Genomic DNA, 72089 nt, shown 5'->3' on the forward strand with positions numbered 1-72089 from the left:
CTTACAGCTATGGGGTCAGCTCATGGTGACCACATTCCCTTCTAAATCTCTTGCAGACAGCAGCAGGAGGTGTGAGGCAAGGAACTGAAGGACGAAGAAGAGTAAAAACTTAACTAGGCCTCAGATGGACAGCATGACTTCAATATGGCATTCTAAAAAACTTTATATTTCCTGCTCCAGTCATCCCCAAGGAATGTAATTTTTCTTTTTTTTTCCTTAGTGATCTTGGCCTTTTGCAAACAAGAAGCATTTCGGAGAGAAAGCTCTTATTTTCTTCTTTAACCTTTTAATCATTTTAGGTGCAAGCAAGTATGTATCAGCATCAAGCATCCATACCCTATTTTGAAGCATCTCAGGCCAAACTCAAATCAAAAATAATCCATGCTGCCCACATATTTTATTTCAGTAAAAACTGGTTTCACCACAGACTAATATAACATGGGCATACTAAACTAATGGATGCTGAATGAAGGTTAAAATGTGCTTGACTAAGAAGGTTATGTTGATTTCATCTAGACATAATTGAAATAAAATGTTTAAGTATACTAGTCTACATTATATATATATGTTTCTGTATGGGATTTTATAATAGGAAACTTTTAAGTTTGATGTAATGATTTATTAATGTATACCTCAAAATACATCTGTGCTTTGCATTTTGGGAAGCAAAACAGACACACAGAAAGATACTATATTTCTTGGAAGCACATTTACTAGTAACTGGATATGCTTTGAGTTGGCTCTTATATTTCATTAACAGAATGAAATGCCATTTATAGTAGTGATGTATGATAAATAATGCTGAAATCATGTCACATTTTAATCATTTTAATGTAATTACTTCATCCACATCAATTTATACTTGATTAGAGAATGCACTTTATTTTTTCTTTTTATTATTTTTTTTCCAGTGAAGGAGAGGAACAAGAGAAACAGACCACTACTAAATATAAGGTTTTGAACTCTTAATATTTTAACCAACTTTCCACCCCCACATAGTTTAAGAACAGATTAACAATAAAAGAAATATCTGTAGCCAGTTAATTTGCAAAGATAAAAACACTACTTCCTTTTACATATGTTCAATCTTGCTTGCTTTGGACATCTGGAAATGTTGTGTGAAGTGGTGTTGTAGGTCTTTTCTGATAGAAGAGATTTTTTGGCATCTCATTTTATTACATTGATTAGCATGTTTAGGTGGTCATCTGTAAAATTAAACATTTCTACAACAGCTGAAGAAGAAAATGTTTGCCTATATTCTAATCACTAATAGATTGTAACTAGTTACCTCTGATCCAGATAGATTATTTCTACCCAGATGGTTTCAATTTTTTAAGGGGAAAAAAAAAAAAAAAAAAAAAAAAAAAAGGAGAGGGAAGCAGCTACTATACTTGGCCAGGGAGAATTTGTAATTTTTGGGTCTTCTTCAGGAATCTTGATTTTTATTTTATTTTATTTTATTTTTTTCCTCAATAACTGCCAACCTGTGTTTGTAAGCTAGCTTCTGGGCACTTCAGAGCAGCATTTAGCATTGTAAACACCAAGCATTGAAACGTCTTACAAAAATCATTGATCTATGTGTATACGTACAGATACATATATCCAGTAAATGAGAATGCATTTTGTATTTTCATGTGGTGCTGCAGAATTAAAAGGTATTAAATTTCTATACTAGGTTATAAGCAGAATACGCATCACCTTACGCCAACATTTAGACACCACTGAATTTAAGGCATTTTAACAAGAAGAGAGTAGTGTTTTAATAGAACTATATTTAGACCATTAAGATCAAACAGATTTTTTCCCCATACTTTTTACAATTTGGAATGCTGTTAATAGGCAATCAGGATAGATTTTAAACAAAACACAAAATCAACATTAAAAGTCCCCTGGACAGTAAAAGAAAAGCACAGAAAAGGACAGAAAAGCATAAACTATCAGTACAATGTACAAACATTGTACATTGTATTATGTAGCATAAACTATCAGTACAATGTACAAAAATGTACAAAAGTACATTTTATTCACCATGATCTTCATTATTGTCAGGATTTTAAAAAAATATATTGTATTTTATGAGAAGTTGTAGTACTGTCAGTTTGTGCCAGGGTCTACACAAGTACATATCTGTAATTATTTGAATAATTACCAAAACACTTGCATAAAAAGAAAACTAAAAAGCTATTTTCCATCTTTATTTAACTCTATTAATTCCAAACAAATTGCACTGGAGATAACTTTAATCTTACATTCAAGTTTGTTCATTATAAAGCAGGATGATACAGGATTAACCTTTATGCACAATCTACTAATATCACATCAGAGCTTTTTGTAACAGCCAAGTTAGAAGAACTCCCATGAGTCCAGTTTCAACAGATAACGTATACTTTCATTTCAATACATGGCAATTAGTGAGAAGAATTGACTATGCATTGAAATAAGAATGCACCTTGGGAAATAGTGTAAAATCGTAAACATAGTTAATGTCAGGCCTGAAATTAATAATTTAGACCATTTTTCAATAAAGCATTTGTGATTTGAAAACTAATTTTCTTCCTTCTTTCCTTCCTTCTTCCCTCCCTCCCTTGCCATGCTTTGTAAAGCCCTCTACTATGCATTTAATACACTGCTGTTCAAAGAAACCATTTCCCCACACAGTGGATAGATAGCAGAATTACCTTTCATATAAAGGAAAAAGTAAAATTATAAAACTATTAAAAAGTATAGAATCTGTTTTGATATATTCCTCTCAATTTTTTATAAAGAAAGTAATTTTCAATTATTAATATTTCTTTCCCTAAATTTAAATCTAGACTGAACTTTGAATTATACCTTTTCAGTTTCTCTAATTGTGAGTTTTGAATGCTAGTCTCTTTTGCATTATTATACAGGCTTACTTTCAACCTTTAAATTCAATTTCTATCATTAAAAAATATCAAGGTAATAGATGGTATTTTGTATCCAGTCCACAAACATGGTGACTCGAGTATACACTCCTGGTCGTTCGGGAAGTGCACACTTATAGCCAAATGATGTTACACCTACCAAAACCCACTTGTTACCATCTTCAAACATCAGAGGGCCTCCTGAATCTCCCTGCAATATGCAATTCAAAAGTTAAACGTGAACAGTGTCAGCTGTTAACCAGAGGCTGTTGGTTATAATGTGTTTTTTTTGTTTTTTTTTTTCTTGATGATCTTTAATCATGAACACTGTATCTTTTTATGCCTTGGACACCAGAAATTAGAGTAATGTGGATTCTTCCATACAGAAAACACAGAAATAATCTATTTTAAAAAGTTTATATGTAATCTCTCTATATTTATAATCTATAAATAATCTATGATTTTTTTTTTTTAATAATAAAAAAGGATGTGATTTTAAACTCTCATCAGTCTTTTAGTAGAGGACTGAGTTTCAAAAGATTATTATACATTTATATGTATATATACATTTGTTGGTGGTAAATACCTTCATTTTTCACAAAGCTTGGGTAAATGTGTAGAATTATTTTCCAGATGAGTCTATTTAGCTAAAATACAGTTCTATTTTCTGTCCCCCGACCTTTGGCAATTTCAAATTTAGAGAAAATGATGGCAAGATTGCCAGAAGAGGAGATGTACTTTTCTGCCACCTCTTTCTCAATGGGTTAGCAGATGCAAGAGAGTGCGGGAGATAAATTTAATTCATCCCACAGCCTGAGTGACCTTTCATGTCTTGTTTTGATGAAAAAGAAAACAATGATTATTTTTTGTTGTCTATTCTGGAGCTAGTTAGTTCAACCAGTATTACTGTTGTCTTCTTTCGGTTCTTTGAAGGGAGCTTTAGGGAAGAGTTCTGTGGGGACTCAGCTATTAAAATACTTCTGCCCATAAATCTAGAGCATCCACAAAAGTTCAAAGGCTGTGACAGCAGCCTAAAGGCTGAAGCAGTATCAGGAATCACTTGTTCCTCTTTGCTCATGGTTGAATGGCCATAGATGGCAATGCTGGTCACTTGTACTCTTTATCAACCTACGGCGCTACACTTTTTTTTTTTTACTTTTTTTTTTTTTCAGTTAGAAGGGCAGGAAACAAAAAGGAAAGCTACAGAGGCTGAAGGAAAGGAAAATGAAAGTAAGCTTGCATACACTCGTCTTTGACTAAAGTAGCCAAAGTCACTGCACCTGATGAAGGCTCAGGGCAGGGCACTAAGGCAACATCAGTTATGTGAGTGTTCCTTATTGAGGAGAGCCAGGCAATCTCCATGCTGTAGATTCCACGTTGCTGGAAGAAAAATGTGTTGGCCTACACTGACTATGCCCTCAAGGATATGCAGTGCATTAAAAGCAGAGCGGGAATGGACAGAACTGAAAGCCCCAGTAAACAGCCTCTCCAAAATACTGTGATGTTCACTCATAAAACATCTCCAGAGCCTACATATTCTGGGGAAAAGCATCATTGCTCTCTCCCTTTCCTTGGGTGAGGTATTTCTGAGATTTTGCTTTATTGGTATTTATTTCTCTGTACCCTGCTTTTTCCTAAATGTGTTCCTTTTTCCTCCATGGAATTACTCAGAACTAATTATTCAAAGTTTTGTGCAGAAAATTTCCAGTCCTCATATTTATCTCTCTATAAGGTTGTTTATGTCAAGATGATACAAAACAGATTTTTATTATAACATGTATCCCAATAAAGTACTAAATAGGCAAAATATTGTGAGTAGAAATTATATTCACAGTGATTCACAGTCCAGGTTTTAATGACTGGAGGATCACTTTTTCCCATAATTAAATGTACCGTGTGCTTGCAGTGAAAATGAGTCACTTATCCTTACCTGACAGGAATCTATTCCTCCTGTGTCATAGCCTGCACAGATCATATTTTCAGTAATACTATATTCTGGCATCCATTGCTGGCATTTGTCATTTAAAATGAGAGGGACCTCTGCTTCTTGCAATATATTTGAAGAGGAACCTGATGAACATACAGACTATGTTTCAATAAATATGTACAACATGCTCAGAATACCAATAATTTTGTTCTTGATCCAACATGTTGGGCATGTTTCCAAACAGTAGGAAGCCCTGCTGCACTGCTGTATTATTCAGGTTTATGCCCCTGAAACACAATCACTGATTAAATGGTGCTCATTAACTGAATCCTGTCTTTCATTTGTGCAACAGGACTGAATTTGGTTATAATTGAATTAAGGTTATTAAAATCAATGACTATGAACTTACTGTGGATAGGTCTGAGAGCTAATTGAAGGCTTAGAAGCTTAGATTGCCCAATGTTTCCACTCTATTCATTGTATAACTTTGACCGGGTATTTCTAGTTTTTATAAAAATTTCTGTTACTTGTTTCCAACTGAAACTTTAATTGCAATTTTACTCTGAAAATTGAGGTGCAAATATTTATAAGCAACCATGGAAGTGAAATGGCATGTTCATTACTTTACAGAGATTCCAAATCTTGAGAAGGGGATTTACAAATAGAATATACATTTCACGCTACAGTCAGTATACTTGACTTCTGAAGAAAATCATTTGCACATTTTCAGAAACACTGGGCTTTTTTCCCTTCCCCTTCCTTCACCCTCCCCAAATATCTTGAAGTAAGATGTTCGTATTTCATATTGAGAAAATAGTAGTTGTAACTCCTAAGTGGGATGCAGTAAGCTTTTTCATAATTTAATGGTTGTAGATATGGTTTTTTTTGTTTGTTTGTTTTGTTTTGTTTTGTTTTTTCCTAATAAACATGTTCTACTTTGCTTTGGGGAAGAAAGAGTGGGTGAGTGGGATAGCTCCAAAAATTCTGTATGGAGTACATCTCTAATCTGTTTTGCTCCTGTGGAATCAGGAGCAGACTTTCCCTCATGGCTTCATGCCTGTTATAATTTTCCCACAGATGACTCACCTCCGCTTGTAGTATCACCCCAGCCAGCAATGAAGCAGCTAGTTCCTGGCAAAAACTGTTGATTTTTTTCTGGTAAGCAGACAGGTTGTATGTAGTCTGTGAATGTGAAATAAACAATCAATTTCAACCTCTTTCCTGTATTCTGTTTTTTATGGAGTCACAAAAGAAAATGTTCATTAACTCAAATTCACTTTGGGGAGCAAAATAACCAGGAAGTACTGGATTGATTTATTAGGTTGTAAAAAATGTACAGCCATTCCATCACCCTCAAATGCTTAGCATATTTAAGAGCTCAGCATAATAGAATAAATATATTTTATGATAAAATACCAACTCACTTATTTACCTGTATATTGCACTTTGTACTGAAGATGCATCAGAGCAATATCACTGTCTTTTGTAAGCTTATTGTAATGAGGATTTATAATTATTTGATTGATGTATCGAACTACTGTTGAGGGGTGTGTCATATTCAATTGGTCATGCAAGCCAAGAACTGCCTTCCATTTAGATGGTTGTAAATGTCTCCTAGAAGTTGCAAGGAATATTCACAATTTTGAATGATTAATGAAAATTCTGAAAAATACGTTAGATAAAATGCTAATCTTTAACCTCCAAGCAATTCATAACATGTTCACATTTTCTCAAAATAAATATGAATATGTAGTGGCTGTGCTTACAATTTTGTGATAGTAATACCATTTTAAACATCCATATAGTAGAAATACATGGTTGATTCTTGATGTTAAGCTTATAATGTATTATTTATAAGAATTAATCAGATAGCAATGCAGTGGAGGAAAATACATTAACTAAATTGCTATGGCTTTTTAAACATTGGGAAGAATACTGCTGACTGCCCATAATGCAATTAATATTGGTCCCAGTTAGAAAATTATTTTGGAGTTATCTAAAGAATAATAGATTTACAATGTTGTAGAAAATGCTTCAGCTCACTGACTCAGAAAACTGGTCTCTTAATTTTTTTATCTAAAATGAAAACAATATGTTTAGACAAACTATGGCATAATCTTTTTTATTTATTTATTCATTATTTTTTTTTCCCTGGGTTACATAGTTGAGACTGTATCTAAGTTAGAGAACTTATATATTTGTTTTTGTTTTTTTTTTTAAATCAACCAGTTAGTATTTTCAAAAATATATTTTCAGCCATATTGCATGAAATTGGTTTCTGCTTATCTTTTAGTCTGACATCAAGAGGTTATCTTCTTCCAAATGTAAGCATTTAAGTTAAATATTCAGAATTAAGGGATGCAACTGGAAGCTTGCACTTAAGGAAAACTACAGCAAAGTCAAGGTGATAAAATGAGATTTAAGTGAAAAGAGAAAGGTGATATAAGTGAAAAGGAAGCACCAAAATAGATGTGGACTTATTGTGTGCAAACTAAGAGGGCTTGATCCTCCTAATTTCAATGGCTTTGTGACAGGAATATGGCTCTTGTCATACAATGAGGAGGCACTCATATATTGGCATAGTCTGTACTGCATTATTGTTAATCTATTTATAATTAAAACTCTACTGTAACTTTGAACAGAAATGTTTCTTTTTTGCCATTCCAGTTTCTGGGTGTCTTCTACATAACGTGTTTCTATGATAGACGTTATGGAGGCAAACCTTAGAAACTATTTTAATATGTATCACTTCTTTGAATGGTACAAATAACACCAGCTAGAGAGCATCCAGTATTGTCTAATCAATGCACATAAATCAAGATTCATTCCAATTACACACAGCTGATCTTGATCAATCAATAGCCGTATACAAGAGGGACAGGCAACACTGAATATACCTTTCTGAAACACCTCGTCCTTTAGAGCATTGACAGAGACTGAAGTAAGTAATGGGGGCCCAAATTGCTCATGGTTTAAGTGCAAATGCTTGGTATTAATACCATATGTTCAAAATGTAATTCTTCATTGTTCAGAAAATGCTTCTTAGTTTCCTTGATTCTCTGCTTTAGAGTACAGATTGAGGATTTCCCAGTAGGCAAAAGAGCCTTTAGCTTGAAGCTCCATGAGCTTCAAAACACAGTAATTAAAGAGTGAGCAAGATTTTAATTTTTTGTATCTGTATCACAAGTTATTCATTATCTGATGCCCCCTTAGTGAACCTGCACATAAAAAAAAAGTGTTTTACCATCGTTCTTAAAATCAAAAAGAAAAGGCATGGCATGGATGTTATATGACAATCTCAGCTAGTTGGCATGATGCCCCGTAGTCAGTGGAGACGAAGATACACTTGTGAATTTATATTAATTTACTTCAAAACATCTAATAAGCCTCAAAAAAGTGTCATTCCTGAGTGTTTTCAGTACAATCCTTTGAAAGTATGCTTTTCTCTGTATAGGACTGACTGATGGCTCAGGACTACACTTCAACCCAGCTTTACTGACAGCCACTTGCCATTAGGATACTTGCATGTTGGGGGAGTAATAGCATGTGCTAATTTATGAGTGCATTGAACATTACCCATATACACAGTGTGCTGCTGTCACCAGCCATTCCTCGCTGACAAGGGAGGCTCCACAAAGATGCATGGAATTAAAATGAAGTGAGACTACCCAAGGCCAAGCTTCTCTTCTGGCATCACTTCCACCTACAATCCTTGTTCTATTGTTCTGAGTTACCAAGCGTTGTCCACAAGCTAAAATAACAACAACAACAACAACAAATAGTGGTTTAAATATGTTTGTAGGGTAATATGGTACATTTTATTAGAATAGTTAATATTCTTGGAAAAATAGACTTTGTACTACCTGACCTGCTATTCAAAAATGCTATTATCGTGGAGGAAGTCATTTTATAGCTGAAATCAAAATGAAACTTTGTAACTTGGATTTAGATTTATATCTTCTGAGACCTTGACATTTTTATATATATGTGTATATACGATTTCTGTATAGACCCAAATGCAGTGTATACTTAACTCTGAAAACAAGTGAAGATTATAAATTTTTCTGTTTATATAATTACAAGTACAGCTTTTATAGTCCATTCCCTAACCTTTCAATTCAAACTATAAACATCATGCTTATGGACTGAACAATCTGATTTCTGTGTTAAACATTCCCAAGGTGTTTGTACTTACGTTTAATGTTACATTGCAGATGAATCACCTGGTTGTTCAAACAGTGTTCTCTAGAATAAAAGTACAATTAAATCACAAGTATCTGCACACCAGGTAACACTCTCTCTCTAATATATATAAGCACTTTAGTTTGATTAGTTTATCAAACTGTTAAACATAGTATTTTGGATACAGTCCTCCATGTTTTAATTTTTTAACTATAAATACAAAATATTTTTTATATATAATATTACATGTATATGTTCTTCTTTAATGGACACTTAATTGATGCATGTTTTGGAAATAAAAGTAGATTTCCCTTGTGATTTAAGTGAACAAGTCATCTGCTTATGACAGATTCTCAACAACATTGTAACAGGATATGGCAATTTTTTCTGCCTTTTGAGAAGTTTTCAAAAACTAACCACTAGAGATCAGTGTAACCAAAGAATTTTTAAAAGGGGTTAGTTTGGTATTAATGTATCTTCTTTACTAAGATTACAGTGCACTATAAAGTATATAGCTGCGTATAGAGGGTTAGGAATTATTTAGCAGAGATAAAGCCAGAGCCTGAACAGCATGAGACCACAGATCAAAACAACTTGAGCATTTCTGATACCCAGAGGTTTTAAGATTATCTTCATAGCTTGTAATGAATCTGAACACTTGGGACAGTATGTGTGCCAGCAATTTAAATCTGATGCACACAGAAATATATCAGAGAAAAATAAAAAAGACTGCCAAAGGCTAGTTCACAGTATCTCTTTTTAAAAGAGAAAAAGGGAAGGATTCTTTAAACATGATGTGGTATTATGCATCCCTCACTATGTTTACACTAAAATTTGAAATCTGTTGTGAGGGGGGTGACATGACCCAGCATTTTCACAATGGCATAGTAATGCAAGAAGGGCAAGTGAGAAGAAGTAACCCTCCGCTCCACTACCCAATTAAATCTGCACCATGGTGAAGGTGAGTGAGTGAGATATGCCTCTAGCCTTGTATTGTATCATATAAACTATCCAACATGTTAGATTTGTTTTTTGTTTTTTTGTTTTTTTTTTTTTACATTGAAGAAGGGATTTGCATATAATCGAGTCACATGTATCTCCCACCATCACTGCTTACTGATTGCTTTCATATAAGGTATTTATGGGCTTCTGCTTTTTCATCTTTTTGGAGTAAGCTCACAGTATAAAAAACACTTCTTTGCCTGCACTTCAGTTTACTAGTCTTCGGCTACCTCTCGGTAAACTCGGGAGACTCCAAAAGGCAACAGAGGCATTCCATGGGCACTGCATACCCATCTTATGTGACCCTCTGAGTGCAATCTAAGGTGCATGCAAAGCAGGAATCTAAAATACATGGGATATCTGTGATTATAGTCTTCACTTAGGAATGGCAAAAGCAATTATGCCTGTGGCGTCTGCTCATGTACCTTCAAGTAATGATTTTGACCTGTACAAAGCTATTTTTTGTACAAGAAATACATTACCTAAAGGCATCAGAGAACAGTTATACTGTCTGCACCACAGCTGAGGATCTGTGCTCTCCTTTACTTTTATGGTAGTTATGCTTGAATATTACCAAAGGCAATGTGAGCAACACCTTTTATAATCTGATTACGAGCATTTGATTTTTTAATTATCAAAACTATGTGACCTTTCTGTCATTCATTGTATATACCACAAAAGCATGGGAAACTATAATGGTGTCACCCTGTAAAACTGATTTCTATCGGCTTTCCAGGTGAAAAATGATGGAAGACATATCTATTTCAGCAACAGAAATACAAATAAGATGAACAAATTTATTTCATTTCCTCCTGCATTAATCACTTTTTAGTGCTTAGCAGATATTACTAGAAGGTATCTTTAAATCACTGCCACTATTTAAGATGTCTGTTGGCTATCCTTATTTAGACATGTAGTCAAGAAAAAAATGAAAAATAGGTTGTAATGATATCCAATTAGTTAAAGATACTTTTACTACCAATGGGAATGATAAATGTTTAGGATTAACAGAGTGCAACTAGAAGATACAATGCTTGCTTTTTTGTTTGTTTGTTTGTTTGTTTTAAATTTAGATAAAATACAGCATATTGAATTGAGAATTCCCTCATGCTTTGTTACTATGTGGTATGTTCATAAAGGAAACTTGAAAGAATATGGACTCTTTCCATCCTCAACATCATTTCAGCAATTTAGCAATTATACAGTAATTTTCTGCATCAGTATTTTTGGTAGGATTCCAGGAAAATGTGTGCCCTCATAAGCAGAAACACAGTAACTGAAGTCATTGTATGTTTTATTTGATGATAGTAAGCCCTTCTCCTTTTGGAGGTGTCCTGTAAATCCCATAATTTCCTGAGAATATAATCTTGTGCAAATGTTACCATTTCATTTAATCTACAAGAAATACTACCTGTTTGTAGGACCCTTCAGAATCACTTCAAGTGAACTGAAGTTCATTTGGAATGAGAAAGGTTAAGGGTATAATCAAATGCATCTCACCTAATTATTCAGTTCTAAATGTTGAGACAAACCCAGAAGTCATTTTTGGGTGAGATTAATTTGTCTAAACATCTGTCTGTAGCTCTAAATTTATATCAGTAAAGTCAATGGATTACAGATGTGATTCATTTTATTCCAGCAAAGATAGCTTGATGAATCACAATTTGGAAGTGCGTATTTTTGCTACTGATTTTGGAGAGAACCTAGTGTGTTATCTCTTATATAACAATGTGGGAATACCACTCCATTTTAATCCTTCCATAGGTGCTCAAAGTAATGTAGTATATATTCATAGTTTAGAGAGTCCATGTAAAAAGAAATGTAAAAATAATGGTATTTATCATTTCCACGTTTCCACATTTCAATGTTTAAAGACTTCACATAAAACTGTACTGAATGCTGGCTAAAAATGCAGCAAGCATCTCTTTCCTTTGAAATTCAATAACAGACAGGAATGGAAGGGGGGAAAGTGAGTTGCCCAGTGTTATATAAAATTCATCAGCAGATAGAGAATAAAACCTAGCTATTTTGATACTACCTTGTACAGAACCATGTTACCCCTCAGAAAAACTTGAGGTAGAAATTACTGTATTAGTGGCAGTCACCATACTTACAATTATCCTTTGTATGAGGAAGAAACCTCACTCTACGCACCTTTTTGTAAATATGAGGCTTTGGTTAGCTGTTTTGGTGATGGCAGCAAATGGGCCATCTCCAGTGAATAATACAGTTGATGACATATTTGCATCCCTAGAAAAAAAAAAAAAGACACACTTGAGTGTTTTTAGATATTTAACCTCTTCCACCGGTGGAGGACTGTTTGGGAAATTATTATGGTGGTAGAATAAACTTCAGCATTTATTTTTTAATTTTTATTTTTATTTTTTAATGAAATAATGACTGTCTGGATATTTGTGAGATTTTGAAACTTACATGCATTAAATTGCTTCTTGCCTACTTTCATTCTCACACCTTCTTGTAAGATCTCTAATGCTACAATTATATTGAAATAGATAGAAATAATTATTTTAATGAAAGTAAATAATCAATTTGTGCTTTTTGGTGCCACACTGAATGGTTTACAATACTGATTCTAAAATATATGGAACTAAAATTTAGTATGCAAAATTGATGAGGAACAAGATGAACCTTGGAATATCACAGTTTTGCAGTTTTGCAGGATGTAATTTCATTGCTATTTTACCTTTGTGCCTAGAGAAGAAATGAAAATTAGATTCTTTCATGAAGAATCTAATGCTACCTTAGAAGTTAAGTTTCACCCCACAGACATGTTGAAATAAAAATAACAGAATAACCTCTTCTCAAGGAGAGGTTTAGATTGGGTATTAGAAGGAATTTCTTCACAGAGAGGCTGGTCAGGCATTGGAATGGGTTGCCCAGGGAAGCGGCGGAGTCCCTATCTTAAATACCCAGAGGTATTTAAGAAACATGTGGACATGACACTAAGGGGCATGATGGGACTTGGTAGGTCAGGTTGATTGTTTTATGTGGTGATCTTGAATGTCTTTTCCAACCTAAACGATTCTAAGATTTGTGGAATAAATCAAGGGTATTGTGTCTTCCACTGAACAGGTTAGTCCATTTGAATTAAGCTGTACTCCTAGATGCCCTTTTCTACAACAACAGCATTTTGAACACCAAAGATTCTGTGAACTATTGGTGAGATGAAGTGTTTTGATGTTTACAACCCATATCTAGATTTCTTTCATAGCTTATTCTGCCCCATATACTTTGTGATACTGCATATGGCCGGCTTGGAACATATACTCCCTGGCTCTTGAGGAAACCTGGGTAAAAAAAGACAGCTGAGGTCAAACTACATAATTGTTTTGGGGGTGACAGCGTACTTCCATCTGATCTTTTAGCCATAGATATTTCAGGAGTGAAAAGACAGACATTTGTGCAGGTTTAATACACAGGGATCACCTATCAAGGCAGTATGACTTCAAGTGCACTCACTCTCCTGGGAAGTATGCAGTCTACTATTTGCCTGCAAATCTGTTGTGTGAAGAGTAAGATTAGGCATAGGAAAAAGGAGGTTTTCAATAGCCCTGATGTGCCACTAGGAAAGCTGTATGACATGCTCTATGGAAAAAGTCACTATGAGAAAACCTTTGATAATTACATTTGATTCATTTGTTTTCTTACTTTGACTTCCTGAAGTGCACACAGCTGGAGATTTCTAAATCTTATGTGACTGCAAAACCAAGCTGCTACTCTTTTAATTAAGTTATTGGTAAAATGAGTCTTAAGCATTTCTGTAAGTATAAAAAATCATAGAAATCATCCGCTTTTCCTGGAGTTTCTCAGATTAATAAGAAAATGATAGTTTAGCAGGTCCAGAAACTCTGGACAACTCTAGACAGACATAGTGCCACAGCTCTTTAATTTTCATTGATTCATGGCATCGTTCAACACATAGATTAGGTGTACCCAAGATAAAGTATTCTGAAAAGATTACTTTTCCTAGAACTGATTAATATTCAAAATAGAACTAGTTTTCAAATGAAGGGAATGATAGTAGCATATTATGATAGCTTTTATCTCTAATCATCCAGACTCTTATAATTTCAAAAGGAAAAAGGATTAACATCATAGGCCAGATTCTAAAAGTAAGATATATCTTGGCTTTTCACTGTGGGTCTTCTGTTATTGAAAATGATCTGTTAGAAATTTTGAAGGCTGTGACAGAAATGGCCTTTAAGAAGCTAATACAGGTGTTAAGTTCCTCATTCCATTCAACATGTTCACTAGCCAAAAGTCACAAAAGAATATTGGATAAATTTCTTACGCGCAGATCTACAGCGTTATGTAAGGTTTCAGTTTCTAATTCTGTCTCAGATGTGTTCAGTAACAATAAGCACTATATTGACTGTTAGGAAAGATTCAGATAAAATGGTATATTTCAGAAAAACTATTCAGAATAAGGATAAGAGTGCCATTTGTCCAATAAATACAATTCCTTTTACTACCTAAAAAAAATCCACATAAATTAAAAAAAAAATAAATATACCGATACATATATATTCACACATTTGTGATTCACATTTTGTAATTCATTGCTTAGTTTTCAGGCTGCAAGTATGTTTGCAGTTTGTTTAATTTGTGTTTAAGCTACACGGCAGTGTTTTTGCTTTGTCCACTAATTTTATGACAAACAGGAGAACAACAAACACTAAAGAACAGTAGCAAATTACAAACAATGAACACATTCTTTGGCATAAAAATAAAATAAAAATAATGTAACATCATCATCAGATACACATGAAGTGTAGGCTGAGCAAAAGATTCTTATTCTGGTTTCTCAGTTCCACCAATTAGTGCATCTTGCACTCTGGACTCATTCTGAATATAGGTTAGGCAAATAATTCGCAAACATTTTGTAGATGAACACACAGGCATCATTCCACATTTGCTTATTTGGCACATATCACAAACATGACAGTCACATACTTGAAAAATAAAAATAAAAAATAAAAGTAAAAGGATTCTGCTGTGTGATTTATCAGAATCTGTGTGGAACACTGCATCTTCTAGCTCAGCTACATAAATAGTCAGGATATGCTGCAGGACTCTCATTGTTTCCTTTTCATGAATTAAACAAGAAACGACACTAGAAAATGTATAACCAATTAACAGCAAAAGTAATTCATCCCAGATGAACTTTAGTCTCTTTCTCTGATAATGCATTATTCTAGGTAGTTATTTCAGTATAGCAGCATGAGCTATAGCCTATCCAAGACCTGTTATTACAACCATCCATTTACTAACAAATACAGTGCCAGTTATATACAAATATGCTGCTACAGGGAGACTCAAAGGCAGAAATACATTGATGCTTAAGGGATTTCTATATACATATGATAATTTTATCCTATTCTGCAGGATTTGTAACAGAAAAAGTACCCAAGATACCAGAACGTGATACAATTTCAGATTAAAAATACTATATATTTTTTAAACAATGGGTATAAACTAAACAATGGAATTAAAAAGAACTAATTAGGAAACTTAATAGGATTATTTATATATATATATATTTTTAACAAGTGTGTTTGACTCTATTATACAGACAAGCTCTGAAATATATTGCCATAGAATAGTATGGAGACAAAAGAATTAGTAATTTTAAAAAGCTAATAGAAAATACCATGGAAGACAAAGTTCACTAAAGCCTATCAAACATTAAAATGTAAACTAAACCATTACACCAGAAAATGACCAGTGTCCAGAAGTTACGGAGGAAAAGGAGGCAGGAGAAAGCAGGGAGAGAGGAAGAAGGCTACTGGCCATCGTAACGGACAAGGTTATTTGCCTGGAAGAACATTTACTCACACTCTGTATGTCCTTATATGCATGCATAAATTAGATAATTATATAGATAAATTATATAATCATGTAAATAATTAGATAATTAGGTATATTTGATAATACATATTATAATCAGGATTTGTGCATGGAGGTATTTGATATGTATATAAATGCAGTACCTACCCAAAAGAAATAAAAATAAAACAACACACATTCTCTTATCAGGTGATTAAAAATACTTTCAAACAACATTTAGTCATTTTTCTACATCTTCCTAACTGTGTGGTTTCTAAAACTGATTTATGAAAAACTGCATTTGCAGGTTTCCTACTTTGGTTAGAGACCATGATATACGGCAAGATAGAATTTCATTTGGTAATTATTTGAGTGAGTGACATTCCTAAAAACCTCAGCACTTTAGGAAAGACATATATTATTCAATGGATGGCAATGAAGTTTCATATAGTGTAAGTGAGGTCAGAATTCAGGCCATAAATTTTACCATAGTTGCAAAAATACAACACTTCTGCACTCGACCCTCCTCATCTCTTTCCTAGAAATTCAGCTGATCAGTAGTAATTGAAGCCAAATCAATTTTTTAAATCATATGCTTCCATTCTCCCTCCATCCTCTACCACACCTGAAGAGAAATATAGTTTCCTAACTGAACAGCTAAGGTCTGATGATAAGTATGAAATGTACTGGGAACCTAATTGCAGGATACCCAAGTGGTTATCTTGAATTTACTTGAGGTGAACATCAATATGATAGTGGAGCAGCCAAGGCTGCTGTTTTCTCCAGATTTAATCTGGAGCAATCCTCATAAAAAGTGAAGACATAAGTGATGACATAAAATGATAAAAGACTAACACTTCCACATCAGTCTCACAGTGTTCTCCAACATATGCTCATATGCTCTCCATATGCTCATGCCTAAGCTAACGTATTCAAAATTTGCAACACTGTGATGAATGCCATCAAAACAGGCACTGTGACACTTATAAATTTGTTGGTTGACCTCACAAGTCATTTACCACAGAAAAGTAGACTTGTTTTTTTGTTTTGTCTTTTTTTTTTTTTTTAATGGTATAGACACCAGTAAAATGATGAGGGAAACACAAATACACAGACTCAGAAAAGCTTCAAACAAGGAACAAAGAAACTGAATATTTTCACTCACCCTAATCCCAGCTGCTGGCAAACACTGTCTGAAATCTGCTCATTCCAATCATCTGCACATGCCAGGTGCCATGTCTTCCCAATCCTGACTTGTACCAGCCCTTTCGTGCTTAAAGAACCATTAAGCAATCTCACTGTAGACCAAAATGAATAGAAGCATTTTAGGCAGGTGGTAAAAAACAAACAAACAAACAAACAAAAACAAAACACCATGAAACACAAACAATCCCCCCTCCACACAATGCAGTATTATTATTGCCAGCAAAAAAAAAAAAAGTAGTTAAGGTATATTACAGCAGTAATAAACTCAGTATGTAGAAGATGTATTCCCACAGGAAGTAAATGCTTTTTCCTTCTATATTTCTGTGACACGATGTTTTCATAGCTTGTGTTTTGCAAGTCTTATTAACAGACAGCAAATAGTACATTTTCCATCTACTCTAACAACTATTTCTTCTTAGCCAGTACTATGCAATTTTGAAATACTGTGGTGAAGCTTTAGCTACATGATACTCAGTAACACTGACTAGAAGTAAGGTTAAAACCCAAGCTGACAGAAAAATTGGATTTTCCAGTTATAATCACTTTGAGAACTTTCAGTGTTTGCTTTCATTGCAGTTTAAGTTAAAATAATAACTATAATAATAATAAAACTCTCTGAAAACCAGTAGTTCTATCAAAGGTTTAAAAAAAATCAGAAAAAAAAATTGGAAACTTTAAGTATGTGGTAAAAAAATCTTATGCTACTGTCATGGTGACTAAGGAAGTTGTAGCAGAAGGTCAACAGAATTCTGTCTATAACTCATAGGCTACAGCTGAACTTGAGACAGATAGCAGTTATTGCCAGCATGAAGCAGGGAAAGCAATATAATTCATTTGCAATTTACTGGTTGCTGAAATATAGTTTTCAGGAAAATACTAGTTCTGTAGAAAACCTTTCTGCAAAAAGTATTTCCATAAAAATTAACATTTATCCACTTTATTAAAAATAAATAAATAAAAATTCCTCTTTGACATGCAGAGCACATGAATGAAATAAGTGACAAACAGTGGTTAAATTAATAGTAAACATCACTCATACAAAATTTTGGAGCAGTCTTTAAAATCTCAGAATTGCTTGCACTGTGAGATTTCTCCAAATCACTTTTGACACCTTTCCTGTCTTCTACTTTAACTATAATTCCTTTTCCTTTCTCCTCATCAGATCTACATTAATCTCCAAATACACTGCTGGTAAGCAGTAAGAGACTTACTGAGCACTCAAAAAGTGGTTAAGTGTAATGTCATATACTTTAGAATTTTTAAAGAAAGAGATAACCAATGTTTTTTCTTTGGAGTCCCTGGGAAGTTTAATGAGTTGGAGTATTTGAAAATAGTAGCTTGTCTAGTCTAAAATGGTACATATGATAAGAAATTGAAATTGGTTTCAGGAAAATGAGCAAGTATTTTGGACACTGAAAAGACTCAATATGAGGGTGTCTAATTGAATTTGCATTTTATTTTAAAGGTTAGACTGATTCATCCAACTTTTGGATTAAATGGGTTTTTGGAAGCAATTCTCCCTATCCCTTAATGTGAGGTAATTGGTTATGAAGAAATAGACAATCTATGGCAAAATAAATCTTTGGGAAAACGTACATGTTAATTTAGGTGATGGTTACCTTGTTCAGATCTTTAGCAATGGCAAAGAAGAAGCTGAAATGAATTTTAATTTTGTGCATTTTTAAAGGCAGAATATGGTTGCAAAAACAGTTAATTGCATTAATGTGGACACTGACACTGCTTTTTCAGACATTATATACATATACATCCATATAAAAGATGTTGAAATCAATGAGAACTGTCAGCCAGATATATCCAATGATATATCTGAACCCTATAAGTCTTTCTTAAAACAAAGGAAGATGATGATATATTGAGCTTAGAAGTGTGCTTTTAACTTTCCCATTAATGTTTCATAATACATTGTCAGAACAGCACTTTTTCAGAAACAGCAATGTGATTCCTGTGCTAGGCCCAATGTGGTTTTAACAACAGTTTTACACTGAAGTTGTTGCTTAGGGAACATTTTTTCCATGTTACGCAAAATGAAACCATACGTTGTACACCTAAATTTTCAAAGAACCATTTTATGAGATGATTAAGCAGTTGCAGCTATCAATTTTCTTGTAGGAACCTGCACATCCACTGGGAGCAATAGATACTGCTTTTTCATTTGTGCCACACCTTCATCCTATGGCAATGCCAGCCATGAGGTGGAGTGCAGGCAGGCTGGGGGGTGCTCTGTGCCACAGTTTGGCTTCCCACTATTTGACAGTTTCTCTCAGGAAGACTTCTTAAACTCTGTCACACACTGCAGCATTTATACTGCTGTGAAACTGAAAGTAATAACAGGAAAAAATACAAAATTTTGGCAATATGAAATGGATACAGAATGAGAACATGTAATGAATTTTCATTTCATTTTGAGGTCACTGTAAATAGTCATATCTTTAAGTACAAAGTAACTTCTTACCTTTCCTAGAGACTACACAAGATTACATGCATTGTCTCAGAAATGTGACTTTGCTTTTCTGTCCCTGACAAAGTCAGGTACTGCTGTGTAAATCTGCATGGCTTGCATACAGATGCCACAGTTTACACTAGCTAGGGTTCTGTGTCTGTTTGCCTGTGAAATTCCTATCAAATACTCATGCATTCCTTCTCTACGTTTGAAATAAAACTTACTGCACTTTGCTTCATCAGAGCCATCTTCACACTGAGGTAGGTTATCACAAAGGTTATGCAATGGTATACACTCTCCATTACGACACTGATATTCCTCGAGTGTACACGCTCCTGAAGGAAAACACGAAATGAAAATGAAACCACAATTACTGGAATGGTAAAACTGTAAACATCAGTTTGGTGATCATCCAGTTTACCTAAAAATAAAATTGTGTAGATAGTATACAGGATTTTTTTCCTAATGCCTTCCTCTTATGATTTCCCTTTACTTCCCCTTTTCTTTCCTTTTTTTTTTTTTTTTTTTTTTCCAAAATAATGATGATTTTCAGATAAATAAAAGCTAATTAAGTATAAAATGTGGTATTACACCTTACAGTTTCTGCTAAAGTTAGCATTGCTCAGCTACTAGTGTTCTTCTGCTACACAAATGAATCTTTGGGGTGGATGAGAAAAATCAAATCCTGATTAAATCCTGTTGAAAGTGACTAATAGTCACTTTGGATGTTTAACACTTTCACAGAAGTTTAGTGGCTTTAAAGTGTGTCAAGTCAAATATGCAAGTAAAGAGGCATTGACAGACAAGAGTTTCCTTTCAAAACCTAGCTGGGAGGAAAGGGGAGACAAAAGTAATAGAAATGAATGAGGAAAACATTCACAAAAATAGCATTAATCCACTTCAGTATCAGCTGCGTAAAAAATGGAGATCCCATATAGAGTAAATATAAAGCTGTAATCCTTGCTGTGTGGGGACCAGTGTATTTAATGGCACCATTTGTTATATCTAAAATCTTATTTAAGGCAAGACAGTTGCTCTCTTCCTAAATTTTGACTATCCATATAAAAAGATTAACTTATCAGCCAATATGACCTGTTATCTAACATGGATGTAAAAGAGTATGATTTCTGTAATTCCTGTATCAGATTTTCACACATTCACTGGCCACAACTGATGCCAGATTTTCCACAGAACTTAGTTCCTACTTCTACAGCTAGATGAAAATAAGATTTTCAAATATGTTTTTCTTATTATAATGCATACCATCAAAAAGTTTTTATTGTAAAATTATTTTTCCTTATGAAAATCTTAGTATCTCATGGAAAAATAAAATGTGAAGAAAAATCTTCTTTACTTACAAAATTTGCTTATTTACTTACAATATGATATTAGTCTGTGTTCTTCGGCTGCAAAGATCGTGATAAGCTTAACTCTTCTGCAATTGCCAACCTTTTAACATATTTAATGAGACCTGGCAATGGCCACTTTGAGAACTCTGCCTTTATAAGCACAATAATTTATTTTACAACAAAACACGGGCAAAACTTAATCTTTACTGAACCAGTTAAAAAATAGTCATAGTGTTGTTGAGCTGAACAAATGTGATAGATAAGGAAGAAAAAGAAGTGGTAAAATGGTCATGTGCCCATATAAACCTGCCTGTCAGTCTTGCACAAGGTGAGTTAATTACCAACAGTAAATCAATGGTTATGATTTATCAGAGATAAATATATATATATATACATATATCACTATTACTATATTATTATATCATGTTAATCTATAAAAAAGCTGACCTTATGATATTAAAAGAAAGCAAAAGAGTGTAGATTCTTGTTGACTTGTTGAGTTTGTATAAATAATACTTCATATTTGCCCTTTTAGGATTTAGATGGTTCACTAGTCAAAATACTGGGTCACTTTTTCCCATACTATTGAACAGAGTTGCAGATGGTACCAACATCAGCCAACTGGATACTTTATAAAGTAACAAAATGTCACATTTCCTGCTAGAAAACAAAGTCATAAAGTGCAAATGAGTAACTGTTAATCTTTTTAAATTTTTGATATTTCTATTGATTAAGGACAGAGAGTCACCTCCTACTCTCCACTTTTTCTCAAATGTATTTGACCTTTGGTATAACCTCTTAAAGACATGAGATTGTACACTGACCTAGATGATAACCAGTAGTGAAGTTTGCAAGAAATCCTTGCTTCGTTACAATCTTGTCCGTAAAAAGGATTACCGTCATCTGGTTTGTTGTAGAGAAGACATCTGGCAATGGGCCTTGTCCTGTATAGACAGCTACTCTCCAGGAGAACACGAATATAGGTTATTTTGATCTTATTTATTTCAAAATGTTTTAGAACTCAGTGCAAATATTGCTACCACATGAATACAGTTATTTCTTGAAGACACTGCTATCAGATTGTGATGCCCAAAGCTCAACCCCAAATTTGATATGTCGGTATAGAAAATAAAGTTTGATCAACACACGAATATTATTCTGTTTCTGCGCATACATGAGCAGTCTTATTTATTGAGAAGTTAATTTCTATTGGATTGTATGGAAAGCCGAGTGTGTGCAAACTTTTGGGAAACATGATGTCACATACTGTATGCTTTCTTGAGTTTTCCTGCTTATTTATAAGATGTATAAATCTGAAGAAATGTAAAAGAAAGAGAGAATTGATTTCCTTTACATCAGATCAATCAGTTTGCTCCAGTGGCCTAATTGCATTCATTTTACCCAGCAGTTTTACTTGCCCAGAAGTGAAGAATTTGGTCCTCTGCCATCTCTGACTTCAACTATATCATAAATATATTCCACATCAAAAACCTGAAAATGAAGTTGAATGTTCTTCCCTATTTCGGCATTTAAGTACCATACACCTAGAAAACAATAACACACAAACACAAAAACCGACTTAATGGTTGTCACATTTTCTGAATCATTTTCACATTGAAGGAAAAAGAAATAATCTCTGTTAAAATATTCAGAATTATCCACGAGACTCAGAAGTCTACATTTCAACTTTAGAAGTGACGTAAGCTGTCCAGATCTAAAATCCCATTTACTCTGATTTTCTAAGATGCTTTTGAAAATTATATTTATTTTTCTAAGACATAGACAATTGTGTTTATTACCATTCATGGCGCCTGCTTGTTTCCCTGCAATAAGAAAGGTAATTGTTTTGTAACTGTGAAAACATGACAGCCTTGTCACTTAAGCCTTATGCTATTGGATAGTAAAATAATTTCTATAAGCATTCACAGAAACCTGCCTTTCAAATTATATCTCTTTTTACAGAAGAAACATTTGCCTCTGTTTAAACCACCTTTATTATATTTTTTCTAAGTGACTGTGGGTAGTATGGAAATCTTGCAAAGAAAGTTAAAAGTAACAAACAACACAAAACACTTTTTCTCTCGTCATAGAATGAAAAGTATTTTCCTACTAGTAACAATCATGTCTGGTAACCTGTGAAATTAATACGTGGAAATAAGAGCCATATCTCAAGTGGGACAGAAACACAAAATAAGTTTTGCTATTAACGTCCCAGCACAATTCTCCTGTTAAAGGTAAAGTAATAAATAATTGAAATTTAATTAAGAAGCAACAGCAAAATTCTCTTCCTTGCTTAATCCATCAACAGCACACAGCATATACCACCTTGAAACATCATAAATCTCATTTTCTATTCACCTTTGCAAGCTGTAGCTTGATCCAAATCAAGTAACACTAGTAGATTAATGCTGTCTTTTCACTGGTACGTTAAGAAATATTCAATAAAGATAATCCCTTGCAAAATACATGCATATATAATTTCAACTTTAAAAGGTGAACTATTTAACAAAAAGCTGATGACCAAGCCACTAACCCAACAAATATGTTGAGGTGAAATGCTAAAAGTGGACTTTCAACATCTTCTCATGTGCATTGATATGAAAATATCTGACATAAAAGGCATAATGTATCTTCTGGCCTGACTGAAACCACTTCAAGGGATTGTGCTTATCAACATCATTTTTTAATCAACTGGCATAAGAACCCCTAGCTTCTGCTAAGCATCATATAGATAGACTTCAATTAAAAGAGCCCAAAGTATTTAGCTTGGATCTTTTTTTTTTTTTTTTTTTTTCCTTGACAACATTTGAAAGCACATTTAAAACCTTTATCCATCTAAACTTTTCATGAAGACTTAGAAAAGAATGACTTACATGATGCTTGATTAGGATAATAGTTTGGAAAGTTTTCAGAGCTGAACGTACTGTTTGGCTCCCAGAGTTCAACTGGTCCTCCACAGTCACCTGAAAAAGAAAACATTTCAAAACATAATTCATCTATTACTTTATTTCTACAATCATCTGTCTACAAAGACAATATAGAAAAAGTAATTTTATGAAGAAGATATTCACTCTAACTGTAAGGGGCCAGCTATAGTCCTATTGTTATAAAGCTTGAACAATGAACTGTGATAAGCCACCACTCCACTTCCTTTGGGGAAGGAAGGTGTGGAAGAGCTTTACTGTCCTTATCAGCTGCAGTGGCAGACTTGTAATTCATGCCATCGGTCAGCTGTAGGTCAGACAATGCTGATTATGAAGTGCTAGTGCCGAGGTGCACAACTGCATCCACAATGGTGTTATGAGAAGTCTACCCCACATAGGCAGGAAAGGATATAATTTGCTTCATTTGGTAATTACTGGTCTTCAAGCTGCACACATGACAGAAAATGTGAAGAAAACTGTATAATTTAGTAGTGTTTTAACATAAAAGCTAGAAAACATCTATATAAGACAGGAAGTCTCCCCATCGCCCAAACATAAGCATTCATGCATTTAGCATGCCTTGCTTATTATCTAATTGATTTTCTTGAAGCACTGGCAGAGATACTAAAGCCCATTTTGTCATCTAGGAAATAAACTTTGTAGCAAGACCATATGAATCTACAGTGGAAACCATTAGAATTTACCTGAAAATTTATTGGTAGCAAATTTTTTAGTTGAAAAGCATTCAAAAAATTATAAAAAAAAAAATTGTCAGGTGGAGTTTTCACCATTTTGCAGTTCATCTTGGCTAAGAAATAAAGAGCAGTTTATTTCCTCATTCCATAAACTTATAAAATGTATTAAAAAAAAAACACACTATTGTTATTATTGCAATAACTATTGTTTAACTCATCAATTGAATATAAGACTTTCAAATTAAGCTTTTATGCAAGGAGGTTTGAAACCCATATATTTCAAAACAAGTATGTCTACTAACTTATCTACTATTCTCCCCCTTCAGGGAAAGGTGATATTGTTGATGTGAGAAATCTTTGAACTTCTATAAGGATAAATGGAATAAAAATTTCCAGTACAATTTCAGAATATAAATTCATGGAGATGAGCTGCAGATTTTGAAAGGAGGGAACTTAGAAAAACACTAAAGAGGTCTGATCAGGTACTCAGACTTTTCCAAACATACTCTAATGCAGTATGTGAAGGCATCAGAACTGTGTGCGAATACATCTATAAAGTGATGTTATATATTGTTAATGAGCTAGGAAACACTAACTAGAACACCTAGTATTTGTATATTTAATGAGAGAATTGTGAAAGGGTCAATGCTTTCAAAAATTTAAGACTTCAATTTTTTTAATTTTCAGTTTAAGTCTATATTGAAAAGCCAGATGACATCTTCGATGCTTGGCCTGAAAAGACATCTTAATAGCTATCTAGATATATGACAACAACAAAATTGGCACTTAAAATGTCTGCCTTGATAAATATGACTTTTTACTCTAATGACAGCAAAACAATGTACAAAAGCTTGTATATATTCTGAAACAGAACATCAAAAGACTGACTACAGTGAGATTCATAATTTTCCTATTATGCAATGTTTTTAGAAAAATGGGTCTCAACGTGAGCAAAATACTCAATGTGAGTATTTTAAGAACTTATACTGTCATTTTGAATTCATCAGGAGTCAAAAAGCTTTTAGTTAAATCTTTTTAAATAGTAAAAGTAGCCATTTGTTCTTTCCCCAAAACAACAGCTCCAATAAAAAAATATCCTAAACATGTACTTGCGCTCAGATATATAAACATAACATTTTATATAAAAGAAGGTAATTTAGATATGCATATGCACACATATACACACTCTCTCACACACACAATTAACTGTGCTGTATATACTCAATACTCTCTTTCAATATATAGTACATAAAGGTGGTTTACATCCAGAATATATCAGCTTCATATCCCCAAATTTTACTATATGTTAAGAAATGTTATTTATGTTACTTCAGCTGTACCATTGGAAAGAAATCTGTTTTACCACTTCTGTTGCTCTCAAATACTTGTTTCAGAAAAAAACACTGCTCTTATTTCCATTATTATTATTATTATTATTTATTATATTATTTCAATTTCCAAGAAACAGAAGTAAAGATAGAATAATTCTACCATTTGTTTTTCTTGTTTTATTCCTTTAATTAAGCATGATTTTGTCAACGTAGTATTTGGTTAAACATTACCCCCCTATTGGTTTACATTTTGTATTTTGGTATGTCTGTCAGAATTTTACACTGTGAGTCTCTAGTATAAGGACTTCTTTATATACAAGTCTTACTGAGGTTGTCCATTGAATTCTACTGGGAGCAAGTTCCACTAAATACAAGAAAGATTTGAACTTTCTCATTACAGCCTATTTTATTTTATTTTATTTTATTTTATTTTATTTTATTTTATTTTATTTTTATTTTTATTTTATTTTATTTCATTTTATTTTGCTTTGTTTTATTTTATTTATTTATTTTCTAAATCAAACCTGTCGAGATAGATTCAACTCTCTGAAAGGCAAAGGAACTGTTTAAAATAACACAATATCACTAAAAAGTGTATTACATTTCAGATATATGGGTTACAGTGACAACTAACTTCTGTAAGTTCCATTAACAACAAATAAAACTTACATTGGCTTTGTTATTAATGCACATAGAAATAGGCACAGAACTATTGCAAACATGGACAAAGAATTCTTAGCCAGATTCATCTTATGACATTAGCAGAGCAAAACCAAATTTCTTAATGGCTGAACTTCAGCAACTTATGATGAAATCTGATTTGGTGTTGGCTACATGTAAGATATCAGTAATGATCTGTTCTTTTTTGTCTTGCATGGAAAAGCACGGAAAGCAATTGATTTTGTTCATGGAAAAATATTTTTAAAATTTCTTGTAATCTTTAAAGATAAATTTATACGGAGTAATTCTGGATTGTATTCCAGATGCTCATTAGAGAACCAAAAAAAACAATCACCACCAATAACCTCAGTCATTTCATGAAGGATAATGAAGGTTTTTCTCAACACTGTAGACAATGATATATGATCTTTACAGAAAAACAAACAAACAAACAAACAAAAAATCACTCTGGCTTTGACCAAAACCTTACTTTATATTAACATACACATCTAAAGGATGGAATATACACTGCAATTTCCACACTGTGATTTGTGTTAATAGACAAGTTATGAATGAATAAGAAGATTAAAGCAATCCTTACTTTAGATGAAAGTGTAAGCTGACAGTCTTGTGTAAATGACAAAAACAAATCCAGCTCCCCTACCCCATGCCCTGACAAAAAAATTCAGACTTTTCAATGAGCTTCTGTGGCACTGTGAATGATGCAAATGCCTCTCACTGAAGCTCTAGGTCTAGCAAAGGAAATGAGCTCAATGTAAAATCTTTCATCTCTTGTTTATAGATGTGACATTTGTAGTGAAACTGTCAGTGTTAGTAAACTTGCACCATATCCATCAAAGTAATATCAGACTTCTTTGAAGATGATTGATAATATCCACATTTTTCAGCAGGTTGCAGACAGCATATATGTATCATGCCTCAATGAGGTAAGAGTGCAACCAAGTCCGTTTTTACACAGGAGCTGCCTAGCCTGTACTTTTGTATCATATTGAAGGATAACACAGATTCTCCCTAATTCATTTTATACAGATTTATACAGCACGTGACCACTTCATTTTTTGAATGTTTAAATTTTCTCACAATACTTTGGGTCAAGATCTACAGTTTGAAAGCTTTGGTGTTTCAACAGCAGAACTCAGCTACTACTTACTACAGAGACTTTATGCCACTAATCATTTGCCTGAAGTTAACTTCCAAGGTGTGTTTACTCAGACCCCATGAAAAAGGACTGGAGGTGGCAGCTCATCTCCTCACACACTAGAACTGCTAACTCCATCTTTTTTGTTTTCCTATTCAGATTTTTTTCAGAGCAAATATTGTTCTATTTTTCTTTTTGAATGTAATCAGATATAGTATGGAAAACAATATGGCCAAATACATTTTGAAAATAACTCATTCATTTTGAGCCTTGTTCCAGATAATACTTCCATTTTGGGTATCTGGCATTCATACAGATTTTGCTCCATTCTTAAAACCATTCTGACACTATTATTGTTTCATTCCCCTAAATATGAGATTTTTCATTGTGTATGTATTCTCAGAGCTCAGTGAACATATAACTATTGAGACATCTGATGTCTCAATTATTATGTGTTTTTGCTAACTCTCTTATCCCACTCCTGTATTGTTTCTAATTTTAAATATAGAAGTTATAATCCTCCTCCTCTTTTTAACTCTGTCCTCTTTACTGGATTCCTGGAGGCTTTTACTAATTTACTAATAACAGATTTTAGAAACAAATTATGAATTCTTTACTTATGTACTGGGTCTAGACCCAATATTTTCCCAGACGGGAAAGTAAATTTCCCCACAGCAACCAATATAGTGCTCCGCTCTGCACTTGTGGATGGAACAACACTGGTATCACACCATTTTTATCTATTTATGAACAGAGCTGGCACAGCCTTCAGACTCCCTCCAACCCTCCCCAAAGATTGGGGTGGGCAAGTAGTGGGGAGGGGACATCACTATGGCAGCTGACCTAAACTGACCAAAGGTATATTCCACAGCATGTGATGTCACAATCAGCAATAAAACATGAGAAAGGGGAAAGAGAAGAGTGGGCTCTCATTATGAAAATGTTTGACCTCTCTAAAAAACTGCTACACATATTTAGGACCAATTTCACAGTTCGTAGCAGAACATAGCTTGCTGATGGGAAACAGAAAATAATTGTTTTCTCTCTTTGCTTCTGCGTTTCCTTTACCTTTTTCTTTTAGTGTAATTAAACTGTCCTTAGCTCAACCCATGAGCACCCTCCCTTTTTTTTTTCTTTTTTCTTTTTTTCATTGTATTTTCTCCCCCGTCCCCTTCCCCCTGCATTTTTTATTTTTTTTTTTTGAGGTGACAAAGTGTGAGAGCAGTGTGATAGAGTTTAGCTGCCCATCATTGTTAAATGACCACAACTTCTCTTTCACTCTTCAGGTTTTGGAAGACAATGTACAGGAAGCTTAAAATGTGAAACTACCAGTACTTTTGCTATGAATGAAGCCATGGACAGGGAATATGATCCCTAACATATCATCCTGAAGTTAATTTTATACTTCTGAGGAGGTAATTTCATAAAGCTGAATGAATTTTATTGCAAATCTTGAATCACTCAAAACCAAACACAATAATAGGGAATGACAATCAACAGTAGTATTTACTTACTGGGACCTGAAGGAGTAGTAATAACTGGAAATGCAGTTGGTTCTACATAATTACTTTCGTTACATTTTCCCTTTGTCAGGCCAATATCATCCAAGGCAATATCACTTGCACCATTCTTTTTAATGGCATCAATGATAACCTGAAATTCATTTAAAAAAAAATAAAATAGAATGTTATAACTTAATGAAACATCTTCCAGCCTCCTATACCGAAACATTTAGTCTTCTTTCTCAAATGTTCTTATTTCCACTGTAATCTACACTGGTGCTATACTCAGAGGAGAGCATCAGGGATGAGACAGGACTTCCTGGAACACAAAAGCTATGCAAACTGAACAGATCATTCTTAGGAATGCAGGAATTTCTTATAAATGATGAACATAATTTAAAATTATTCAAGAATTTTACTTTTTTATATAAATACATGTAATTTTTAACACACAACATTCTGTATCACTTATCTGTCCAGCCCTTCTGATCTAATGGCATATCTCCATGTACAACTGCAATTTATCATCTGATGGCTAGTTAATGTGTTTTAATATTTAAGGCAATCCTGCTACCAAGGAATTTGTGCTGGCATAAATCTTGATGAGTTTCAATTATTAAGTGTAAGTATATAGTATGTGTAAGTAAACTATTAAAATTAAGTATAATTCTCTTCTTGAGATCTCATAACACACATTTCCTGGAAATGTGATGCACCCCAGTCAGAGATGTATTCACTTTATCAGATGGTAAATGCACCTTTCTGGCAGTGCTTTTGCATCAATGAAAACTAGCATAGAAATACAAGCCAAACAAAATACTTATACAAATAAATTTAAAGCTGTGAATCATTAGAATAAAACTTTGATGTCAATTAAACTAAAATAATTATATGAAAGACTAATAGTTTAACAAACCTTAAAATCAGATGTTTCATTTAAAGTTACTTGTCCGTAATTCCAGTAGTTTCCATAGTTTCCTTCTTTCTCGAAAATTATCTTTTCTACACCTTGTTCATCACTTATACTAACAATTAAACGGTAAACATTAGGACTGTACATGTAATACCTAGAGGGGCAAGAACAATGTTTTCTATTACTATATTGCAGTGAAATTTCATGAAAAAATATCAAGCTTTTTATTTTTTAAACAGTTTTATGAAATTGGAACTAAACTTTAGTGAGCATGAAAACAAAATGAAACATTTTATACAATTAAAACTGGAAGTTTTGCTTGCTCTTTTGCTGTATCTTCTGTGTAGGCCTAGTTAAGCTTCACAACAAAAACATTTCAGGGATGTATTTCTGTACAGAAATAAATGCTGGTTGCAGAGTGTAAAAGGAAACTAAAGCTAATTGCAAGACAAATCTATAATGGAGTAAAAATGTCTGGAATCAAGATTGGTCATGGAAATCCAAACATCCAAACAGACGTGGCTTGTATGATTAGCACACTGACTTGCATTAAAGAAAAATATTTTGTTTTATTCTTAAACAAAGTATGTGTTTAGGAATGATTTAATCTGCAGAGGTTACAAAACAATACCAAAAGCTTAGACAAGATGGATCTGAAGAGACCAAAGGCAAACTCTGAATCCGGACTCTCTCTTCTCTATATCCAAATCCTATGGGTGTTGAAATATAAAATCCTGCAAAATAATGAGCACATCTTAGTCAGTAGAACTATTGTTTTTTTTGTTTGTTTGTTTTTCCTTTTTTGATGAGGACAAGTTTTTGTGTTTAAAAATGGTATCAGTAATATCAAGCACAGATTTAATGACTTGGAGGATTCCTGACAAAATAGAAGTGAACAATGGGTTATACTGATCAGTCAAGAACATTAAAGCAAGCTTCTAAGCTTGTCAGATGGTCCTCAGATTTAGACATGAAATCAGAAACTAGCCCTTCTGAAGTCAGTGGGAGATCCGCCTTTTCTTCAGTAATGTCAGGAATTTACCTGAGTGATTTCTGGTTAGTTTATAAAAATGTCTTCTTGTTTGACATTGCTTGTAGATTTGCAGTAGAATTTCCTGACATGTTATAATTTTTATCCACATAATACGGGCTGTGTGTTGGGGAGTGAGAGTGACTACATTAATATTTTTTAACAAGGGGAAGCAATATAAACAAGAAAGGACATTATTTGTTTATCTTTTAATCCTTTTCTGAATTTTTTTTTTTTTTTCCTGCTGAGAATCTGGACTTCTTGCTGCCAAACAGAAATGGGAGGACAGAGGACAGGCTACAGATATTCCATTATGCTTTGTCACAGGAAAAGCAAAATTAAGCATAGTTAAGTTCTAAAAGAAAATTCTTGCTTTATTGAAATCTTGTCTGTAATCTTAGATTTTATTATATCTCTTTATGAACCTATATACCTAATATCTACATATGCAAATATTATACACATTGAATTTACATTAAATATAATTGGGTAATGCACACTATATTATATTCTTTTATTTACACTTCTAGATTAACTAGCTTTTTCACATAGAAAGTTTGAGTACATGAAAAAAAAAAAGTCTGAAATGGTATTTTTCCGTGTTGTTTTAGAGAAGCACACATTAAAAGATACATGGTGTCTAGCTTCAAGATGAGGATGGCATTCATTTTAGAGCCAATGTGACAGGTCCCTGTTTTTGTTTCATTCATTCATCCTGAGAATTCAGAATAAATGTAGGAAATTTTGTCCAGTAATGAATGTGCAGTAATGAATTTCCTTTGGCACTTTCACTGTCAGAATATTTATTATATTGCCTGTATTATTTTGGTATGAAGTGTAATACTGTACAACACAGCTGTGGAGAAAGCAAAATGAGGTACAAGCTTAATTTGAAATTAAATAAATATTTTCTAGTGGAGGTCTACAGTATTACAAAGGTTTAGTCTTCAGGTCTTGAGGTATAATAATACATAAGTATGTATTAACTCTCCTGCTATTCAAGAGTAGTGAAACAATACTACAGTGTCTAATACTACAGTGTCTATGTAATACCATACCAAATTAACATTGCAGTTTGCAGTTTTACTTCAAATGCAGGTAATAGAAATCTGAATATTCAACATAAAGGTAACATTACATACAGTAACATTATATGTGTCATCTTAGATCTAGCACAGTTAAACATATCTATAATATATTAGCATTTTCAAGACAGCTAGAAATCACTGTCAAGAGTTTTATTAAGTAAATTTTACTTTTTTTTTTTTAGTTTAATTTATACTCTAGGACTTGAGAGGGAAGACAAAACAGTGTTCTAAAGATTATTTAGAAAATGTTTATTTATTCAGAGAGAATAATTTGTATGCAATAACATACTGAACAATATTTTTCTTTTCCCATGAGTAACTTTTGCCAGAATAATTTGCACTTTTTACAGTTATTTGTCACTGCATATGTTATTTGTCTTGCATAGAATATATATGATCATTGTGAAATTCAAATTTTCTTAACTAGTTTTAATTGGACTGACAAATCAGCTGAGACAGATGCTGTGTTTTTTCTGTTGAACAAGAAAAAACTTTTGGAACCAAGTTCTTGGAAAAACATTCAACATACACATTCAAAATCTGATTCCTAATCAGTATCACCTGTTGAATTAAAATCCACAAATGATATGACTGCTCTTCCAATTAAGTTACTTTGCTATAACTGTTGGTCATGTGTTTGTGTTCTGCATGTGTGCTGATAATTAGTGTTCTTGCAGTGCAATTGTAACTGGGGTCACAGGTACCCTATGTACATTGCAGGTCAATTTTACATTAATATAAATAAATAAATAAATAAATAGATAGATAGATAGATAGATAGATAGATAGATAGATAGATAGATAGATTTTGAGTGGTAGATCAGGATTAAAAAGAAGTAATTTCAGTAGAAACTACTTTTTTTTTTTTCCCCTTAGGCAAATGGATAAGTCACTTTGAATAGAGTCCAAATTCCTCAATACTTCACACTTCAATGAATGTGTATATTCCTTTGTTTTTTCTTTTACTTTTGGTGTATTTATACAAGATGATAATCAGTTGCATAAACTTTTTTACGGTAGTTCAGATTCATTTTTATGGCAGATAAAATTACATCCTGATAATACCACTATGAAGAACACAGCTTACAGTGATATAACTAAAGCATCTTTTTCTTTAATCTGCAAGCAATTTATTTTTGATCTTACCTGACATGTTGCCAAATGTATGATCAAAATCAGGACCACTCATAAGGGGAAAAGTAGGGCCCTGAACTCTCTCCCAGTCTGAATCATCATCTGAATCTTGCCTCCAATAACAAAAGCCATCTTCAAAAGTGCAATAGACTTTCTCATAATCTGTGAATAAGAACCTCTAGTATATAAAAATGACAAAGACATTAAGTATTTTCTCAGAATTTCATAAGAATGAGTGACAGTGTACATTTTTTAAATGTTTTTGGAAACTGGAGCCCATGGTGACTCATTTTGCTCTTCTAAGCAACTCAAATAAATGTGTCATTTGTGCTGTAAACAATGCATCACTGAAGGTGGCTTGACTTGCTTTTGTACTTATTCATCAAACTTCTTTCTTGATCCTTCACCAGTAAGTGGTGGGAAAATGAGAAAGTAAGAGAGCCTTGAATCACAGTTCAGCCCGTTATAAAGATTTCCACGTGACAATAATTTGTTGGCATTCTGAATCTTTTCTTCAGCAGAACGTCTTTCCTAGTCACGTGCCACATCCATATCCTCAAAATGTAGCAGCTGAAGCAGCCTTCACTTGCCAAATCTGCCTCTAAATTTTTTCTTGGCTACTAAAGAATACCAGAGCATGAGTCACATTGCTGCATTTTGTTGTCACTGTAGATTTACTGGATTTCATTTTATATATATATATTTTTGTCATGTCTAGTCACCGAAGCAGGTATTTTTCTGAATGGTAATTTGGTAATTTTACCACTTGGGACTGCTATTTTTGGCAATTAATTAGATTATCAGAAACTCTGGAGAACAGGTATGACCTGGAGATCACAGAATAGTGATCAACATTGGTGATCCCACAGTGTTCATCAGTGAACAAACTGATAGTGAGGAATCTGAAGGCCATCTGATATCGCCAGAGTTTTACTCTTTTATTTTAACAGCACAGTCTTTGTAAGGCATTACCCTATTATCAGATTTAGGCCTGTAGGGCTGTGGACAGTCCTAATGAAATCAATGATATGATCTTTAAAATAGGATGAAATTTCTCAATGTGGAACAAATTAAGAGACTAAGGCCAGAAAATACTGCTTCCCTGTTCATCTCCATTTTATCAAAATGAAAATATAGTTTCACCAAGCATTCTAGAAAACAAGCAAACAAAAAAGAACACTTACTGTTTAGCTCATTTGCATTAAATGCAGTATACGTTGCATTAAAGCCATTGTAATTTTCAGAATAATCAGATATAAACTCAGCTGTAGCCTCATGAGAAAAAATGTATACTGTCTCAGCATTAGACCCTGAGAGAGAAGCTGAAAACAAGCAGAATAAAATAGTCAGAGAAAAAAAAAATCACGTGCCTTAATATCTCCAGTGCTGTTATAAAAACACACTAGATTAGTCTTTTGAGTCTTAAAGAATGCTGTCTCCTTTGTACTGTGATCCTGTCTATAAGGCCTTTGAAACACTGAAGCCATTCGGTTCGTCTGCCATATAATTATTTTGCATATCCCATCTCACTTATCTGTCAATATGGATATCAGCTAGTGGAGAAACATCTTTTATGTTACACTGTGATTATATTTTTATTTTGTTATAAAATACCAATATATTCAAAACTATAATCTTATTCATGCTTATTATGTTGCAAAATTTCTTGTGGTTTATAGATATGCACGCTGAAACTCTAGAATAACAATACTAAGTGTTTTTATTATATGCACTTATTATCTTACATAATTACTATATATGTTTAAGGAATTTCATGGACTAACGAAATTTTGAATTACTGTAAAATCGTTTTATTTACTTAAATGTAGAGTCTGCTGGAAATGTACCTTAGAATGTTTTAGGCAACCCACCGAAGGACAGTGTTTAACATTGTCTTTACTTCTTTGCAGTATCACCAGTCACCCCTACAGCAGTCTTTCAAAATACACAAGTTAATGGTTCCTACAGAGAATATTATTGAAGCACTCTCTGACATGGAAATTTAAATCCCAATCATATGTATCATATTCAGAGCAGTACTGGAGGGGTGAAATTTCCATTTTGTATTTCAGGTGTCTTTTACTATTCTATATTTCCAATCTCTACCTGCTTCCAAAAATAGGAATATACAATAAAGATCTTTCTGAGTTAGAAATATTCCTTATCTAGATATTTATATCCAAGTATGTGCATTCCATCTGTGATTGAATTCAGCTGGACAGACTGAGTCATGAAAAATGGCGAGAATCCCATTTTTTCAGAATAGAATATAGACGCAGTAACGTCATGCATATAATAAATTGCAATACCATAGCACTTCTTCAGCTTCAGTTTAAATGCCTTAATTTTATTTCACTGTGTGCAATGTTAAAGGATCTTCTGACAGTGTATATCCAATGAAACACAAACCCAGAAAGACCGTGGAACTGTTCAAGTTATCACGATTGTTCAAATAAGACCTGTTGTTCAAATAAGACCTGTAAAAATATTGTGATTTTTTATATATAGGTAAGCATACTTCTGGTTATTTCATAAGAGTATTTAATATATATATCAAGATCAATTGTCTAATGGAAAACTGTATACAGATGCATTCTTTCACTTAAACATACACACATAGTTTTTATTTTTTTTTTTTCCAATTTTTACCACTTATTTTTACCACTCAAATATTATTAATGAAAAACCAGTATCAACTGGAAAATAACCTTACCTCTTAAAGTTTTGTTTTGTCCTATACCTTCAAAAATATCTAGACTGTCTGCAAATTGTTGTGTGTCAAAAGAAGTGAAGTTCAGTTTAATCGACAACCCTTGAGGCACTCTAAGATAACAGGAAAATAAATCAGAAGAAAATAAATTAAGAGCCATGTTCTCCAGTAATCTTTTTGTTGTTGTTGTTATTGTTGTTGTTGTTTGTTTTTGATTGTAGTAAATTCATTGTGTGCTTGAACAACATTCAGTTCAGAAGCAAACTGAAATTATACCAATCAATATTATTAATCAAGATTAGTTATTTGGCTAACTTTTAGTTTGTGAAATTACTGATGGAATAGGGAATTAACCATCTGTAACAGTAGAACTACTCCTTTACTCATTGGAGTCACGTATATTCTAGGAACTCAATTTTATTAAGATCTAGAATATGCTATTCAGTTGGACAGTCTTTTTTTTTTTTTCTCTGTGGATCATTAATTTCAAATCTCTTAGTGCATGTTATTGACAGATGATAACATCTAACTGCTCAAGCAAAATTCACCAAGTCAGAGAAGTGGTATAATGGTATCAATATGTGTATCAAGATCTGTCTTCCAAACGTAAAAACAAACAAACAAACAAACAAAACAACAACAACAACAAAAAAAAGCACCTAAGCTTTTGACAGTTACTGAGTCCATATAGATACCTACTCAGTACAATGCCTCTTGCCACTACATCAGCCTTTGAAGCAAAATTAACAGCTCAGAAGGCAGTAGTTCACTTGAGACAAAATTATTTATTATGCTCAAATTCTGTAACACCATGAACTGAGAAACGAGTCAGGCATAAAACACACTATATTTTAACATCATCTGTGGCCTGTAATTATTGGTGAACGGTACTGTTGAAGCTGAGAAGGAATTAATATATTAAAGAGAAGAAAAACTATGACTTTCTCCTGAAGTATAAAGGTGAAGATGAAAGTCCTGAACAAGCTCAAAGGATAGCATTGTGAAAGGGGCCTTTGGGAATGAGAATTTCAATTTCTTTCAATTTTAAAGGTATTTTCTTAATCTATTTTGAAACTCTTCTACCAAATTAATACTTCTCAGAATCAAAGAACAGCTATTATTACAAAGCTACGATCAGAATCACTGTCTCTCAATGCAACAACTTTTGAACTGGTAACCATTATGTGGATTTTTAGGAGCTTAAAACTTGTGAGTACTTGAGATTCATCACGTACTATGGCTACCTTTTTGTTCTCCCTGGGATATAAAGAGGAACAAGGGAATTCTTGAATACTCCAGCTGTTAATAGCAGTGATGTCTTATACAAAAACAGTATCTAAAGACTGGTATGTACTGCGACACTTTGAAACAGATATCTTGCCATTATTTTGAATTGTATAATTTGTTGTGAGCTTAAAAATATGTTCCTGTTCAGGCATGTAACACACAAGATTTATCAAAATCATGCCAAGGAATCCTTACAAGTGGGAAAATTTGTGGTATAGTTATGGGTTTTAGGCCTGCAAGTCTTTAAAGAAAAGCTGTGTAAATACAATGGAGAAAATGCCAGTATGTATTATATATTTTCTATTCTGGGGTATTTGAGAATAGAAATGGCATAAGGTACAGGAAACAACAACACCTCATAATCAAATAAATCTTAACTGTTGGAAAATAGCTTACAGTATAATCCATCGGCAAACAATATTTGGATTATATGGTTTTGGATAATTCATAGAGTGGAAAGACCCAGAGGAATCAGTCAGCATGTATTTTCCATCACAAACTGCAGCTGTAAAGATATAATGAAGAACATTTGTCAGAATACTATTCCAAAAAACAGAAGCAGAGCCAAAATGAGAGTGACCTAATTAATGAACAGAGAAAACATTATGGATATCTTTCCAAAGTCAACATTTATAAAACATTCTGAAATAGCAGACAGAAAGAAGAAATCATTAACAAAGACATTAAATGGAGACATTACAAAAAATATCATTTATCTAACATCCAACAGCTTACTTTTCATTTATACCAGAATGAAACTCTGGCTACACTCCAGGGATGAATTTCAGGTGTCAGCACACCTATTTCCACATGCAGTCACCAAATGGAAACCAATAGGTATGAGGAACACAGAAAAGCATCAAAGACAATGAAAGATACCATGAACAGGAACAGCAAAGCAGCTGACCCCAGTACAAGATAGTCAATGCAGCAGTAACAAATGATATGAACTGGAAGTCCTCATTCTTGGTGTTACTAGTGTTGAGAGAAGAGTAAAATTAATGTTAGCTTCAGTTGTTCTAATAAGACAGGAGACATCTTTTGTAGGAACTACTTTAACTGTTTCCCAACACGCATCTCTGTCCATTTCTATTTACTGATACAGGGCACATGAGGAGAACTTAATCCTGTTATCTTTGAATTCCAGGGAGAAACTCCCCAAACCGGTCAGATGAAGCCCAGATATTCACTCAACAGTCCCTTTCTCTGCCAAGGGCAGTGCATTACTTTCTCGCTTCCATGTGATTAATCTTTCTCAATACTATAGCAATGTTGTGAGGTATATAATCATAAAATGTTAGCCTAGACATATAATTGTAAAGAAAGGATGGAAAGTGAACACATTCTGGGAACTGCCTCCAGTCTCCCCTTTCCTTAAACTTACAGGTTACATGGCTGCTTTTCAGCATTGCTGGGTATTAATTGGTGCTGTTCAGACTTTCACATTTGCCTAGAGACTCTTTTATTGAAATTTCCTCACTGCACTTTTGCAATGGTCTTTTGTTACTGCACTCCATTGCAGAACCAGAAATAAACCTTTCAAGATAATTTTCATCAATAAATGCAAAAAATGAAGGTGTTCAGTTGTCTGAAACTCTACTGAGATTCTTAGATTTTTCTGAGTTCTGTCTAATACAGGAAGAGACCATTACAATTCACACTTGTATTCTGTATTTTTAAACCTCTAACATACTATAAACTCAGAAGTACTAGACAGAAAAATTAACAAGATGAAAAAACAAACCAAGTTGCTTAAACAGCAAGTCCACTGTGTGCAAGAACACTTGTAGCAAGAATCATGTATCACCTGTAAATCTCATTGTAAAACCCTGAAGCACTTCTGAAAATCTAAATGTTTTTAGCTTTTATATGACTATATTGTTACTCTAGGCACGGGACATAGTGAAAAATCAAAGAGATGGAAAAATTGGCAGGTATCCCAAACGTGCATATGGCTTATTGCCATTCACTCCATTGGTTTTGCAAAGTCTGCTAAGAAATCTAAATATATACTTTTAGAAAAACTCTCTGCTTTTTGGACGGAAAATTTTAAGACTGAAAATATAAAGTAAGGGTGATGGAGCAACAATTTGTCCCCCAGACAGAATTGCACTTCTTTAAGGTTATGAACCGAATCTGCCAATCTAATAGCAACTGAACAAATTGCTTGGAAGTACCAGGTATCAGTGAAAATGAACAGGGACGACCCACCCAGCTCCCTAAAGCGAATTATAACTACAGTTAGTTTCTTTATGATTTTCTGCCCATTTTAAGTTGTATATATAGAATCATAGAATCATAGAATCATAGAATATCCTGAGTTGGAAGGGACCCTTAAGGATCATCAAGTCCAACTCTTGACACCGCACAGGTCTACCCAAAAGTTCAGACCATGTGACTAAGTGCACAGTCCAATCTCTTCTTAAATTCAGACAGGCTTGGTGCAGTGACCACTTCCCTGGGGAGCCTGTTCCAGTGTGCAACCACCCTCTCTGTGAAGAACCCCCTCCTGATGTCAACCCTAAATTTCCCCTGCCTCAGCTATAATATACATTCCTGTAGTTTTCAATTCAGTTGTGCATATTCTTTACTGACTGGTGAAATTTGGCTATGATCAAGAAAAAATATACTCAGTTGAAAGGAGCAGGGCACTCACAACTTTTATGTTTCAGAGTCAGGGAGAAATGTAAATCAGATCCAGAAAGTCATGTGCATCACAGTCTATGCCTCAGCTGAAAAGTTCTGCTCAAGTAGAATTCATCTGCAGCCTTCAAGGCACAGCTGAGTCATAACTGAAGGCAAGCAGGTGAATTATCAATGTATGAATATCAATTAAATTCTCTCTTATGTAACAGGTGTGATTGTAGTATCTAATAAATCATGAGCAAAAATTTTAAAATGAAACCTAATAATTAATACTAACTAAAAAGCATTTGTTTTTATAAGATGGATGCTACTAATTATTAACCATTATAAGGATATGCACTTTTTATTTACCTCTATCCACAATAAAACCAAAAACCCACCAGAATACCAAAACCCGCATCTCAAAAAAAATCCCGCATCTCAAAAAAAAACAAAACAGTGTGATGGTAGAAATGAAAGACTGAATAACTCCTTGTAGTTGTGCTACTTCAGCCTCTCCAATGGAACAAAAGTCTAGCTGAAGCTACACTAGGACCTTCAGATTTTCCCAGTGTAGAGCAACCTGCTCAGAGCCCATCACTGTTATGATCTAGCTGGATGCAGCTGTTATGATAAAGATTTGGATACATTTCAGTGGATACTCTACCAAAGTATTTTGATGGATATTTTCCTTAAAGGGCCCGACTAAGTCTCCCTTCTGAACTGGCTGCACTCAGAAAAGTGAAGGTAATGGGACAGGTCTGCAATTCACCTAATTTCTAAAGAAGATTCCACTTGTAGCATGCCAACAGACTTCAGAAACAGGCTTGAAATGACTACATTTAAATTCTTAAAATTATTTCAAATTCTAAAAAATATTTTTATTTGTTTTTAAGTCAGAGTCCAACATTTAACATGCTTCTGAAAACTCAAACTAGACTGACCGCACCTTTTTTTCCCAGGAGAGCTCAGAAATGTGTTGTCACAGAAGAAAACAAATAAGCTTTCCAGATTCCTTTACCAACAAATAAAATATTAAAAATAAAATAAAAAATAAAATAAAATAAAATAAAATAAAATAAAATAAAATAAAATAAAATAAAATAAAATAAATCAAGGAGTTCATTGCTCCAACATCTCTCAGAAAATTAAAAAAGTTCTCATTGCAAGAAAACTTTAGAAACTGGAAGCTGAGGCTGTGAAGAGCAATGCAGACAACATTAACACATGTACCTCCCCAACAAAATGCTGCATACAAAATTTGGTAAGCACCAGCAAAAACAGAATCCTTGGTACAATTTCAGTGCCCACTGCTAAATGGAGCTTTGGCAGCCGCATGAAAAGGCACATAGGGAAGCTAGGCAAACAAGCTCACTGGTGGTGAAAGATGCATTTTTATTTTTATTTTTTTATTCACTCATATACAAATCAGGTCGTAGGTCTGTAACATTTTCACAGAATCACAGAATAGCTGAGATAGGATGACCTCTATAGGTCATCTTGTCCAATCCCCTGCTCAAACAAGGTCTCCTAGAGCTTTTTACCCAGATGTTTACATTGTTTGCATCTCTCACTGTGGTGCCACCAAATCAAACATTTGTGTCAGATGTGCAAGTGCATGGTTAACAAACCAGGTTACAGTTTGTGCCACAGCAGGAGTCACACTTGACATCTGTGGCTGCAAAATGCAGTACACACCCCACCCCACCTAAGTCTCTGAATATGGAGGCAGGAGAGAGTAGGTGTTCCTTTGTGTGCAACAGACTGCTGATTTTGTTAAGAAAAATAACTTTTCTGATTGAACAGTAACTACATTTTCAAAAAGCTGTCTCATTGTTCTAAATCTGTTCCCACTGAAATGAGTAAAATCTTTTTCTATTTTGCCTTATGAACAGTTTTAAGTTCTCTTCAAAATCCTCAATGGCATCTAATTATTTCTCAAAGGGCAAATTTCAGTTATCGTTTAATTTAATTCATAATTTTAATATAAGCACATCAAGAAATTACACAAACCTATCTAAACATGTAGTACATTCAGTATAGCCTTAGTATTAGAGAGTACATTTTTAGTTGACGCATAGGGGATTTTAGCAGGAAAAGCCAGATGTTTTACAGCTAACACTGCAGAAATTTAAAGATAGGCCCTGGTATATTAGCTTATTCCTTGCCCGATTTTTCTATGTAGGAATCTAAAATCAATTATCTCATAATAAATTAGTAAGAAGAATACATTGTCTATATGATGGAGTACACCAAGATACAATATTATTGTATCAGAGTATATGTTATTCTGAAAAGTTGTTTGTAGTAGTATGTATGATGATATTTCTAATGTTGGAATCAAAAGCAAAACTTCTCTTCTGATTGCAAATATGACAGTAAGTGGTTTCTGTTACTGGGCAATGTGATTTTATAACTGTATAGAGTCATAATTTTGATGTGTTTGGAAAGTACATTTTATATTACCAGTACACAACTTCATATGAAATTTTAACATTACATTTTATATTTATTTATAGTTTTTAATATTTATATATTAAATAAGAATTTCTATATTATGCTATATTACTATATCCAGTTTGTGATATTCAGCATATTCTTTATTAATGAGAATTTTAAAGATAAAAAATCCATTCACAAGATAATTATTATAACAATCCCTCTTGTTATTATTTTTGCTAGACTCGATTTAGACTTCATTATGCAATTTATTGGATGTAAATTATTTACAGAATACTGACAGGTTTAAGTATGTTCAAAAAGACTGTTCTGAAGGGATTTACATTCTTACCACATCTTTTTTCAGATTCATCTGAACCATCCGGGCAGTCCAAGACTCCATCACAAAATAAATCTTTTCTAATGCAGGTTACACCATCAGCACAAACTTCAGCAAGTGGCAAGCACTCAACTGAAATAGTAAGGACAACAGCAATAACAACAAAGCAGTAATGCAGTTACACTACAATGGAAGATTGACTTACCCTTGGTTACTCTAGCACAAATCAAATCAACCAATCTATTGTGTTTTACAAAACTGCATTTTTAAAAGTTTGGAATAAATACAAAATACTAAAATGGTGAATTTTGAACAGAGTGAAGAAGTTCTCAAAAGTGACGTATTTTTTAAAACTAAGTTTGGAGTAGGGCTGGAAGAAAAATTCTATGAATTCCCATCTTCTTCCTCTACCTAAGTATACTGTTTTAAGCAATATAATAAACACATTTTCCAGTTTCTTATACTTGAATAACATGAGAAAACTGTCATTTGGTTTAAATATCAGCGAAAAAAATGTGTTCTGGGTTAAATAATCTCAACACATCACAATGTTGAACCTTGTGATAAAAAAGCTTATTTTTTGACTAGCATATCCTGAAAACTAAAGCCTTTAAGACTGTATTTGTAAATATTGGAAATATAAGAAATCTTATTCTTTTCAGATTTAAAAATAAAATTCATAAGCTAAGGGCAAATTTCTGCAAAAAAAGAATACATGGGCAGATCCTTAAAACTGTGGAATCTGTGGATTATGGAACATTCCATGTCAGCAAACGTGAGGGCACAGCTCCTCTGGCAGAGAGGAGAGCCCAGCAGAAAGTGCAGGGAGGGTGATGAAGGTTTGACAGAGATCCAACTTTTTTTTGACCCTCCAATTAAGCTCTTACAGATTTTTCCAGACACAAAGAAACCAACGGTGTTAGTGAGCATACAAAAACGACAGAGTTGGGAGTTGGACTCGACGATCCTTCTGGGTGTCTTTTACCCCTTTTCCCCCTAAAGATTTTTTTTTGACTAGGTCTCCCTAGTCAAATAAAAGGCAAATCTGCATATTGTATATTTGCAGGAATGGGATGGGAGAATTCATATAAGAACGGAACGTACAAAAACAGTCTAATTCTAAGATCTCAGGCTGTTTCATTTAGCCACCCTGCTTTTCCCCATATGAGGTTACCTACCTGGAGTTGTGGACTTAGTTGTGGACTTGCTTGTGGTGAGTTGTCCTGAACCTGGGCAAACACAAACCCTGTGTTAGAAATCTACTTTGTGCTCTCTTGTAGCCCCCCTGTTTTTTTTTGTGTGTGTTTTTTGTTTTGTTTTGTTTTGTTTTGTTTTGTTTATTTGTTTGTTTGGCAGAACCAAGAAGCAGATATTCAGATCTTATGAGATCTTCACTATGTTTGGTATCCCCAAACCCACAGCTTAGGTAATGATACAGTAACACCACCTTAATTGGTTTGATCATGATGGTCAAATGTTAGACTAAACATAAGAAAATTGATATGAACCCTAGTGCATTTTAAATATCATTCTTCTATACGTAGTCCCATACAGGTCACTAACTTCAAAAATAAAATAAAATATAAAATAAAATAAAATAAAATAAAATAAAATAAAATAAAATAAAATAAAACAAAACAAAACAAAACAAAACAAAACAAAACAGTAATGTTTGATTGATAAACAAACAATTTCTGACTTGGAACTGATGTCAGGGAGCTTGTAATTAGACTCACGGGATCTGCTGGAAAAAGACAGGTTATGACTTTATTAGAAGTACTAAATGTATAAGTACTTTTTAATATAAATAACATTGCTTAACACATAGGTTATCTCAGCATTCGAGGAGACAAATCTGTCTAGTATTTGTACACTTACATACTGGAAATATGTCATATTTCCAGTATATGTACATAAACGTGTTCATCACCGAATCATTAAGGTTGGAAAAGACCTTCAAGATCATCTGTTCCAACCATCCACCTACCACCAATATCACCCACTAAACCATGTCCCTAAGTGACAGGTCCAACCTTTCATTAAACGCCCTCAGAGATGATGATGCCACACCTCCCTGTGCAACCTGTTCCTATAGCTGACCATTCTTTCTAAGAAGAAATGTCTCCTAATTTCCAACCTAAACCTCCCCTGGCACAACTTGAGGCTGTTCCCTCTAGTCCTATCACTGGTTACCTGTGAGAAGAGACTGATCCCCAGCTCCCCACACTACTCCCAACTACTTTCAGGTAGTTTTAGAGAGAAATAAGGTCTCCCCTGAGCCTCCTCTTCTCCAGACTAAACAACCCCAGTTCCCTCAGACACTCCTCATAGAACTTGTGTTCCAGGCCCTTCACCAACTTCGTAGACCTAATGTTTATGCATATTTAGAAATAATCAAATGCTCAGGTACACAAGTAGATTTGTATTAATGATAGTAAATTGAAAAATGTTCTGGAAAAAAAAAAAAATGGATTTATTGTTCCAACACACTTTCCCACTAGTGATTTTTTAAAAATAATAATCTTCCTCTTACTGAGGATGTCTCTGGAGTTTCTGGTTCTCAAAAGGTCACTTTTTCCTCTTTGAATTTGCATTAGTATGCCTCTGTACTATTTTTACTTAATATATTAAGACTTAAATTTGTGTGTCATTACAGTCAACAGATTCTCTCAGAAGATAAGATGATGGGCTAGAAGGAATAGTAGGAGGTACAGTAAGGACTTCTCTATATTATACTACCAGTTTATGACTTTTGCTGGCAGAAGTTGCTGATCATTGGACATTACAGACAGTTACTTTTGTTAGATGTTCCTGCCTTTCTATACATACTAGTGCAGAAACTTGCAAGAAGACTTCCTAGTAATGTTCTATCCATGTCAGCAAACGCAAGGGCACAGCTCCTCTGGCAAAGAGGAGAGCCCAGCAGAAGGTGCAGGGAGAGTGCATCTGGATGGATGGTTCTCACAAAGCTGCATTCAGGGAAGGACATCATTCACAGCCTCACAGTAGTTTGTAAAGAATTATATACGTATGTATCTACCTATATACATACCTGTCTATGCATCATTTAATGGACCATTATTTTGGGAAGAATGATCCATTCAATGACCTGAAACATGGATGCATGCACGAGCAGGTTTTCTAATAGGACAAGTATCAGGAAGTTACACCTTGAAGGGTGTTGAGAAAAAAATGGGGTTGTCTCAGGTGCTCCCAAAAGTGCACATGCAAGCTGATAACAAAAGCCACAAGAATAAAAGCATAGGACAGTGCCCAAGGCATCAGTAGTACAAGCACAAATCTCATGTTGTCAATCGCTAAGCAATCTAAGGAACATGTGAGGTGGATAAAGCTGGTTTTAGGCTCAACGGAGAGAGCACAACCAAGTTCCAACAGATGTAAACATACCACATAGGGTAAAATGTGGGCTTTGAATTGAAAAAGAACAAAGAAACCAACAGTGTTAGTGAGCATACAAAAATGACAGAGTTGGAAGTTGGACTCGACAATCCTTGTGGGTGTCTTTCAACTCAGGATATTTGATGATTCTGTGACCTCAAGCAGGTTTCCTCAGAGCAAGGAGGAGGGAATCCATGCTAGAAACATTTTTCCAGTTCCAGCTTGGGATGCCAGCTCCCTTCCCCCTTCCTCTGGCACCTTCCCCTCACTCCCATTTTCTTCTTGCTTTAGACCTTAGGACTCACAGGCACATTGAAACAGCGTATCAGAGGAAATGATAGGTAGGAGAAAAACAGTATATTATCAGTCTTCAGCTGTACCATTGGTAATAAGGAGTAGTAATGACTACTCAACAATGACTAAATGTTAGACTACTGAAAAATACTTTGTTCATAAAACATCAAGTATTATCTTTGCTTGTCATAAGATTTCCAGACTGTCAGTGGAATGAAAGTCTATTAACACTGCTCAGTATATCAGTAACCATAGCATGAGGTTGGGCAGTGTCATCTACCTGTCTGAATCTGTAAAGACTTCAGCTTACGACTCAGTTGTTTGACAGAGATACAACTTTTGTTTTGACCCTCCAATTAAACTCTTACAGTTTTTTACAGACTTCAGATCACTGGTTTCTCAAATGGTCAGAAATGATGAAGATCAGCTAACTATCACTGAATGGACTCTACCTGTCAAGACTCAATTACAGTCAATGCAGCTTTCAGCTTTACTAAGTTATACCAACTGAACAACAATTCTTGTTTCTTCTGTTGTACTGATAAGAAAAAATAGTTTCTGTTTTATGAAGGATACTGACCTGATGAAGTTAAAGGCAGCATTGTAGTAAGGTTTTCAGCAAACTCTGGAAGAAAGCAAGTTCATTATAAACTCCTTTTATAGTGCAGTATCTAGTTTTACACAACTCAGGAAAATGAAGGTTAAAAACCGTTGAATCTCACTGACAGCATTTTGTTAGAATGTAAATGTTCATCCAGAGATTATAAACTATATGTAAAAGTCTTAAATATCTGCAGAACTCAGTAGTAGGCCATATTAAAGTAAACAAAAACATGCAGCTAATATCAGCTTTGGATAAGTAGGATAATTTAATAATTCTTGAACTTTCTATTAAATATTATGAAAATGCACAATTCTCTACATAGCTCCTTTACTTCATTAAATGCTCAGAGGTAGAAGCTAAAATTTCTTATGCAAGCAGCAGAAATATTAATTTGTAAAACAGCAGTCTCTTGCAACCTCTAGACATTATTGATTGATTGATTGATTTTTCATGCAAGTCTTTAATCAGATTAAGTAAATATGTGTAATATATTCAGTATAAGTGACAAAGACTGGAATTTGTTTGGATGTAACACAGCGTTTCAAACTGCTTTACAAAATGCTTTACATGTTAGCAACACAAAGAGTGTAAAGCAAAAGAGCTGCCATTTTGAATCCAACTGGTACCTGAACTAAACCAAAAATAAATATTTAAGACAACTGTTGGAGGTGACCAGAGATGGGACTGTGCTTTCTAGACCAACAACAAAACCTCTACCAATAATCTCAGAGTATGTTTTGTACACCCTAATACACAAGAAAACATTGTTTAAAAATGACATGATCAATTCTAGTTTTATTCTTCAATTCATAAAACTATACAGCATTGCCACCTACTGGATGTAAAGAAATTAACATTTTCTAGTAAAATATTTTGACTTCTTTTTGAAACAGCAAATTACCCTACATTGCAATATGATTTCTGTACTCAACTAAGAAATGGCAGTAAATACATTAGACCAGTTTGAAAATGCTTATAAATATCATATATAATTCACCATTTAATAAGACTGGAGGATGTTTTCAAAGATTTGAATAGCTTTGTCTTTCCATTATCAAAGGCAATGTGAGAATTTGCTATCAGTTACAGATTTACCAAAACCATGAAGAAATATTATGAAGCAAAAATTAGCATTCAAAATGTGTATCAATATTGTGATATCAATATTATCATATTAATAATAATGATAAACAATATTATCATATCAGTATGTGTATAATATATGAAGCATTTTTTGTAGAATGTACAGTCTAATAAGTTCCCTCTTTTTTTTTTTTTTTTTTGACTAGGTCTCCCTAGTCAAATAAAAGGCAAATCTGCATATTGTATATTTGCAGGAATGGGATGGGAGAATTCATATAAGAACGGAACGTACAAAAACAGTCTAATTCTAAGATCTCAGGCTGTTTCATTTAGCCACCCTGCTTTTCCCCATATGAGGTTACCTACCTGGAGTTGTGGACTTAGTTGTGGACTTGCTTGTGGTGAGTTGTCCTGAACCTGGGCAAACACAAACCCTGTGTTAGAAATCTACTTTGTGCTCTCTTGTAGCCCCCCTGTTTTTTTTTGTGTGTGTTTTTTGTTTTGTTTTGTTTTGTTTTGTTTTGTTTATTTGTTTGTTTGGCAGAACCAAGAAGCAGATATTCAGATCTTATGAGATCTTCACTATGTTTGGTATCCCCAAACCCACAGCTTAGGTAATGATACAGTAACACCACCTTAATTGGTTTGATCATGATGGTCAAATGTTAGACTAAACATAAGAAAATTGATATGAACCCTAGTGCATTTTAAATATCATTCTTCTATACGTAGTCCCATACAGGTCACTAACTTCAAAAATAAAATAAAATATAAAATAAAATAAAATAAAATAAAATAAAATAAAATAAAATAAAATAAAATAAAACAAAACAAAACAAAACAAAACAAAACAAAACAGTAATGTTTGATTGATAAACAAACAATTTCTGACTTGGAACTGTCAGACTTGAAAAGTCTATTAACACTGCTCAGTATATCAGTAACCATAGCATGAACAACAATTCTTGTTTCTTCTGTTGTACTGATAAGAAAAAATAGTTTCTGTTTTATGAAGGATACTGACCTGATGAAGTTAAAGGCAGCATTGTAGTAAGGTTTTCAGCAAACTCTGGAAGAAAGCAAGTTCATTATAAACTCCTTTTATAGTGCAGTATCTAGTTTTATACAACTCAGGAAAATGAAGGTAAAAAACAAACAACAAACAAGAGCTGTGACTATTTCTCTTGAATCAGTAGTAGTGTCCTGCATCCCTCCTTCTGAACATTTCACAATATTCCCAGCCTTTTCATAAACTTTGACCTTCCAGAGAAGACAATGTCTCTTAATTCCTTTCTATCTTCAATCCCGATTGATTATCTCACACATAAAATGTCTTCATCTGGAAAATGTCTATCTTGACACAAAGGAGCTTCTCAAAGCACCTGTGTCATAAACAGTATTTACATCAGATAAATGAGTTAAAATCAACCTGGGATGATTTGCAAGAAAGAAAGTTACTTTTAGTCACTGTGGAAGTTGATTTCAAGCAAATCATACCTGATTCCAGTGTTATATTTCCTTCCCCCTTTGAAATAGAAATAAAACTTCTCTTGCAGAACATAATGACATATAGGAAGTAAAAGTGCTATGTATGATTATGATTTTTGATTAGTTACAGTTCTTTATTGCAGCACTCTTGATGGAATGGACACATGAAATCTCATGTGAAGAGAGACATTTTAATGATGCACATCAAGAAAAGTTTGACTACTTGGAAGTTCATCAATAGATATATAACCTTCTAAAAGGCTCTTCATTATTTTCCTTTGGTGGCATTTTTCAAGCTCAATAAGCAATCACTTCCCACAGTGATTTGCAGTTATTTAGAACAACTTATACATGATGCAAGTAGTAAAGAAAAATAAAGATATCAAGATGCTGAGTTTACCCTTGGAATATCTGAAGCAGTTAGCAAAGAATTCACCTTAGGGAATAAGGTAAGATGTTGCACAACAGATGCCCCACTCTTAAGCAATTGGTAGCTACTTAATAATAATTCCATCAGGTCTTAAGATGTCATCTTCCACTTCAAACGATTCAAATTACATATTATCATCACCTCCAATGAAGGCCTGTTTGGATGCTTATTGAAGTCAAAAGAAAGATTTCCATTGATTTTGCTGGGCTTCTACTTAGGCTTTGAAAATTTTTCTCATACTTGCATAAAATCACTATATTTGCATATTTGCTGAATTTAAAATCATTTACTCTTTAAATTTACACTATTTAGTCTATACTAAATACTAAATCGCTAAATACTAATCGCTAACACTAAAGCATTTAGTCTTTAAATTTACAGTATTTAGTCTGCACTATATACTAATTTAGTTATTAGTATTACACTAATTTAGTCATTTACATTTCACCTAAGTATCAGAGAAATTTGAAGTCAATTCCTTGGGCATGCTTCTCCAGAAGATACATTCTGTATTTGGTTTGTTTTTCTTTTTGACATCTTTTCAATAAATGAGTCCTCACGTACTGTGAGGCTGAGCCCTTTTCCATATTCTTTAGCAAAACAAAATGATAATTGCATTTACTTAAAGAAACACCACAATTGGGGCTTAATTGCATTAATTTGAGGGGCAACGGAATTACAAATGTTATGTTACATAAAAGAGATTAAATTCAGTGATTATGACTTGAAAATCACTAATTTGTCCTTTGTTCCTTCCTTAGTCAACATATGCTAAGCTGATTCATACTTTCTAGGTGACAAAGTTCTTTCACCTGCTCATATAGGTTGTGTGGTAGAGAAGGAGTACACCCATGTGCATAACAATCTTTCTGATGGCTGGGATCCAAAGATATTACACATGTTAACTGTAGTTCTCAAAGTTTTGTATCAAGATAAATGTTTATTAGCATTACCTGTGATTTGTATGCTGTTCATATCAATTTTCAAAGTCTGAACAAGATCAGTTGTATTTGCGTCAATACCCAAAAGCAACTCATTTTTTATTTTCTCAACCGTTACCCTCTGGGTAAGATAAAGGTGGAAGATCACAACAACACTAGCAATATAAAAGAGAAAAGATGATTAGTTAAGCAAGATAATGCAATAAATCTGAAATTTTGCTAATTAATACTTTGACAATATTTCCTTCCAACAAAGGTTCAATTGTGGGTCCCTTCTACCTCAGGATTCCATTTGAAAACTCAAAGTACCATAAAGTGTTGGCTGGTCAACATAATACTTGAAGAAATAGCTCTAAATTATCAGGTCGTTTTAAATGTTAGAGAAACATTTATTCTTTCTTTTGCAGCTCTTATATTCACTGTGGAAGGAAAAAATAACAGCATTGATATCAATTGCTGCAATGGAGCTGAATTCAAGTCAACCAAAGGAGATGTGGGTTAGTTATTGAACAGGTGTCCTAGTTTAACCTCTAAAATACTAATTGAGAACCTTGAAATGTTTACATCATAAAAACATAACACAAACTGATCACTTCTATATATCAAACATCATGTATGGATTCTGCATCCATAAGGATACTGTGTGTGATTATTTGTATTCTCATAAGGAATCATTAAAGACTGAAATCAGATATTTTGAAATAAGTGGTTAAACTATATTTAATTTCCATAATTCCCTGAATTTTATCTAGAATTCAGTCTCTTTCCATCCCTCCTAGACACTATTATAACATTCTATATTTGTAGCTAAATTAAGGTAGTGTCAAAATATGATCGTTGTTTTTTGTTTGTTTGTTTGTTTGTTTGTTTTGTTTTTCATTTACTTAATTTTAGGTATAACCTTTTTTATTCTTAAGCATTTATAATACCCAATGGCATCAGACTCAGAAGTGCTTTTTGATACCGGGTGATTAAGCTTGCAGTTGTGCTGAACACAGTTTGCAGTATATGGAAGAACTCTCCTTTTTAATTTCTTACTTGTTTCTGATAACCTCTAGGCCATGCTGAGTAAACAAAAGCTTTTATTGCTATCCTTGTGACTCAGCAGAGTCTCAAGGGTAAAATAATTAGGTTGCCAGAAGGGATATAACTTTTTATTTAATGAAAAGAGTCAAACAGAAAATCATTTATGAGATAAACAAGTATTATTTCAAAGTAAAAATGAGGACAGATACTTTCTGATTTATTAAAAGAAAGATCTAACTTTCACAGACATCAGATTTTGTGTGACTTCTGTTGTTTCAGTGTTGAGATACAGAGGTAGAATTCATTTGACCAAATATAGATATTTACAGTGCAGATATCTAGATTTTCATTGTAGTTCATGGAAGGAAATGAGCTATTCTTTGATCTCTTCCTAAAAAGGCATTTAAATATACTAGATGAGAAAACTCTAAAAGTAACATTTTTTTTTATTTTTTTTTTTTGTTCCCCATTACTTATAAAGTGAGTCCTGAGCAACTAGCTCTGAGATATCTTTATCTTCAATACCAAAATTTTTAGTATGGCCTACTGTATGCTCAGAAACCTGAGAATTTTGCTACTTGGATCTTATCCACTCAGGGGCAACAGCCTGGGAGGGACTTATTCCTCTGTTGTCTACTTCTTTCTTATTATAAAGCCCTTCATAATGTGATCATACTTCACCTCTTTCTAATTAGTTTTATGCCCTCACTGTTTCAATCAAACGATTGCTCTATTTCAAATCTGCTTCTCATTTTCAGCATACGTGTGCTTGGCAAATATCTCTTTTTCTTTTGCCAGAATGGTCATTCAATTGAACCATCTTATCTAAATATTTGTCCATTTTATGTTTGTACAGAAAACAATTATATCACAGTTATAGAAAGAACAACTGATATCACAGTATTACAGAATGTTTTAGCTTGAAAGAGACTTCTGGAGGTCAACTTGGCCAACCCGTCTTCTCAAGCAGGGCCACCTAGAGCTGCTTGCCCAGGACCATGTCCAGATGGCCTTTCAATATCATCACAGAGGAAGATTCTACAACCTCTCTGAGCAACCTGTTCCAGTGCTCAGTCACCCCTACAGCAAAAAGTGTTTTCTTTATGTTCAGATGGGTCCTCTTTTGTGGGCTTGTGCCCACTACCTCTTGTATTGTCATATATAGATTTCCTCCTTTTCTCATATTTTCTACAGAGAAAATGTCTATTAACATCATCAACTGTCATGTAATGACCACTTTTTAATTAACTGCCTCATCTTGCATATAAGGTAACTAATTTTGTCATTCATTCCTCAAGGTCTTTCAGTTCTCCTATAGCCCTGATCTTTTCTGTTTTGTTCCTGCTTATTATAGTGTGTCACCTGACCTTTCTTTAGCAGAAATACTTTTTCTGCTAAAAAAATATGTAACATAGGTTACATATGATCACACATAATATATAGATCAGTCCCCCTGTATAAGTAGTTTTTCACAAGCAAGCGTAGCACAAAACAATATACCTTCTTTTCTAGTTAGTTTCTTATCTATGCCACTGTTCTTACTTTTCCCATTTTTCTTCGGAATTGACAATCCCAGGGACTATTACATTTTCTTTTGTTCTAATCTTGAAGGATGTTTTTGGAGGAAAGGTATGGATTATATCAAACTTCATATGCTCTTCAGAGAGCGTATTGACTCCTAAAATACATTTTTTAATTATTCATTGTCCCACAGAGTAATTTTCTAAAGTAATATCCTTTTTCTATTCTCTTGCCTATGTATTTTGTTCTATGTAGTTACCCAGTTTGAGACTTGAAGTTTTCATGAATTTCTTCAGGCTTCCTGTAGGTGGAAAAAAAAAAATGTTTATGAAGAGTGTTCTGGAACTGTTAAATAATGGGAGACAGCATTACACTTGTTTTGTAGAATCAAGACCTTATGAAGAACAGTGCAGGTGAAATTAATACCACAGATCTCACTCCATTTACCAGATTTATTTTTTTTTAATATATATATATATATATATATATTTGCCATATAGCCTTCTGTAGGACAACCAAAGTAAGAAGATATTGAAAAATTATTTCAAAAAAAATTTAATAAATGAAGCAGCTCTTACTATCTTACTGACTCTCTAAGACACACAGGATGCAGATTTACATCCTTTACATGATGTTAAGTGACAGCCCCCGTGCAAACACCTGAAGGGTTATGAAATAAATACATCTTTGTCCATAGGGACATCTGAGCGCACTTCCATTCATCTCAGTTTATGCCAACAGGAGATCACTGTCCTGAACTTCCTTCTAGGTGGCAAGAACAGCAATCCTGCAAATGTAGCACAACTAAAAAATCTTGGTGAAAAAAAAAAAAGGGGTGGAGGGGGGTTAGCAATTCTGTCACATATAGAAAATGTGACAAAATTGTGAGTTAGTCTTAGTCCTCAGCCTTGTTTGGTCAAGGCACAGACATACAGGAATCTGAGAAGGAATTTTGCCCAGGGAAACACAGCTGTGCCAAACTTTCCACAGCAGCACTTTGAAGACATAAGAAGTGAAAGGAATGCTATACAAAGGATGACTTGAAAAGCAAGGTATTGTTAACTGCTTTTGAGAGAAATAGCTAAATGAGGACTTTTGACAACATTTATTTGAGAAGTATAATTTAACTGTACCTACTTGAACTGGAAAATTTCACATCTCTCAAATTCATTTGTCAGAATACTTGCTTGAAAAATGTCTTGTATCTGTACAAAGAAGAGAAATCTTGAACCAATACAGTAATGGAAAATACAGTGTTGCACAATGCATTCATGGTTTTAATACTGACTTTTTTCCATTTTATGTTTGTACAGAAAACAATTATATCACAGTTATAGAAAGAACAACTGATATCACAGTATTACAGAATGTTTTAGCTTGAAAGAGACTTCTGGAGGTCAACTTGGCCAACCCGTCTTCTCGAGCAGGGTCACCTAGAGCTGCTTGCTTCTGACTACAGAAGCAACCATTTTCTTTGATGCTTCACGGATTTTCACTGATAAAGAATATATTGAGTTCTGAGTGAGCTTAGGACCTTAACTATCACATTTTGGAGAGAATAAAAAAGCATCAACAGCAGGTTACATCAAGAAATTAATATAGCTATCACATACTCTTGGTTTAAGAGATAAAGAGGTTCTTACCAACTGTTCAACATCAAAGGCAAGGATTTTGAAGTCAGCTGATGATCTATCGTACAAAGAAGGAGTGAATGTTGTCCCAGAGACTATTTTAAATGTTCCCACATAGAGATGACTATTCCCACCTGTTTCAACTGGATAATTAAAAATAAAATTAAGTAATTTGAATTATATAGAAATAATGATCATCAATAGACTAATTTTTACCTGTTTTGCTTTGTATTGAGATATTTGCCTAGTACTGATTTTAAAAAAACTTTGAGACAATTTTCAACTAAAGTACAGTATCTACAATTGTAAATAGATATTGAAAACTATTTGTCCTTGGTTCTCATTTTCTATTTCATACAAAATGCTGAACTTTTCGGCAGCACTGTGAACAGATAAAGGAGAATGGTATTACATTGAGGGTGACTGAGCACTGGAACAGGTTGCCCAGAGAGGCTGTAGAGTCTCCACCCTTGGAGATATTCAAAAGCATTTAGGACATGGGTCTATGCAAGCAGTCATAGGTGGACCTACATGAGCACAGGACTTGGACCAGATAACATCCAGAGGTCCTTTCCAACATCAGCTACTCTGTGATTCTATGAACCTGTGCAGCATGTCAATCTATGTCTAGCACAAGGGACAAGGAGACACTGGAAGCATGATGGTTTGTGAATTTGTTGGTTTTTTTTTTGTGTGTGTGTTCTTGATTAAAAATATTAAAAACTACTGCTTCACATTTTCTGTATTAAAAGTAGTGTTGCTTTTATATAAATGTAGATTGTTTTTGATGATAACACTGGAAACACTTGTCTCACACTAGTTAAATTATTTTTGACCTGAAATGTCCTACCACTGCATAAATGAAATGCCAGGAGAATTTATACAAAACTAAATAATTGGTTCTTACTGCAAATTTGATCATGATTTTTAATATGCTATAGCATATGAGATATACATAAAAATATTCACTCTACATTAAAAATGCATCCTCACTGTATAACATACTGGAAATTTTTAGATTAAGACCTGAATAAGACATTAACATGTGGTTGACAGAAAACATTTTGCTTACCAGTTTCATTACCAGTGGTATTTTTAGGTTGTTTTTAAAGGTATTAACACCCCAAACGAGTTTTAATTAAACAAACAAACAAATAACAAACAAACCAACAGATAACTGAGAAACAGCTTGTGATGGACAGCACAACATAGTGACACCAATTTCCTAATATCAACCTGTAACAGTAGATTACTTTGAGCTGCTTTAAAGGCCACTTACCCTTTCATCAACTGCAAATCTATTTAAACAATTTTTTTAAAACAGTAAAAGTTTTTTTTTTGTTGTTACATGACATACATAATGTTTTAAGTGTTTTATTATTAGTTATATGTGATAAATCTCCTAGTAATGCATCTTCTAAAAGAAAGATACACGGGAAGCTCTATGTCTCTCTTGTACTAGGGAGCCCAGAACTGGACACAGCATTCCAGGTGTGGCCTTCCAGTGCACAGTCAACATACACCTCAAAAAATCTTTAAATCAAATTTTCAGTTCCATCTCAAAATCTTGCTACGTAGATTTTTTAAATTTAGTTTACTTTGATCATAAGTAATATGACTATCACATTGTGAGCACTGTCTAGATAGGAAGAAATACCTCCTATTAACTTTTCACAAGGCTAGGAGCTGACTGTCTCTCTCACACCAATAAATTTTAAAAGATGAAAAAAAAAAAAAAAAAAGATTTTGAGTTGTAGAACAGTAGAACACCTTAAAATTCCCCAGAGACTCCAGTGGATTATGACTATCTTTAAGAGTCAAACATTACACATGGAGAAAAAAGCAGAAATTCACAAACAATTTGCAATATTATGTTCACTATTGGATAAATATGACTGAATAACCAAAGCCTTACAGTGTCAATTGCATTCCAAAAGCCTTTCCCAAAGTCTATGACATGAAAATTATTTTACTTCAGACATACTTCAAGTACTTTTTGTACTTCGTAGTACATACTTCAAGTATTTTTGCTTATTTTGTTTACATCAATTTCCAGGGGAGGAAAGAAGGAAAGTGTAAAACAAACCAACTATCCAAAAGCATTAAAAGCATAGCATGAAATATGAAATAGAATTACAATGACACTGTCTTCAAAGTCTGAACTTCTACTGATGTACTCCTGAACAGGTTAAAGGTTACTTACCTCGTTCTAACTCCTGGATTGTTAACCATGAAAGTACAATAAGCCCAACACAAACACAAACAAAAAGTGCAAGCAAAGAAGCAAACCAAATTTCATAGCAACTAAGAGGAACATATTTCTCATCAGATGACTTTTTCGGCTTCATTTCTGTCTTGAAAACCTGTTTCAACTAAGGTCTGACATAAGACACAAATAATGTGAAAAGGAGGGCAATAGTACACGAGAATATCTGTTTATTTATAGGAGACGCCTGTAGATTAAATACACCATAAAACTTCATTTACAGTTTTTTACAACATTGCTGAACAGTCATATTTACGCACAAGATATGCAAATGTGAAGAAATCTCTTCAGAAAGGAAGCGATAAAGTTTCTGTTCCAGATAAAAAATAAACATAACCACAAAAATACAAGAGTGGTTACCAGATTTGCACTATTTCACTTTTTTAAAGTGAAAAAGTGAAAATTAAAATAAAATAATGTTGTTGGATTTACAGTCTCTACGTGCTTTTTTTGGTAATTCTTTGCACTTGCAGTTATGAGAAAAATAGCGAAAGCCATATCTTTTTTTTTTTTTTTTTTTTTTTTTTTTTTAATCTGCTTAAAAAGCTACCTTAAATATTGATATTCAATATTTTTTTCAGAAACTTTACTGAAGTCATACTGGTGAAATTTTAGATTAGGCTGTTAGGCTTCTGCCTCTACCTTTGCTGAGGTAGAAGCCTAACAGATTCACAATTTATTTGGTTTATATTGCATCCACATCTTCAGCTCCACAGGATTTATGGCCTTATTGGGCTGCTTTTATTTTCTTGTTTAATCATTCTCCAGTACAGGGTGAAAAGTCTGCTGACATAGAAAGGAGAGAATGTTGTGTTCAGATAATTCCTCTAATATCCAGTCTATCACAAACACACCTAATGCCTGACATTCTATTAATGGCTACCAATCTGTGAGAAAATGTTTTGGTTACCTACAGAGACTTGCCCTCCACTGTCAAAATGAAATGGAAATTGGCTTTCTTATGGAAGATGTTTTTAGACGACTGTGTGATTTGTCTCTTTTGCTATGAAGACTTTCATATCAGGAGGCAGAACAACAAATCAACAGATCTGCAGTGGAAGCATAGAAGCAGAATAAGAGCCTATTTTTACAAAATAAACAGAATTTTAAATAGGAACTCATATAGAAGCACAGCTTTCCAGCAGTGTTGTACATCAAAATAAATAAATAAAAAATAAATAAATGCACATTACTTATCTTTAACTCTTCTAACTGCACATATTGAGGATGAGGAAAATATGTGACAGTGTCAAACTTCATATGAAATGAAAAACATATGATTTACTAAATAAGGTATCAGTATTTACAGTAGTTAAAAACGTAGTTGTTTGTGTAACCCACTACTTAAAATTGCTTGATTTTGAATGTCATAATACACAACACTACTGTTGTGTTTTGTTTTGTTTTGTTTTGTTTTTTTTGTAAATGTCTTGCAAAACACATTTGCAGCAGCAAGATATAGCTTGGCAGATGAGTTCTGATTTAACAGAAGACTACACAGACTTTGTATACACTCTATTTTCACTGATTTCCAGGATAATCCAGTTTAGTGGACTTGTTCGATCTTCAGTTGTCTAGGATGGGTATTTTTTATCCTGATGTTCTCAGAAAAGATCCAAAAAATTTAGAAGTGCATACTGTATTAAAGATACAAGTAACTCTTCTTTAAATTGGTCTAGGGATGGTCAAAATACTATGTTGTAGGTCACAAAAATGTTCAACAAATGACTGACCTGATTCCCTGAAGTGATCATTAAAACAGCAGTTTTGGAAAGACTTGTACTTTTTAGTCAAGTGAAAGCTGTGAAGGAGGAATGTCTTCATTTTCCCTCTGAAGCCATACAGTTTGATCTAATACACAAACAAAGAGATTTCAGAGTCATGTAACAAGTACAACTTCCCAATGGCATAGGTGATACAGAGCTTCACTAGTTTAAGGTATGTCCAAGGTAGGAAGGCAGAGAAGGCAGCTGGACACTGATCTCTCCTTTCAGTCCTTAAGCACTGCCCAAAATAGGGTTCTATGTTTATATTTGAATGACAACTGCTGAAAAATCTGGAGTTGAGTTCTTCTCGCATTGGCAGGTCTTCTCACATTGGAAGATTTATTGGCAGTGTGAAGATCTGCTTATGGAGTTGTCTGAGACTACCCAAGAACTTTCATATAAACAGCTGTCAAGAAATAAGAGTTTCACAGGGATGATCACTATAAAGACAGCATGTATACTGCACAAAATAATTCAGCAAAGGGCAACTGAATGAAATCAAATAACTGATACATTTATTTTACATGGAAGATCGTGCTAAGATTCTGGCAAAATAGATCATGAGGTATTTTAGATTACTATTTCATGAACTAATATCTATGCTGCTTTGTGCATTCGTAATTTAAATTCTGACTTCCAATAAGCATAGAATCAAAATAAATAAATAAAAATCCATAGATTTCACTGAAACCTTGAAGAGAGTTCAGAAACATGTATTAATATTAACTGTTCAATGAAATGATTTAAATGGCTTGTTGGGAAACAATTTGTTTCCATCTGAATTAATCCATATCAGGAAAGTAATCAAAAATTAACTCTTGTCATAAGCAGTTGTAATTCTTGTGGTGAAAAAAATAAAATCTGCACAGAAGGCAAAGCTAGAATATATTACCTTTCCCCAAACCTGTAAGACTTTTTTTTTTTACTTTTTTTTTTTTTTTTCAAGAATCTTGTCAAGAATCTTCAACTTCCCCTTGTTTAAGCAGATCCAGAAAAATTCTGCATGTCAGGATTGAATTTCCTTTCTGTATCAATCACTACTTTTCCTAACTTCACGTAGCTAAGTGCAACATTCATGTACTTTTCCAGAAGTTCCGATGTTGAATCAGAGAATCCTATCTTACGTCAGAATCAGAGGGATGCGTATCTCAATAGATTATAATAAAAAGTGGGGCAGATTAAGAGTATCCCGAAAGGAAATCTGTGATGAACCCAGTTTAATTCAGCAGAAGTCAATACAGAGCTAGCAGCAAGCACTGAAAGAGAAAGACTTTCATTTAACTTTAGAGATCTAATGGTGAGGGGAAGAATTTTCCCTCACTGAGGCAACTGTTCTTTCTTCATTGACTAAAGCAATCTAATAGATAAAAGTTTTAACACAGACTCTAATTTTTAAGTAATTAAAACTAGGTGAGCTTCCGTTCTGCAAATAAGCTATATAGTCAATATTGAATTATTTAGTCACTTTTGCATCCCTAAATAAATGTGTTTTCCTTATATGTCCCTTATTGTAAGGAGAAAAAGTAGTGGATCATGGGAACAATATCACAATAATAGTAATGGGAAACTAAAACACTACTGACAACTGAGTAATGAAAGAACACACCAATGCAAAGTTCTCTGTGAGAACTAGGATAGGTTGAGGTAGGAACAGATATAGCACACAGGAAGGAATCAGACTCTTAACTTGACTGATAATGATGATTGACAAAATTAGTAGGTAAAGGACAAGGATCAAGAGGAAGCAACAACATTATTGCTCCTCTGATATCATTAATGTAAAAGCTAGTATATTAATAATGGAGAAGTAGCTGAAAACAACAGTAAATTTGTCACAGTGTAATAGTTCCTACAAATAAAACAAATTATAGCAACATTAATGTGCATTAATGAGCCAGATTTGTGGCTTGTAAGCCAATATGGAAATCTTGAAAGGAAAAGAAAAATGGCAGAGGAATGGTTTTCCTATTTTTTAGCTTTTATTCACAATAACAGAATAAATGCTGTCTCCTTTTTCTGTCCTAAGCGCATGGCTTTTTTTTTTTTTTTTTTTTTCGGAAGGCATATATTTCCCAGGAAGTTTTGGAATAAAGACATCATATCTGTTTTTATGTCAAAGGGCAACAAGACATGGAAAAGAAAAAAAGAAAAAGATCTGAAACAAAAGCTTAGATGTAGGTTAGTCTAACCCCTTTTCATCCTATGTAAACCATATCAAGATATTTACAATTTCTAATCTCAAAAGTACCATTAAAAACACTAGCTTTGAATATATGTTTTCAGTATTTAACAACTACCCTTAAAAATGCATCCTCTTTTTTTTTTTTTTTTTTTTTTTGTGCAGTTTCCAGAGATCTTTCTGAAGATTGTCAATGCTAGCTAGCAAAACGTTATTCTTGAAACATATTTAAAATTTTGTGACTCAAAGTAACAACATGAGAAATGGGAAATTTCATGTTAAAATAAAAATTTAAACATCAACACATGCATTTCATAGGTGTTTTTTCAGCTACTGAGAACTTAGTATTCCCTGTTCTGCAGATCAGCTAGCTGAAGATACTTAAAAGGCCATCAATTATGAAATACAGGAATGGCACTCATTTCTCCTAAATTCAAGTGCTTTTCAAGTTCCAGTCTCCAGATTATCTTCACAAGGCAAACACATATTTAAAAATAATCTCTTCTCTTAAAACTGTGGAAGCAAAAATTATCTCTATTTCTAACCTATATAATAAACACTACAAAAACTAAGGTCCATAAGTTTCTCCAAAGGCTTATCCCAATTTGGGAAATATGTGCAAAATCCAATTTGATTTTATGAGACATTAGTACTCCTGTGTAGCTGTGTTATGGATACGACAGCACTTTTAGCTGACCAAGATTCTAGAAGGCACACCATAAAATATAAACCCTGAAGTATTTCTATTATTATGTTATGTTACCACCTCACAGGCATTACTGCTGGGTGACCACATTAGCCAGAGTAAAGGGAAACAAGATACACAGGTCAGAGAGAGAACACTTTATTTAAAAGATAAGATAGAAAAAAGGAAGAGGAGAAATCTGAAATCCCTGCAGATCACTAATCTAAATAGTGACCAAAATGAGGAGCAAGCTGAGACCAAAGCAGCCAAAGAAGAGCTGTTTTGAGAGAAATAAATATTTACCTAGTGCTCAATATGTCAAATGTAAGACTGCTCTCTCTAAATAGAGGTATTACAAAGCAAGTTAACAGTGAGACTTTTTTTTTTTATGTTAAAGATACCCTGGCATGGCCTTTGAAAAACAGTCAGCCTTAGTCTTGGTCCTTTCTTTTTGAAATCTACAGTAAATCTTTCAGTAGAAGCTGAGCTTGACTGGTAGAAGAATTACATCAGTGCAGATTGCCTTGAAAAATCCCACTTCACACCTAACTGTAAGGCAACAATTACATGTTGGCTCAATGTATATCTAATTGTTTTCAATGAAAGGTATGATAAGAAAATGATTGTGTGGCATCTTTCAAGATCCCCAAACAAGATAACACAGATCAAAAGTTTGATCACTCTTATTTTTTTGTCCTCTATACTTGACCCTTGAAATGACTACTGAGCAAAGATAATTTATATTCTTTTAAACACATATTAAAACACATCCAGGTTAGGCCTTTGTGGTAATGCATCTAGCTTCTTGCACCAAATTAACTTTTCACAGTAGACATTTGATGAGACAATGGAGAAATAGAATGTACAGTGGGTTTCTTATTTTTATTTTTTTTCCATGATAATTATTTTAATAGGAGCTGACAGATAATACAGAAGGATGAGGAAAATGCTCATGGATTTCAAAAATGGAATCAACTTGTCATATAATTACTTTCTCAAAGGTTCATAAAATTGGACTATTTTTGAACTGGAAGTCTTTTTTTTTTGAACTGGAAGTCTTTAAAAGACGTTTAGATGTAGAGCTTAGGGATATGGTTTAGTGGGGACTGTTAGCGTTAGGTCAGAGGTTGGACTCGATGATCTTGAGGTCTCTTCCAACCTAGAAAATTCTGTGATTCTGTGATTCTGTATTTGAGCAGGAGTTCAAATTTTGGTCACTGTGTTCATATTGTTCATCATTACCCATTGTAAGTGCTACAAAAACAAAAATATTTATCTCTTTTTGAAATGACATAAAGACTCTTAACATGCTGAATAGACTTCTTTGTGACTTCTTTGTATTAATGTCTACCCAAAATGGGGAAAAACACACAGCATTAAATATGATGTACTAACTAGCATGTGATGTACTAACAATGATATTTAAAATTGTATAGCTTTTATTGATGACAGGCTTTCAACCTCACTTTGTCTTCTTTAAAAGAATTACCACTGGAAAAAAAAAAAAAAAGATGAAAACTTGTCAACCAAGGCACAGAACTGCTCTGCATGGAAGGATTTACATCAAATGTAAATCAGCTCTGACAGACTTGATACTCTCTGGAGGAAAATAAAAAAAAAAAAAAAAAAAAAATCAAAGAAAAACAGTTGTTTTTTAGGTCATTTTGAAACATGGTAAAAGATAAAGCATTGGTAATGTTAAAAAGAAAAAAAAAAAAAAAAAACTGACCAAATGGCAAAGCAGCCAAAAATAGGTCTTTTAAAATTCCCTGTATTTCAGATCTCATACAATTTTCTCATGGGAAATGAGAAAAAGGCAATGAGAATTGGATGCTTCAGCTTCAGCATAATTCCACAAGGCAAAATTCTAAAGTTTACAAATAAACCAGCATTCTAGTTTGTATTTGTCTATCTTACATTGCAAAAAGTACAAGTATAAAAGTTTCAGCATTTCCAGCTAGCATGTATTTCATTTGTTTCAATAATAGCGTCTAAATGCTATAGTCAGTATACTATGAAAACCCTGATTTTTTTTTCTCATATTTGTAGAAGCAGCTAATTTTGAATCTATTCTCTCTTAAAAATCTCTTAATAGCTAGCTTATTAGTCTTGCAATTGGATTAGAGATCTCTGTTCTTTTCCATTCACACGTATAAGTGATAAATAATTACAGAAGGCAAACCAAACTGGCAATTCTGTTGATAAAAAAGAATGCCATTCCATCTTTCATACTTCTGTCAATTCTTTAAACTATGAATGGAAAATGGAATTATTTTCAGACAAAAATAACCACCTTTAAGTTGAAATACATACTTTCTAAAGCATTATTTTCAGGTACAATTATAATTTAAGGTTTTCCTATTACTAACTGAAAAAAAAAATCCATGTAAATTTAGTTATTAGAATTATTCTTTACGGAACAAAAAGACTTCAGTACAGTCTGCTAGAAGCAAGCCTCCAAGACTGCTCTGGAGGAACAAGTATCCTAATTTTCAGAGATTTAAGGTGGCAGGGCAGTTTAGATGTAACATCCAAAATCTGTTTATTTAGAAAAAGTCCTACATCTTTTGTAACAAAAATATTAAGCCTGAGTTTCTATTTTTTTTCCAGAAGCAAAAGGAATAACCATGATAGATGATGACTCCTCCTAAAAGAACAGGTATGAAAAACATATCATGTTAATGTACTTTTTTCTTTATTTCTTAAATAAATTGTTTGCCTGCACTGTAGGAAACATTTGAGTTTCTTCAACAGGCTTACAATTTCATTTTGATGCATTAATGTCTTGCTTATACCAGCAATATCAATATTTGGTCTTACATCTTTCTGAATATTTTTGAGATCATGTTTACCCAAGAGGAAAAGGAGACCATAAATTAGAAAGTCAAATTATCACCTACATTTTTGTAGTGTTTTCAAAAAAATGAGTATATAGAGGCTGAAAACAGCATAATTTTCCAGAACAATGATTTTCATTACAGTCACATGTGATTTCATGAATAGTAAAATATAAAGAAAAAGGGCAATTTTTCAGGGTGAACCAGTCTATCAAAATGCCTAATAATAATATGACTACCCAAGTAATAATATTTGTACAACCTGTAAAAATGTATGAAATAAAAGGCTAATGGCTTTATAAATAGCATTTATATTTCACATAAAACTACAATTTAAGTTGGTTTGGCAATTATGTGAAACAAAATAATTAGAAATATCTTAATTTCAAAATTATTTCTGAACTAGTTTCTAAGACAGCATGAAAAAAATGACAGTTATGAAACAGCAAAGGTGGGATAATGAGTAGCACTCAAACTGCCCCGGGGAAAGTCAGCAGAATACATCTGCTTGTTCAAAAGTCCCCGAGAGAAAGACAGACCATTTATTAAATAAAACTAATAAAGCTGATTTTTCATCTCATTTCAAAAAAATAACATCCTCTGAAAGGTTCAGTTTTGCAGTAAAAAATAAAATAAAAAAAATTACAGATAATAAGAAAACATTCTGCCAAAGCAAAATTCAGGTTTACCAACATCAAAATTATAGGAACATTTAGAAAGACATGGCAGAAACCTGTAAGAAACAGAAAATCCATGTGAAAATCCTTTAAACTAAGATAAAAAAAAAAAAAAAAAAGCAAGCAAAAACCACAAATATCAGAAAAGTTAAAAAAAGAAAAAAGATTAAAAATAAGAAAACAACAACAACAACACCAAGAAGCATAGGCATAGGTCTGGCATGATGTTTTCTCTCAAGTACCAGTAATTCAGGTATTAATATTAATGTTTTTATTAATTCAGGTATTAATTCATATTAATTCAGGTATTAATATTAATGTTTTTCTTTCTTAAAGGAACATACTGGTTTCTCTTTTCTACGGTAATGTGAAATTTTGCCTGTAACAGTGATGAAATAATCTTGGTAAACACAATTGTTAAAAGAAACATTCTGCTGAAAGTAACTATGAGTGAAAAGTCATGTAATAAATTCAAGGACATAAACATGATTTTTGTTTGAAAGAGAAATATTTTTTTTAAATGGGAATTTAAGCAATTAGGTTCAATATTTTTTTTAACATCTATATTTCTGGATGAACAAAATGTATGCTGTTTGAACTCAGTTTTGCACAGCATTATATTGAAGAATACTTTGGAAATATGTGCTGGTTTTCTGTGAGGGTGCCAACAAGCATTTAGATAAAAGGATATGATGGGCATACTTTGATTTTCAAAATTTTTTGACAAGATTCCATGTGGAAAATTATTAAAGAAACTTTGCCACAATAGAGAGTTGCCACAAAACAGATAGTTGCCAGAGAACTAATGGATTGATCCCTTAATGGGATCTCAAAAAGTCAGTTTATGTATAGAAAGCAAAGAAGAGAGCATAATTATCACTTTTAAGAGTAGAAAAGAGCCTTTTAAGGACTGGTGCTGGAACTGTTTTTACCCAGCTTCTTCAACAATGACCCAAAGAAGGGAGCAATCAATGAAATCTCCAAATTTACTGCTGAGGTTACGATTTAGGTAGTTGTTAGACACACTAATGACAAGGAGCTCTAGAAGGATCTCTCAATTCTGAGTTAATGGGTAAAAGAGGTTCCAAGCTTGGGGGCAGCCAGGCTTCTGTATGTTTCCTAAGTTTTATCTCCCATTGAGACAGCATCCTATTGATATTATTTTGATATATTGACCATTGGCCTTACGAAGTTGTTCATGCCCTGCGCCGTTTAAAAGCCTACTTTATATACATATATTATTTTGCTTTATTTTTTTTAATACAAGTCCAGTAATGATCCCAAGCTTATGGGTTTACTAAGTCTTCAACTGAACTTGCATCATCCTGACTTAGTAAAGAGTGAGAAACATATTCTCCTCTAAACTTTTGTATGGAAAGCTTGGTACAACTACTAAATGTGTAGGAGAACATTTGCCAAGAATGCTTGGGCATGGTTCCAGTGATCTAGTCCCTTATTGATGATCTATAGATGATCCAATGATCTAGTCCCAGCAGTGAAAAATAGGTCATGATTTCCTTTTCTGAACATGACTTTCTTGAAATGAATACCATCTCTGCAGTATAGTTGGATACGAACAAATGCATTCACACCCAGTGCCTCATCTTGACACACAGAGATACCATGCTCTTCTGTTGACACTCCCAAACACTTTATTTCCAAACAGCAACAAGGAAAAACAAAGGTTCAAGGGTATTTTCTCAGTAAGCTTACAGCCCTTTACAGTACTAGATGTTGACTCACCATGGTCAGCAACCAAGCACCAGCACAGCCACTCACACACTGGCCCCATGGGATGTAGGATAAAATAAGAACAAAAGCAAGAAAACTCCTGGGTTGAAACAAAGACAAATTAATAGGTGAAGGGAAGAGTATAAAAACAAACAAATGATGCAAAGTCATTCATTCACCACCTTCCACAAGCAGACCAATACTCAATCATTCTCCAAGCAATGGCTACCTTGGAAAGATCAAGCACCTAGTTTTCATTGCCAAGCATGATGCTGTATAACATGGAATATCCCCCCTCTGGCCAATTCATGTCTGCTGTCCTGGTTGTGTCCTTGTCTAACTTTCTTGACCATGCCCGGTCATTGGGGGGTTAGGGTGGAGGGGGAAACAAACAAACAAACAAATTGATACCGTGCAAGCAATGATCAGCAAGAGTCAAAATATTAGTGAATTAATACCACTGCATTATCCACAAATAGAAAAAACAGCTTTCTTCATAGCAGTTTGTATGGTGCTATCTCCACACCAGTCAGTCTAGTAAAATAGAAAGAACAAGCATTAATCTAACAAGCATAAATCTAATGATGTAATATACTGAGTAAATAAATAACAATGGAGTAGATATGAAGCACTGGTGACAGGTAGTGACATTGCAAAGAAGAGGAAAGATTTTGTTTGTTTTTAAAAGTATTACTTTAACAACCAGGGTAGTAGGTAATTTTATACTCCTATGACATAAAATTTTTGCTAACAGCTCAGTTATGAAAAGGTTCAAGACGACACGAACCCCTTCATTAACAGATCCCAAAGTCATGTAATGCCAGATATTTCTTTTATTGTCTTAAGCAATAAATCTGTGCAAAATATAAATCACAGAATCACAGAATTTCTAGGTTGGAAGAGACCTCAAGATCATCGAGTCCAACCTCTGGCCTAATGCTAACAGTCCCCACTAAACCATATCCCTAAGCTCTACATCTAAACGTCTTTTAAAGACTTCCAGGGATAATATAAAATATAAAATTATATTTTTATTATATTATTATATTATAAATATATTATATTTATTTATAAATATATTTATTTTATTTATATTTATAATATATATTATAAAATATAAATCTGTGCATGGAATCATATAATTTTATAGGCTATAAATTAATAGCTACTAGCAGTTAGGCTATTTATTCTGACCTTTTTACCTGTGAAGAGCTCCAATTCACCTCTTCCAGATATTTCTAGTATTTCCTGGTCATCTTGCTTCCAGTTAACCCAACCTAATGTGGTCAACATATTGTTGCGTACTTAATGTTGCAGTGCTTTATATGTGCTGAACTACTCTTTATTCACTTATTTATTCTTTCATTTTGTATAAGATTATTTGTACAAGATGCAGGAGTTTTCATAAGATAAGCGAGAATATGAAATAACAACATTAGTTTTTGAAGAATATGGTTATCCATCATTTGGAAATAATTGCATCATAAAATGCAATTTCTACATTCTCCTACACTACAGTCTGCAAGGCCTGCAGGTAAAAGTTGTGACCCAGATCCATATCATGGTTAATATACATTTTGTTATTACCAGAGCTTTAGATCTGATTTAGTCTCAAAAATTAAGATATTTTTTTTTTAATAAAATTTTATATTTTTTTCCTGAGTAGGTTCTGAATCACCTCCATCGTGTGCCTCAAAAGGCACACATATACAGAGGAAACAAACAAACGTTTTCAAATATCATAAAAATCTGAAAAGCAGATTGTTGTTTTAAGTGCTTCAGATACCTCTTACTTACAAAATACTACTATGGCATGTTTTCTTCTTAATATTGTCAGAGTTGACAAAGAGGTACCGTGAAAGTTTATGACAGTGGTACTTAAATTATTTCAGCTTCCAAAAAAATCTGAACTTTTTAAAATGTAATTTTTAGAAACATAAAAATATTTGTTTCTAAAGTATTTTCCCTATGTTCCTTTCCCATTTTATTTGCCTCTCAAGCATTCTCCTTCTTTTTTCTTTTTGTATTCTACCACAGTGAAGAGTGGACATGATGCGGGGAAAAGAAAATCAAATAACTGCATTCAACCTTTCTTAAATCTAAATTTGTGTAATTTTGCTTTCACATTTTACAAAGAATAACATCATATTCATATTTCCATTATCTATCTCACTGTTAATGAGTTAATTAAACAATCACTTTATTTACTATTTGAAGCAGTCTTTTTGCAAATTAAGAATGTGTTCATTTCCTATTCTCTAAAATAATACAGATCTATAGTCTACATGAAGCTTTCTGTGACTATTTATGGAGATGTATGTTTAACATTTCTGAAAGTAATTTTGCTAGTATAGGTTATAGAACACATACACTCTTTGCTGGGTTAAAAACTGGCTGGAGAGCCAGGCTCAGAGAGTAGTGGTGAACAGAGTTAAATCCAGCTGGCAATTGGTCGTGAGTGGAGTTCCCCAGGGGTGAGTGTTGGGGCCCATCCTATTTAATATTTTCATTGATAATTTGGATGAGGGAATTGAGTGCACCCCCGGTAAGTTTGCAGATGACACCAAGTTGGGGGGAAGTGTCGATCTGCCAGAGGGTAGGAAGGCCCTTCAGAGGGACCTGGACAGGATAGGTCAATGGGCAGAGACCAATGGGATGAGATTCAACATGGCTAAGTGCCGGGTCCTGCACTTTGGTCACCACAACCCTATGCAGCGCTATAGACTTGGGGGAGAGCGGCTTGAAAGCTGTAATGAAAAGGATCTGGGTGTGTTGGTCAATTCTCACCTGAATATGAGCTGGCAACTGCTAAAAAGGGGCATGAACTCTACCTAATCCTCTTTCCAATAAATGTAGGATTATATATACAAAAACAGAAAAAAGGTCTTTATTCTAGCACTTTCCCCCCTCCTCCCCCATTGTTATATGGAATAAAGTAACTCAATCATTTTTTTTATAAATAGAATGTATTGCCCAATTCACATCATGTATCAGATGTACTTCACATGTTAAAAAAGTATTCACATATTTGATCATAATATCCAAAAAAAAGATTTTGTATTTTGCACAAATTTTATTTTGTACAAATTGGCAGAATGCTACTAAGAAGAGTAAAAAATTGTATGTGTAACTTGTATGTGTAACTTATGTTACGCAATTGCCAAACATTATTTTACCTCTGAGTAAAATCAGATTTTACTGAACTTCTGTTCAGCAAAAAAATGCAGGTTTGTTAGGTCTTGCAGATCTAAACCACACAGCCTTTAGTAGTAACTGCTCTGTAATTGTTTGCTTTTAACTGCAATTTCCGTATTATCAAAGACTGTTATGAGACTGAGTAAGGGGTTATGGGCTGTCTCTTCACATATGTTAAATCAGAAGACAGTTTTCAGACCCTGAAGACAAACTGACTAAACAGAAGGCCATATACTCCTGGTGGCATTCAGGAAAATTGAGTGCAGAACAGACTGAAAAAATATAATATTAACCCTAACCTTGTGAATTGTAACAGAGAGAAGCCAAATATTCCTCTTCGTCTTGTCTAGATGTGTCAGAATAGGAATCTGAGGAACTAAGTGTGGTCTTAACATTTTTAATGCTTCATGTTCATTTTTCATGAACTGCCTCACATGCCTCACTTATGTGCCTCAAGCTAGTAAATTCAAAATATATTACCTGAGAAGTCATAGGTTAAATATTGATTCCACAAATGTTGCAATATATATATAAAGATCAAAAATCACCACTCAACAGAACCCCCACCCCGCAAAATAAATAAAATCCTGAAACAAAATGCTCTAACAGGAACAGAAGGGATTAATTAGAAGTCTTTCACACAGGTCAGTATGTCATTGTCACAATAATAAAAGCAAACAACATAGACCTCAGACAATGGATAGCAATTGCTTAGTTACAAACTTTCTTTTTCAGTAAGCAATCTGCTCCCCAAGTGAGCAAAAGATGAATGTGGAAAAATTAAAGGAAGCCTTCTACACCTTCAACACAGTACCTAATTTTGTTATTGAATGTTTGTTCTTAAGGATATATATTTTTTTGTAGTTGTTGTCATTTTTTGTTTGTTTGCTTGTTTTCCAGGTTATATAGCATATTGAGAGCACAGACATTTCCGAGTACAGATAATAGCAATTTTAGTGCAAAAGACAACAATGAAAACTCAGTATCTGATAAAAACAGAATTATGAAATTTGCCAATAAAAACAGCTAAAACAAAGAACAGAAAAATCAAAGGAAGGTGGTTCAGGACATTACAGAAGAAATTAGATAGTTCAGAGCTTACATTGGACTACACTGACTACATAAGGGAAAGAAATGTTAGACAAAGGTGACTGAATAGCTTGATATGAAAACACAGCCAATACACCAGGAGTAAAACGTACCCAGTTACGTAGGATCAATTTTAATATCATCAACCAAAGGAAAGGAAAGAAGACAATCAAAAGCAAGAGGTAGATTCAGATGTGGTGAAAAGGTCACTCAGGCTTCATATTAAATATTTACTCTTTTTTTTTTATTATTATTTTACTTTTTTAAAGTAAAATAAGTGTTTAATATACAGAAGCAAAGCCTATCACCAATTTTTTAGTAAGTAAAGCCTTAACCTAGCTAATCACCAGAAGAGCACTGAAGTATTTCACTATGCAACTCTGGAGCAAATTTGATAAAAAATGCAAGATACATGCCATGTCTCTTGGAAAATGAGCTACTGCAGTTATGTATGATATTCTGGTTATGAATGAGATGAGCCAGTTTGACCTGTTAGAATTGCAATGATTTATTTTTAAGTGTATATGAGGAAAAAGGCACTTCTGTTTATC

General features: G+C 33.6%; 1 protein-coding gene across 1 annotated transcript; it reads right to left on the minus strand.

Moving 5' to 3' along the window:
• Positions 1-2910: 2910 nt before the first annotated feature.
• Positions 2911-57507, minus strand: TMPRSS15 (transmembrane serine protease 15). Its single transcript, XM_013099923.5, has 29 exons — positions 57317-57507; positions 55126-55256; positions 54620-54687; positions 53742-53783; positions 50948-51090; positions 49101-49145; positions 48443-48493; positions 46970-47014; positions 43875-43925; positions 42709-42828; positions 37689-37797; positions 36009-36118; positions 34480-34617; positions 33308-33457; positions 30675-30777; positions 30047-30197; positions 29143-29281; positions 23733-23822; positions 22278-22403; positions 21684-21815; positions 19735-19845; positions 17009-17141; positions 12151-12246; positions 9008-9057; positions 8389-8563; positions 6245-6426; positions 5899-5994; positions 4816-4955; positions 2911-3096 (listed from the first exon to the last, which is right to left on the minus strand). The coding sequence occupies exons 1-29, from the start codon at positions 57459-57461 to the stop codon at positions 2926-2928; spliced, it is 3243 nt and encodes a 1080-aa protein (XP_012955377.2). The 5' UTR covers positions 57462-57507; the 3' UTR covers positions 2911-2925.
• Between the last annotated feature and the right edge of the window lie 14582 nt (positions 57508-72089).

This window comes from Anas platyrhynchos, chromosome 1, assembly GCF_047663525.1.
Source record: "Anas platyrhynchos isolate ZD024472 breed Pekin duck chromosome 1, IASCAAS_PekinDuck_T2T, whole genome shotgun sequence".
Lineage (NCBI taxonomy): Eukaryota > Metazoa > Chordata > Aves > Anseriformes > Anatidae > Anas > Anas platyrhynchos.

Excerpts from the sequence above, each read along its gene's own strand:
- TMPRSS15 (XM_013099923.5), bottom strand. The coding sequence starts at position 57,461 with ATGAAGCCGAAAAAGTCATCTGATGAGAAATATGTTCCTCTTAGTTGC. Across the intron at positions 19,846-21,683 it reads CACTACTGGTTATCATCTAG|GAGCGTGTACACTCGAGGAA; the intron begins GTCAGTGTACAA and ends GTTTTCCTTCAG. Across the intron at positions 4,956-5,898 it reads GGGTGATACTACAAGCGGAG|GTTCCTCTTCAAATATATTG; the intron begins GTGAGTCATCTG and ends TATGTTCATCAG.